This window comes from Drosophila bipectinata, chromosome XL, assembly GCF_030179905.1.
Source record: "Drosophila bipectinata strain 14024-0381.07 chromosome XL, DbipHiC1v2, whole genome shotgun sequence".
Classification (NCBI taxonomy): domain Eukaryota; kingdom Metazoa; phylum Arthropoda; class Insecta; order Diptera; family Drosophilidae; genus Drosophila; species Drosophila bipectinata.
In genome coordinates, this window is record NC_091734.1 from 10,466,126 (window position 1) to 10,538,214 (window position 72,089).

The following is a 72,089-nucleotide window of genomic DNA, read 5'->3' on the forward strand; positions in this document are numbered from 1 at the left end:
CCACAAAACAGGCTCAGATGATACACTGAGTTTTGTTGCAACTCACTTTTTTGGCAACATACTCTCGGCTTGTTGGTAATTTGTCTGCTGCATCTACACACGTTTGGGCTTCACTATTACTTATTTATGAGGTAAACATCATTCGGATGCAGCCACGGCGGCTGCTTTATGAATATATAAATGCCACGCTACCGTCCACGACCACCCACCAACTCCAGCCCCCTGATGGCCATTAGATTGGCTGGCTGGCCAAATGACCGTCGAAAATTTGATGGCTCTTACATATGCAGAGGCGGAGGTCAAAGGAGGGCAAGCATGTAATTGCACGGGAGGGCAGGTCATTAAAGGGTGCAGCGGCACTATTTTTAAGCCTATAACTTCTTATGTTAAATTTTAATAATATAAAGATTTTTATGCAATTACTTGATAAAGTAAGTTTTAAAATATTTTAATGGGGAGTTCTTGAATTCCTTATATCATAGATTCATAGAACCATATCATAGAACCTGTACATGTTTATTTATGTTTTGGGAAATTTTAGACATATTTTGGGTTATCATTTATTAATTCATTATTAACTTTATTAAAATATAATACAATCTATTTCCATTTATGGGACGCTGCATCAATGTTTCGACTAAAAATAAAAATTCAATCTTTTCCTCTCAGTTCAAAGGACTTTAGTGCTGATTCATAAATAGTATCCAAATACAGGATAAAGTCCTAAGGACTCTATAGACTTATATTTGAACCAAGAATCTTCCTGACATGGCCTTAACTAAACCAATTATATTTTAAACCAAAAATAATATAAATAATTACCCTTTTTGTGATTTTTCTAATGCTCTAATTTCCGCTGCCAGAAACAGTTTATTGAAAAAAGAAGTGCCCCAGTTTTCCACCAGTGACACTTACGGCCATATCCAACTATACTCCTTTTATAAACCCAAGCCCAGACCAAAATTCCATTTCGGTTGGTTCGATTCCAATATTTGGATTTTATTGTGTTGGCCGGGATAATTGCTCTTCGGAAGCTTCCGCCAGGCAACTCGTCTCAAAAGCCGGAACGGAACGGATTTGGCCCTTGGCTTCTGGCCCATAGATAATAGGGGAAAGGGGGATGGGGAAGGCAGTGGGGAGTTGGCCATTGTTTGGCTGGCTGCTCATTTGGTTTCGGCTTATTGGAATGGCGAATTGGCAATTTGCTGCACTTGCCGCGCGTAACAACTGAATATTGAATATGAAGCGATTGCTTGGCGGCTTCCCCTGGCACGTCTATAAATATTTGATGCCGCCCAGATACACAGATATAGAGATACCCAGCTACAGATATGGAGATACATACAGTAGCAGTAACAGTAGCAGCAGCAGCGGCAGCGGCAGAAACAGACTGGAGAAAAATGTGTGTAATTGTGCACTACTCATATGCGATGCGAGTCGTAAAAGGGGGGGATTTCATAAAATGGGCAGCGCCTAAATTCAGAAATTCATTGCCTCAGCCAGGTTTTTTCCCACTGATTATGTAGCAGGCATTACACTGAGAGAAATTGTTATAAAAAATCTATGAGAAATGTTGAAAGCTGAAAATGTTAAGGCTGAAATAAGCTGATAATACATTATAAAATAAAAACTTCAAAAGGGCTTTAGTTTATAAATGGTTTTTATAAATAAGTATTAGCGCAAATGTACATATATGTTTTAAATATTTTTTTTAGAATTTTTACTAGAATATCTAGATTTTATTTATTTTATAAGGATGTTTATCTTCATTTAATATGCATTTATATTTCTCCTTTATATGATACCCGGTACTTATTCTTATTCTAAGATTACCGTGTATGGACAGCGTTTTATTTTCGTTCTATTTTTTTATATCTTAAGCTATTCAAACATTTCTTTCAGTGTTTCATGTTTTATTCAACGGATCAGGCCGTGGGAGTCGGTTATTGTATATCGCAATATTCTTATTTAGTTTCATTGTGTTTTCTTCGGTTATCCACCACAAGGGGCATAAATATTTGAGCACCTTTAGTGCCCTTGCATCTCCCCCTTCCGAACTCTCCCTCTCCACTCTTCCCTGTTGCCCCTTAGCCATAATCTCATACAGATTTTCCCCGAATTTCCCCAATTTCCCATTCACTTTGGCTTTGACTTTGGCGTTGGCTCTCCTCACCATCTCGTCCTCGTCCTTCTCGGCCAAAAGGCAAATATTTGAAATTGAATCAAGTGCGAGTGCGAAAGGAGATTAGAAATTGGTTTAGGCCAAATAAAATCTGCCAAGATGCCAACAGGAATTTGGCCAACAAAAAACTGAAATAGAAACTGAAACAGAAGCTGACAAAAAAAAAAACATTTATTTTACCAGAATATGGACAGTAATTACTGGGCAATATTCGTTATCAATTAAATATTGACAATGTTTTGGTTTAATTAGAGTGGCCTGTTTTTGTCCAAATTCAATGGTGTGTGGTGTGAATTAATTTTTGGTAATTATTTACCTCAATTACAGGCTCAATTGTAAACTCAAATGAAACAAAAAATTTTTATTCAATGTATGTAATAAATATTATGAGTATTCCAAAGCATATATAATTATGAGCATTATGAGCATATATAATAAAACTGGTTTAAGGAAATTGTGATTTTGCTTGGCAGGTATCTAATAGTTATATTATTAAAATATACATTAAAATTTTCAAGTGTAAGCCGAGCATATATTTTATTTGAAACGTTTATTTTATTTTATTCTGTAGGTTTTGTTTCCCCACATAACTTTTTTTGGCGTGAGTCTTTTATTTATTTAATTTCGGGTTTATTTATTTGTTTTGCATTTTTGGTAAATATTACAAATTAATTTCATGGTTAAGCGTTTATTGTAAATGGGTTCGGATAATTTCTTATTTTTGCATATGTAAATATTTACAGAATGTAAACTTTAAATGGAAATGTGTGAAGTAAAAGTATCTAAGAATGTGTCTAAAAAAATATGTATGTATGGTATGAAGTTTTAAGGTTCTTAGCCTCATAAAAACCTTTAAAAAAAACTCAATATAAATATGTTAAAAACTAATTTATAAATAATATTCTTTACCAGATGTGTTTATGTGATCTGGCCAAATTTTGAAGTCCTTTGTGGAGAATCTAATAACCCAAACGAGGTTTCTGGGATGATGGCAAACGGTTGCCACAGGATCATTAAATCCTGGGAATGTGTAAGGCTACCAGGTATGGGTGTTCTGGGTTTTTTTTTTTTTTGGCAAAGGTTGGGTGAAATGCGTTTGCCATAAATGAGTCGGTCGGGCTCATAAAATGCAATGCTGGAATAAAAACAAATTCACGCGGGTGCGACAAACCAAATGACAAGCACATTAAGCACACAGTTTACCTATCCGCACACAGATACAAAAAAGGACATACACATACACACACACTCATACATGTAGAGAACACGTCTGTATTCGTAACTTTTGCAATGATTTCGCCATTAGATTTTATTTGCACTTTCGTTGACATTTTGCGCAGCCCAAAACAACACAAAAACAAACAACCCAAAAAAGGGGGGCTTTTTTGGGGGGGATGGCATGAGCTACAGGATGGCAGGATAGGGAGATGACTGTGTGGGGTGGGGGGAGGCTAACGTTTTAAAGCGGCTACAAAATCTCCAAAGCACACTTGAGTTGAATCCAAGGAATATGCTGCTACGACCTGAGGAGACAGGTGCGCCGTGGCATTTGGCTGGGGAGCAGGGGAGCAACAGGGAAACAGGGAAGCTGCAGTGGAAACTGTAGAAGCTGTGCCATTACCACAGACAGACAGACAAAAGGACGGACAGACGGAAGGACAACCAGATGGAGAGACATCCAGCAACCACATATGACACTTGTTAACCCAGCAACAACAAGCGGCTTCGCTCGGCTAAAGGATGCCAAGGACTCAAGTGCCAGCACTGAGAAAAAATAGTTAATTATACTCTTGAATTATGAAACAGACTAAGCAATACAGACCTCTAACCATAGAGATTAGAGGTAACAAACCATGATTAGAGGTATGTATTATAATTCATAGTACCTGTCTATAATTCAGCTTTTCACTACAGTTTTTTCTTTTTTATTGTATGAAAGTTTAAGACATATTAATACAATTTGCAACACTGGAAACTAGTGCTTGATAATAATCAGTAGAGTGTATTTTTGTTTAGAAAACTATTTTTAAAATACTATAAGTCTAGAGAACTTGAGGTTATGACGTTTTCTTCACTTTGTAAACAAAGAACAGCCACTTACCTCTTTTGTTTTCACATTTATTTGTGTTTTTATAAATATTAGAACAATTTAAAACACTGGAAACTAGTGTTGTAATAACTATTAGTAACAACTAGTAAAGAAACTAGTGTTTTTTAATAATCATCAGTTTCAATTTTCAAAAAAACATTCACAGATTTTTATTTTTCTAGTTAATATGTGGTATTTATATCTTATTTGAATTACTTTAAATACATGTACGTTAGAATTTATCTTTATTATTTTTCTGTTGTATTGTACCTTATTTCTGTTTTTCTTTTTTTAATTATTAATAATGAGGTAACGTTAATTTAGTTTTATTATTTTAAATAATGTGAAGTACTTTGATATTGTGGCAAGTGTAGCTGGAACTTTGCTGTCGACGCCCTGTGTACGGGGCAGCCAAGGGAGTAGAGCACATTACACATGGACTCGGCTAGTTCAAGACAATTCTCGTCAGGATTTTGGACAAACATGGGCCATGAAAGGGATGGAAAGTGTGCGAGAGAGATGAGGAGACACGCACACTAATAAAAACAAACGAAACGATAGGACATTCGGAATCCTCATTGCAACGAAAGTGATTTTAATAATAAATGAATTTTTTTTGTTTCTGCTGTTTTTTTCTATCTCCGGGGGCGTCTGTAGGGGCGTGGTCATGATTCGGCCTTAACCTCAGATATGCTGGCTGCAAAACGAATTTCAGGACACTTTGGGGACAGAAACGGTTCTAGGAAACTGCCGAATCAGCCAAAGACACTAAAATCACCAATAAGTTGGTCGAAAAACTCAAAAGCCGAAAGTTCTGGCCACAAAATCTTGATTATGAATTTTCGAGAGCCATTTCGGGTCTAATTTCTGGTCTCGGCCATCTGTCAATTGTTGGCCACATTACTCATTCGCCTAGATGGTCGCTGTTCATCCAATTACCTCGAAAGTTTCGGGCCTCCTCCTCCACCTCCAGCTCGTTCCTGAATCTGGGCCTGGCTGTAAACTAATCCGCGAGACCGCGAAACAAAGTGCTCAAAAATTAATAGCCTTCCTGTGAATATAACCTGAATAAAAGAGCCCAAGACCAGAAACTCATAATTATAAGTGGAAAGGAACTCCAAGGAGTGGGGGCCTCGGCCATAACTCATAAACATAAATTTAAATTAGAAAACAAATGAAACCGCGTCGTGTCGTTAATTTTCTTAGCCATCTAACCCCTTGACTACGTTTCTCCGATTTTTGTTACCCGCTCTCTAGTTTTTACATTTCAAAGGAATCCCACAAAATTTAACTTCCACAGTCGGAAATTGGCCAACCAGGTCAAGGTCCTTTTTTTAAATAAAAATAAAGGGTTACAGGTTTAGGCTTTTAAAATATTAATATTTATGGTTTACAGGAAGAAAATATTTTAGTTTATTTTAAAGAAAGTTTAAAGGAGCTTTTCTTTCTTTACTTTTTCTTTAAACTTTTTTTTTATTTTTCGCTCTGAAAGAAAAGAGCTACAAAAGCAAGCTGTATATAATTTCAAAGACTAGGAGAAAATGGCAGAGGTGGAACCAAGGTCCTTTAGGGTCCTTGGATATGTCAAGTATCTGGTCTGGTAAGTCAAGTATCTTAAAAAGGAAATATGGATCTAATAAGGTTTGGATCTAATAAGACCTCCATTTTCCCAGGTGAAGCTAAAGTACTGGATGAAAGAACCCGATTTACCCGACAAAAAGATCAAGCTTCCTAGTCAATTTCATGGAAAAAGTAAAGTGCTACAGGGTCTTATATTTAGGGTTAATTTATTCTTCATATTCTTCATATTTTTTTAACTTTTTTTTATGACAACAATATTTTGTTTGTTTATTTATTTGTTTATAAAAATCATATCTTATTATGAATATATTAAGCCATCTATTTGTCCTCCTATTCCGGACAAATAAAAGCCGCCAACGGATGCCATTAAGCGGATGATGAAAGTTTCGACAAAAAGGCGACCACATTGGATGACCCCCCCTCCAAAGCTGGATAGAGTTGGGGGGGAGGGACGGGGAAAAGTGTGTGAGAAAATGGCTTAGTGAAAGGAGAGCCAGGAGGATATAGCCTTTGATGTGGCCAAAAAGCAGGAGGAACAACTTTTTATTCCATTCCACTTGACTCGATTCCGGCTTGGCTCGCTTTTTGTGTTGGCGGGATCTTGATTATAAGCCACATTAATGCACAGACATGCCTTGGCCGGAGGAGGCGTGGTAGGAGGCGGAGTGGGCGGGTGAAAGAAAAGAAAATCTTGAGGAAAACCCCGGGAAAACTAGGTACAGCTTGGCGGTCAGCAGTTTTAATTAAAACAAAACAAAGGGAAACAAAAACACAACACAATAAGAACGCCAAATAGAGATAGAGACAGAAAGACAGAAAGAGAAAGAGAGAGAAGAGAAATAGTTAAATAATGCATGAAGAAAGAGACAGATAGTGCGTGCAACAAGAAAAGCAAATATGGCCAAAAGAAAGGGAAAGCGACGAAGTCCCAAAAAGTTCGGGAGACGCAAAATGTGCGGAAAATGTGATGGCCAACAAATTATCAACAAAAATAAAAACCAACAGGATGCAGGAAGTAGAAAAAAAGCCAACACACACAGACACACACACACACAAGAAAACTGAAACGGAAGCGGAAGCGGAACAGGGAGAAAGGAACGGAAAGGGCGCGAAACAAGTGGCCAGAAAAGCTGTGAACTATGACCCCTGCTAGACCCCTTTTTTTTTAGATAAAAATTGTACATAAAAAATGTTGGGGAAAAAAATTAATAAATATTTAACAAAAATACTTGATATTTTGATTTTTCAAGACGTTCTTTTTAAAAAACCTCTCATCTTTCAGCCAATTAGTCCGATAAACTTTGAACTTAGTGGTCCAAAACAAAATGGAAATTTATTTTAATAAAAGTATCCTGTCAGGATATTTTCTAGTCATTCGAGACAATTTCTGTGTGTTTTTGTTTGTGGCTCCTGCTTTTTGTCCTTCTGATTGATGGACTCCATTTCAATGGATTGCCAATGTCCTCGGTTTTGAATTGAAAAGGGTAACCAAGCAGCAGTAGCCGTAGAGTCCTGGAAAAAGGAGACCAGGCACCAGAAATTAAGTTGTTACTTTTGTGAGTATTTCCCTCTATTTTCGTTTCGTCCTTTTTTTCCACTTTGGTTGGTTTTTTTTTAGGAGCAACACTCCATCATATTGTCCCAGCAACGACGAATGGCAGACATTCTAGTGTTTTGTGGTAGCTGCACCGAAAGAAAAAATTATCTACTAAATTAATTAAATATTTCTACCTTAATTTCTGAAATTATAATATGATTATTAATTAAGAATAAATGCTACATTTAATTAATAAAATATATAGCTTTTTATGTCTGTGTTAGATTTTAGTTTTTTGGTTTGGTCTGAGCCATTTTCTTCGCTTTCCTTCCTGTTTTCCCGGCTTCCCGCCTTCCTGTCCCCTACCCTTTTACCCTCTTGACCCCTTGGCCCGGCCAAAACCTTTTGGCCTTTCCTTTCGGTCAGCTTGCACTTGGCCAGAAAGAAGCAGCCAGTCGCTGGGAATGTTTATTGTTGCCGCTTCCTCCTCGGTCTCCACTTTTTGGTTATTTTTCTTTATTTTTTGTTGTTGTTGTTTTGTGGCTAAATACAAAAGGCTGCTGGTTTTTATGCCTACCACCCCCAGTCACGCCCCCCTCCCGCCCAAAGAAGATGTAGCAAATGTCTGGCTATCCGAGGGGAGGAGGCAGGCGCTTTCGCCTTTCACCATTTTTTTGTGCTTGTGCCGGGTCGGTTGTTACTTGCATGAATATGAAGTGGTCTTATAATCCACACCAAACAACAAAATGACCCAAGTGCGAAATTAAAAGGCGAAAATGTGCCAGAGGCGGGGCCAAAAGGGGCCAACCGGCCATTCGGCCACCCGGTGGGCGGTAAAACGTGATGACTGCAAAATGAAGACGTTGCCACCGGAAGATGCCTCTTTGGTTCCACCTTGGAGCAATAAAAAACGGAGATGCCTTCTTGATTTATAGTTTTCTGGATGTTTGTTTTTTATTCACAAAATAACAGCTAATATGTCTAGGGTTTTTAATCATTTTATAATTAATTCTTAGTCATTTAGTCATATGTATATATAACGAACGATATTTTTCCAAAGATGAAAGCTACCAAGAGGTGGGCTTTGCTTAGAAATTGTCTATAAAAGGGCAGTCCTTCATAGATAATATTCAGTTATAAAGTTAAATTTTTTTTTTAATTTAAGAAGATAAATATGTTTATTAACCATTTTGTTTATGAAATTTAGTTTCTTTTAAGAAAAAAACCTATAAAAACCTCTTAAATCAAGTGGACTTTAAAAATATGCATTTATTTATAAAAAGGATCTCGGCATCCTTTCCTAAATTCATAAATGATGGCTTTGTCTTGAGACACAGACACTAAGACTTTTTATTGTCTATTTCCCAGTGATTTGTGAGTCCAGGTAATTGAGATTTATTAGAGAGTTCCTCACAAAATGGATGGAGAATTAAAAAGGCTTGAACGTGGGGGCCCTGTCGCTAGAAGTTGCATTCGATTTTTAAGGATTCGTCGGCAGGACTCCAAAATATCAAAATGCCAAGCTGCCAAAATGCTAACTGACTGTTATTGGACAAGATTTATCCTTCGCTCTCGGATTCGGCGCCTTGATTTTTAAGAGATTCGGTTACTGGACCAGGACATCCATTTTCAATTTCTGTTATATTTATGGCTGGGTTTGGAACATGGCTAAGGACAGGACACTGCTTAAAAGACAGAGAAAAACACTAAAGAGTTATTTTCTTATCAATGACCGGCTCTTTGGGTCTGTTAATTATCCTGGACATGCGCTTCTCTCAAGATGGCTTCTCTTAAATTTATTCCAAAGCGTTGTCACTCTTCGAAAACAGTCAAAGGACTGAGTCCTGGGTTACCTTAAGAATTTTTCTGGCATCCGGTTTTCGGAGTTTTGAAATACTTGTTGCTAACCTAGAAGGCATGGATTTTTAGCTTTTATTGTTATTAATTAGTAAATTTTTAAAATATAAGTGTTACCAGGCTTTCTTTTTTAATAATGGGGCTTTTTTGCGTTACCCTTTTTGGATTATGGTAACATTAATCACTTTTTAATTAAAAATTGAGTAAGATATATATATTGTTTATATAATAATTATTAAATACACTTTTGAAAAACAAACATTCAAAGAAAAATAATAATTTTAACTTAATTTATTACTTCATTTTTTAATGGCTTTTTTGTTTACGGCTTTAAAAAATAAAAAAAAAAAATTATCAATAAAGAATAGCCTACTTCGATTAACCGAGAATCATATCGACGCATTTTCGCAAAAGTATCGAATGTTGAAAAGTCGTGAAAAGTTTGATAAACAGCAACGTACGATACTTTCGCGGAAATAATACGATAATCCCAGGCAGTTATATATATCAGTTTATGTTATAAGATATGCTATTTATCGATTTGTATATAGTGAATATCGTTTATATTTTAGATGTTTCTTGTACGAAAAATATGAATTTCCACAGAAATGAATCACATACGATAAAATTAGAGTCGATATCTTTAAACTGAGAGACTAATAGAGTAGAACCATACAGAAGGATATGCTTATTAAGACTCAAGAGCTGATCCTGATCCAGAATATATATAATGCCATTATTGACCAAAAATTATTTTACCGTTAAAAAGGGAATAAAAAGTCAACAATAATTTCATATCAAATCAAACCACCAACCTTAATCCTTATCAAAAATTGACAACACTAAAGAAAAGTATTCCACAATTAATTATCGATTATACGATACATTTAACAACCGTAAAGAATCAGTGTGCCCAGAGAACTTTATTTTTAAAATTCCAAAATGCCAATAGCAAGCATGACTGAAAAATTTGATATAAAAAGGCGATCCCTCGTAGAGAATATTCAGATAGTCCCTTGGCTTCGAGCCGAGAGGTTCTATCTCAAACGTCTTATTTTCTTATTTTATTTTATTTAAATTTTTATCCGTATTTTTTTTATATAAAAATTGAAAATTATTTATTTTATTTTAAGTGATCACCCATGGCTACCTTGTCTTTTAGAGCCTTGCGTCGTCGAAGCAAAACTGTTAAGAAAATCGGTTAATATAAATATTTTTTTTATTTTATTTAATTTTTTACCTAACTATATAGCATAAGTTGACAATGCACTGGAACTGCTTGGTTTTTCGTCTTATCTTTATTTTTCTCTTTTATTTTTTATTGAAATGATGTGCCTTATATAATAGTTAATCATGGCTAATATGTATGTTGATGGGTATCAACATCAGCAACCTGTGAACTATGGATCTTAACTCACGGATTTGAAATTGATTCTCATTTAAATTGGTTACCTGATTTAATTTATTTTTGAAGATTTATACATATATTTACAATGTCTTGATAATCAAAGACATGAGTTGCGGTCAGGAATGCTTCAATGTCGGCTTATATTTTGTATTTAATGATTTTTGTACCTGATTTCTTTTTTTTTTGTTTATTTATTAAATCTATTCAATCAATATATTAGATTATACTTTGCTTTGCCTTTTTTTTTAAACATTACATTAATAACGAAAAAACATGGCCTGTGATACTGGAAAGCTTTCAGGGTACGTTTGATATTGACTTTTAAAATTAAAAAAGAATCATAACAATGTAAAATATTTTTATTGTTTAAATTTGTTACCCTTAAATGTTTAAATATGAATTTGTTTTATTTTCGCATATTTGACATAAATTGTTGATATAACATAAATTTATACATACATTTACAATTAGTATTTATTATCAAGGACATAAGTAGCGGCCACGAATGCTTCGATGTCGGCTTATATTTTGTATTTAATGATTTTGGTACCTGATTTCTTTTTTTTTGTTTTTCAAATCAATTCAATCAACATATTAGATTATACTTAACTTTGCCTTCTTTTTTTTTTGAAAAAACATAACACTAATAACGAAAAAACATGGCCTATGAAACTCGAAAGCTTTTGGTACAAGTTTAATATTGACTTTTAAAATATGTTAAAAAAAATCATAATAATATGAAATATTTTTATGGTTTAAATTTGTGACCCTTAAATGTTTGAATCTGAATTTTATTTTATTTTCGCATATTTAACATAAATGTTTGCGATTTATACATTTACATTTAGTATTTATAATCAAGGACATAAGTTGTGGTCACGAATGCTTCGATATCGGCTTATATTTTGTATTTGATTTTTTTGGTACCTGGGTTCTTTTTTTTTGCTTATTTATTAAATCAATTTAATCAATATATTAGATTATACATCGCTTTGCCTTCTTTTTATTTCAATTAAAAATTAATAATGATCTGAAGTATGTATTTTATTATCTCATAACATAATTAAATTATTAAACAAGAGATTCAAGAAGAGAGATTCACAAGAAGAAATAAAGATAAATGTTTAGTTTTCCTAGTGTTTTTTTTTTTTAATAACAGCTGCTGTAAATTAAATTATTAGCTTCTGTTGAGTAACAACTTTTTTTTCTGTAAAAAAAACGTTAATATCGAAAAAACATAGCCTATGAAATTCGAAAGCTTTTGGGACAAGTTTAATATTAACTTTTAAAAGCGTTTCTTGGCATTTAAAAATGTCCCTTTATTTTTCCCTGTTAATGTCCTTCAAGGACTTGTCGGTCTTTTCCGCTTCTTCTTTTTATATTGTTATCCTTAATGCCGCCACCCACCCTTGCCACCCACTCAAGGCACACACATAAGTGCTGGCGTTTCATAATTGCCCTTGTTTGTGGCCGCGTATTAAGTTGTTCTTGTTCCTGTTGCTGATTGTCCGCATTGCGTATACGCCACGTGACCACGCCAGACAGAGACGGCAAGTGGGAAGACAGAAAGAGAGGGGGGCTATAGAGATGGAGGGTGAGATAGAGGCAGGGAGAACTGCCGACACAATCGCATATTGATTACAACCAAAGTCCCCTGTCGACAACTCCACGGTGGATAATAAATTTCCAATTATGATCGGCAAAAAAAAGAGAAAAAAAAGTGGAGCAAGGAAAAATCAACAACAAAAAATGGAAAGAATAAATATAATTAAAGGATGTTGGAATTTATATGCTCTTAAAAGGATATATTTACTTGCAAAAATTTTGTGAAGCTAGGGAATCTTTAGTAAAGATTCTCAAGAAGTCTTGGGAAGGACGGTAGTACCAACCAATAAGATACCCACCCCCTGAGATATTTTCTCCCTAAAATTACATAATTTCCATTAAAATCATACTCTTTTCCAAAAAGAGTATTTAAAAAAAAGGGGGGAAAAACGAAAACAAAAGCAGCAGCAAAAGGAAAACGGTATGAGACTGGGGCTGGGAAAATGTGAGTGTATGTATATGTTAAACAAATTGGATTAATTATGAAACCATGAAAATGAGGTTAATTCCTTCTGGTTAAATAATCGTTAACTATTCGGCCGCTGGCCAACTTCGACCTTTTGGCCAAATCCAATTGCCATTTCATTTTGGCCTTCCATATGGCTGGGCACATGCAACTTGCAGCTTGGCAGCCAGAAGCCTGCCGCCTGCTGCCTGCAGCATGCAGCTTGCAACATGCAACGGTTGCAATTACATGTGGCGTTAATAAAAACAAATGAGTTGGCAGAATGTGAGAGAAAGAGATCGGTTGCCATTAAATGTAATTATTTTAATGCGATTTACAGTTTCGGTTTCATTTCTCTTCTCCGAAAGGACATGCACGTAGTGCCAGGACAACATCCCTTGGCTGCCACATGTTGCAAGCTGCAATTCGTAACTGAACACACAGCAATGTGCTTAACTGGCATTTATGTTTTGATTTTCAATAACTGTAATTAATGTGACACTCCTGCGGCAAACGTGGGTTAATGATTCTACTGTACTACCGATTATTTTTCCAAGGCACTGAGAAACAAAACAATTAAGCATAGTGTTTAAAAATTTTATAAATCTTAGCAAAGGTTTTATAATTTGTTCAGTTATAAATTTAATATTAATATATTATACTTTCTGTTTAACAAATTTATTCTCAGTGTTATAAAGCAATTGAAATTTGTTTTTATGTTGACTGTACATTGATGTTGATCCTGTGATGTCCTTAACGTAACATTTATGTTGCAATTTTGTTCAATGTGAACTTTAATTTGTATTTATTAGTTGGGTTTAAATATTAAAAACAATAAAGTTGCATGTTTTTGGTGCTTTAGCCACTAAAATATGCAACAGTAGGAGATTATATATATGTAATAATCTCCAGTAATATATTATAGTGCCTATAACTTCTCAAAAATCGGGCGTCGGGAATGAATTTTGATTTCTAGATTTAATTTCTATACCTCAACAAATATCGGCTATAAGCGTTGTTAAGTTATTAATACAAAATCATAATAATTGTAACCGCCAAGAAAATATTTGAAAAGAAACCCTTATTTTTTTACATCAATTTCCCAGAAAACTGTTGGCTAAAAGAATCACTTTTGGCCACAATTCTTTGCAGTTCTGCAACTTTTCACCAGAGGGCGAAACCGGAAAGCTTTTTGGCTTAAAAAGACTACATGCCAATTTTCAGTTTTCCCTCCTCTGTTAGCTTTTTTAATTTATAATTTTTTTTTGGAATTTTTATCCTCATAAAATTAGCTTAATTTAAGTAATTTGTTTGGTTATGGATTATGCATTTGCATATGCACTTTAGAGTTTCTAATTGCAACTTTTCTCTTTTTTTTTTAGAGGCCAAAAGCTGCCTCTGTTGACCAGAGTCTGAGGTCAAGGGGGGTCATATGTGTGTTTTAATGCCTTTTACCGTTCAATAAATAATTTTAACTCCATCGACGAGGCAGTGGCTGGCATTATTTTGCGATGATTGTGTTTTAATTAATGCAACACACAAAAATACAGTACGAGTGGGGTCAAGGGGCTGGAAAATTAAGAGTGAAAGAGGGGCTGAATGGGGTGGGGAGAATGCGATCAGGCCGTAATAGTTGCAAAAAAAAAAAAGGCCAGCAAACTAACTATCGGCTATTGTTTGGCCGACGTGGCAATATAAACATGCACTCGCATTTAACCTCTACCACTTCACTTCCCCTTTCAACCATACTCATGGCATTTGCACTGGAAGAAATACAAAGGATTTATAAGTTATAATACTTTATAAATTATGGTTGGGTTATGGGCCATTTCTTGGCTAAAACTTGGCTGATAAGTGAATGTTAAACTTCCCGTTTGGGACTTACAACACAGAGCATTACCTTTTTCAAAACCTGGAATTGAGATTAAAATCTGTTCTTTTGATTTTTTTCGCACTGGGATATACATAGATCAAAGTAAATGAAAACCCTGATTCATAAATGGTATTCAATCTTTATAGAAAATTTAAAAAGAAAGAAAAGTATTTTTTTGAAATATAGTGATAAGAACAGTTTCTCAGTTTCTTAAGTTTCTCATATAATTACTGGACTTTATTTCAGTGCACACGCCTTAGAACAATGGCTGCAAATTAAAAGCTGAAATCAATGGCCACACATTTACCGAGCCCCCTCTCCCCCCTTTGCCACTCCTTTTTGACCACATTTTGTTCATCGCTTGCATTAAACATAATGCACGTAATTATTATCATTTTGCGGCCTGCTTCTCTTAATATATACATATATACATACTTTCCCACAAACATACTGTGCAAAATGGGATGCATGCCACGCCCACTGCCCATAGTGACACACCCCCTTACATTTTGGGGGGGAGGTAGGGCTGAAACTGCCAATTTATCGGCGATTGTAAACTATTTATTAGCGCATAACTTTATAAATGAGTAGCAATGGACGGGTGTTTTCAAATTAAAGTTGACGCCGAACACGAATTTGGCCAGAAACATAATTTGGCCAAGTTAAGTCCCCATTGGTTTTTGGCCAGTGTGTATCATTTAACGAGCGGGGGCAGCGGGGTGGGCACGACGATGGTGACGACAATTTTCATAGATTTATAATTTGTAGCTCAATTAGCGGCATTGAGTTCTACATTCAATTGGAGGGCCATTAATCAATGCATCGATGCGGGGTCTGGAGTTACAAATTGAAGGATTGCCTGATTGATTGAGTGGCTGATTAATCGAATGAATAGTCTTCAAATTTTGTTAAGCTTCAAGTTTAAAGCTTAAAGTATATACATATCTTTGAAGGAAAATATGTATAGTGTATATTGAAAGACATTGAGACAAGGATGAGAATAATAAACATATACTTAAAAGGTTTAAATAGTTTAAATAGTTATAAAGCTTGCTATTAAATGAAATGATGCTTAAATGTATGTATATATTATATTATTTTTAATTAGTTTAGGGGTTTATTTGTTCTAAAGTCTCTAGGCAGAATTTTAAGGAGAAATAATGAGGTCACATCTTACAATGGAAGCGGAGTATATGGTATTATTATCGTATGTATTTCAGAAATTTTTGGTATTAAGCTAAATCATGGAATATAAGTTAATATTCTTCAATAAACATATTTACTAATATATCAAGTAAAATATTTGAGAGCATTGATTAAAAATTAAAAAATTAAAAACTTAAATTACCAAATTCCAGAAACCCCCATTGGAATTAAGAAATCAAAGAAATGAAAATTATTCCACTAGGCGATCAAATGAGTTCACCTGTTTGGATTTAAAGGACCCCCCGGGAGCGTATAAGCCACATCCTGCTGGGAAAATGAAGCTCGAATGGCAAGAAAAAAGAGATTGCCTAATCGCATTTGGGTTTGGAAATGTACATATATACAAGGATAAAGGATAAAAGTTTATATAGCCACCGATATATTCCCAGTTGGCAAACATCTGAGAGGCATCTCTGAGAATTGTTCCACTTTCCGATTACTTGGGGATTTTCTTTGCTGTTGTTAATTTTGTACCTTATATTTTTTTTGCATTTTTTTTTTTGAACAAATATGTTTAGCCGGCAAAATGCCAAACAATGTGCAGGTGCATACTGTATGTGTGTGGAAAGCAGATTGTGGGCTGTATTTTGTCCTTACAAGTGCCGGCAAATGTACCGTGAAGAAACCATTTAGGATTAGTTTAATATGATACACAGAGACTTGGCGGCGGAGGACCTAGATAACGCTCCTGGAATAAGCAAACAGTACTTAAAACTGACGGCCAGGACCCAGGCAGAGACTACTTAAGGAGGATAGGAAGTGGGAGCAGGGAGCAAGGACACGAAAAGCCACAAGCAAACGGACAGGACGCTGGCAAAATATTGGTGAGATAAAGCCAAGGCTCAGCCCAAAGCGGCACAAAGGAAAAAAATGACAAATTTGCAAATGTTAAGACGGAAAGAAAACATCAACATAAGTTATAGGCTTAGTGCGTAATCGTTTTTCGCAAAAAAGGACCAAGGACCTGCCACCGAAATGTGCGAGGAGCAGGTGGTGGTGGTGGTGGTGGTGGCATGTGGTCTGAGCCATATTTGCGGTTTAAATGCTAAAAAGGCATTTTTACTTGGTGGGCTGGAAGATTTTCCAGCAGCTTAGTAAGTATTACATTTAAATACTATATTTTAGATATAATATATATTTTAAACTCCATATTTCTTAAATTTTTCTCTTTTCATGCATAGTTCTTAAAAGTTTGTGCATATCTTTCATATTTTTTGTCTTTTATCGAATAATAGCCACTCAAACTATCTAGCTCTGTGGATCATCGACTTATCTGGTAAACGACTCCGAAACTCCACCCCCGTAATGCCACCCAGCCACCCACCTCCATTAGACATTAGCCATGCGGATTTCCCTGGCTGTTCAAATTAAAAATTCATAAAAGCAGAAATGCGAAATTATGATGATAAAATAAACACAGAAAAGAAGCCGCAGACGACAGGCTATAAGATGTGCAAAGATGCACTGGAAAAAATAGTAAGAAGGTTGAAAAAATATATGTATATAAAATGGGGGGTAGCCCCCCTTTATATAAAATATATATATATAAAACTAAAAAACCTATAGTATTTCCTCCAAAGGGAAGGATATAAGTTTTAAAATATCAAAATTTAAAAACAATTATTAGAAACAAATGTTTAACTTATATATAAAAATTTTTTAGATTTATTTATACATTGTTATTAAAAAAAAGTAAAAGTAAATAAGACAACCATTTTTATTGAATTGATAATGATTTTTTGTCATTTTATTTTCATAATAAAAATTAAAATCCAACATACCCCTTAAAATAATAGTACTTCATACCCTATTTTTTACAGTGTATGCCTTGGCAAGTGGGCAAAAATGGGCGTGCCCAATATGGGGGGCTGGGGTTGGACTAAACGTGACATTGGCCGGCTACTGTGAGAAAAAGCCAGCCGCAGAATTGGACCCGACGACTCCGGCGACTTGAACGCTGATGATGTGGATAAAATAAACATGGGACATTGGTTTTGGCCAAGGAGCCAGCCAGAGGGCAGTGTTGGGGAGTACGCGGAGGGTAGTGGGGGAGGATGGCAGGACGAAAGCGTGTTTAAACATTAAAAGGACCATTAGATACGCCTTAAAGTATGCTTCAAGTAGATTATCTTCCATCAGTTTTGTTTGCTTACTTGGAATTGTTTCGCTTCATTTTTCTCGTTTGCAAACACACACACACACACAGTGTACTTAGCATTTTTGTGTGTGCCAGTGTATATGTGTGTGTGGGTTTTCCATCTTTATTTTTTTCCTTACAAGAATTTTTCTTTTGCCGGGCAGAGGGAAAAAAAAAGAAAAGAAAGCATTTTGAAGACGAAGAAAAGCCCGAGACGAGGCGAAGACGACGTTATTATAAATTGTGCGCGTGTCCTTGTAAAATAACATCAAGTGAACCCAAAAGGCCCTCTTGAACCACCCTGAAATCACCCAGAACCACCTAGGACCTAGGACCTAGCACCATCCACCCAACTAACACCACCCATCTAGCACCCCAAGAACCGCCATATTCTTGGTCAAGTCTTGCTTCTTAAATTACCAAGAAGTGCGCTTATTGCTTTTGCTTTTCATTTCTTTTGGCCTTTTTCGTTGCTTTTGCTTTCGCCATTGCTTCTGGCCATGGCTCATGACTGATGGCAGACTTTGGCTGCCAGTGGGTCGGTTGTTTGGGGGCCTTGACTCAATTTAAAGCCATCCTCCAATTGGTCGTAAATTTCCATTTTCATCTTGGATTTCAGGCGGCGATCGAATGCGTTATCTCTGGTAAATATTTGAGAATTTGTAGGTACACCAAGAGAAAAAGGAGGGGTTTAATAAATATATTTAATAAAATATATTATAGGATAAATATTACAAAAGCATAAGGTTTGTGATGATACAATTTTTTAAGTGATAGGTACGTTTGGTAACGAAATGGTGACTCCGAATGGTGACCCCGACATAAAATTCTAACTTATTTCAAATAAAAGCTCCCCTAGTCTTTTCTTTCTAATCAAATTTCAAAAGCATCTAAAATAATTTTAGTAATCAATTGAAATTAAATTCCAAACACTATTACCTAAAGTGAAGGCAATTAATTTACTCAGGCTATCATTCCATCAAATTAGCTGAAATTGGCCAGAGCCCTGGCAGTCCTGCCCGATACTCCTTTTCATTCAGTCATGAGACTAGTGGACCTCTGTCTGCTCTCTGCCGTGTGGCTTTTGCGACACAGCCAGTATCAAGGTCACGGCCAGGAGCTGCTCCTTGCCGAGCTGGCCCGTCCCCAGGACGAGATGAAGACCCAGCTTCTGGCCAAAGCCACCAACTATGTGGTCCGTACCTTCATAGCCAACAGGATGAACACAATGGTCGTCCGGCAGGACTGTAGGGGTTGTTCTGGTGAGAAGCTTCACCGCCAAAAAACTATAGTGGACCAGGTGCTGGCCAGCCTGGCGCCGAATATCAGTGTGGTGCTTCACAGCGGTAGTCTCATGGAGGAGACTTCTTGGGACTACACGCTTTTTGTAGTCAACTCCCAGAACGAGTTCATGTGAGGAAGTCGAGAAGGATGCGTCCTCTAAGCTCCATTATTAATTCACTATTTTTCATAGTTTTCTGGAGGTAAGCTTCCCGGACGACCTTGTGGAGCGGGAGTACTTTTTTGTGGTGGTGGTGACAGAGTTCGACTCGCCTGACACCGTCGAGGACACTGCTAGCCGGATAATCGTGGCCAGCCTGCGGCATCCGGTGATCAATGTGGTGGTGGTGATTCAGATCCCCGATGGCACGGTCGCCATTTACGCCTACTCGCTCTTTCAAATAAACTGCACCGCCGGCATAACCATCCAGCGGATCAATCACTTTGATCTGGTCACCGGAGAGCCTCTCCAGCCCATGGCCGAACTCTATCCTGTGCGACGGGGTCACCTGGGGAACTGCGTCCTCAATGTTACTGCCAATCACATGCCGCCGCACTTCATCTACGACAAGTGGACAGAGGAGCGCGACTCCCATCCGGACGACCAGGTGGTGGACCTCAAGGATGTCTCCGGCATTGACTGGGAGGTTCTGCAGCTGCTTTCCAAGGCTCTGAGGTTTAAGGTTCAACTGCTACTGCCCAGCGAACCGAGCCAGATCTTTGGCGAGGGCAATGTCACAGGAAGCTTTGCGCAGTTGGCTGAAGGACGTGCCCAGCTGGCTATTGGAGGGCTGAGTGGATCGGACAAAAGGAGGTGGCAGTTCTCCAAGTCTACGGTCTACTATCAAAGCCAGTTCGTGATGGTGGTGCGGCGTGATCGGTACATGGGACGCTTCGGAGCTTTGATGCTGCCCTTCCGAGGCAAAGTGTGGTCCGTGATTATCCTGATTTTCGTTACCGCCTTGGTGACCACCTTCATCCTGAGCACTCGTCTGCGATTGCGGTATTCTTTGGAGAATCTCTTTCTTGTGGGTATTTGTATCCTTAAAATCATTTTTTAAAATAAAAAAATATTTTTTAGATGAGTTTGGGAAATCCCATACCGATGCACAGGCTGCCAGGAACAGGGTTCCTGCGCTATCTCGTGGCCAGCTGGCTGCTGCTCACCTTGGTCCTGCGCTGCGCCTATCAGGCCCGCCTCTTCGATGTCCTGCGCCTGCAGCACTACCGCCCCCTGCCCACGGACGTGGCCGGCCTGATTGGCGACAACTATACCTTGGTCTCGAATGGCTACCACGACTTCTATCCGACGTGGATGACCCGCCGGATGTCCGAGTCCTTCTCAGCCCGTTTTGACCGGGTCCAGGGCGCCGCTCCAGGCAAGCGATTGACCACCATTGCCCTGGTCACCAACCTGGCTTACTGGAACCACCGACACCGAAACACCACCCAGCTGACCTTCGTCCGCCGGCCGATCTACACCTACCAGCTGGTCATCTACTTTCCGCGGCGGTCCTTCCTCAAGCCGGCGGTGGACCGGAAGCTGAAGCAGCTCCTCAGCGCCGGGGTGATAGCCCAGATCGGGCGGCGGTACCTGCGCTACCTGAGCGACGAGGACTTGGTCGGCAACCGGGAGCTCCTGCCGCGGGTCACCAACAAGATAATGGGCGGCGCCTACCGCATGCACGCGATAGTCATTTTTGTGGCCACCGTGGTCTTTGTCCTGGAAAGGATCTCCACCAGATGGGGGTGGTTGAGGCGCCTATTCGAGAGGTTATAAAGGAATTGAAAGTATTTCTTTCTGGATCTTTAGAGAGTAGCTTGTTTTAGTTTATGCCACGAAAGGAATTGGCATCTGGAATAATTATTATTATCCTTAATATTTTTTTTAAGCTTTTAGGAAGATGCTTCTACTAATTGTTAATTATTGTTCTTAATAATAAATGTTTAAAGATATTAGTTTTAAGACTTGGAAAAAATTTTAATTTAAATGGGATTTTTAAAGAAACGTAATTTTTCTTGGATATATGAATAGAAACTCTTTGAATATTTTGTGTCTTAAATGGTAAATCCTTTCCAGCTTTAGTTTTTAGGAAGTCTTTTTGTAATTATTTAAATTTAAAAATTTATTCATTATATTCCCCTATTTCTTTTAATAATATTTACTCCCATTTTTGTAACAAAATCTCCATTCCAGACAATCTAAAAAATTTTAATGGAATATCGCAATCATTTACTTTGAAAACAAAGTGATTCCATTCCTAAGCTGTATGTTTTTTTAGTGCGCTGCTGGTTGGCCTTAAAAATTGATTTAAGACTTGTAATGCACACAGTGGTACTTGGACATCCCCCTTACTTTGCCTGAACCCTGGTCACCCTGGAAACCCCCTCCTGGACACCACTCTGGGGCATGTGTGAGCGGCGGCAACTGGCCAACTTGCAACTGGCCGAGCGGCACGGAGCGACACTTGAGTTAAGCTGTGCAAACGTTTGCATAATCACGTTCCAATTTAAATTGGTCTATTTGCCGGGGGGGACAGGGTAGCTGGTGGAGTAGGGAGAGGGCCCGGGGCCACTGCCACTCCCACTACTACGAATCGGAAAAACTGGGAAAAGTTTTATTAGCCGAGCTGAGCTGAGAGTTGTCTTGTTTGTGGAATGGAAAAAAAATTGTCCAATTCTGATTCATTTTTTGGTTCAGATTCTGCTTCAAATTTTACTTGCCACATTCATCCATCTATCCATTCATCCCTTCATCCACCCATGTGTCTACATTTCAAATCACTATTTATTTTTTTTTGCCCCAACGAGTGCGTAAACAAAAGTATCCACTATTTCTAGCTGAAAGAGCCCAGAAGAGATTATTATTTCTTTTAAAGTATGATGGCCATATAATTGAACAAATTCTGGCTTGGGGATCTATATTTTTCACTTAATAGTCTTTCGAATCCATTAGATCTTAAACATATAATAAGGAGAAAGTATATTCCCCTCTTCCCATTCCAATACCTCGACCAATTCCAGGAGCTTCAAGAGTATAACAATTATTTTCTAGATTTAAGAAGATATTTTGAAAATTTGTATTTGAATATTTATTCAGCTTAATAAAGCCACTTTTAAAGGTATCGTTTCAGCGGTAATTTTTTGCAATATTTTTTGAAAAGAGTATCGGGTATCATATAGTCGAGAAAATCGACTTAAGCCATCATAATTTGTTGAATATGAAATATTTTTCTAAGAATTTCCATTTTAAAACTACATATATAATTTTCGATGCTTAGCTTGATATACTCCTAAAAAAAGGTCCTATATCTATTTATTTTTTCACAGAGTATCACTAAGGATTTGTAGTCAAAAAATATTTAAAGCCTTTTTCCTAAAAATTACACTACTGATTTATCGAGTTTTCAATAGCTCCTTAATAGATGACTTGAACCGGGAAGGCCTTTTTGGGAATTTGAGGGAACCTACTTCTAATTTGAAGGACATAGTGCAGTCCAGATTAGGGCCAGCGATTGCACTTCTCGTCCTTGACAATCGGCTCTCCGCTCTTCCCGTCGTCTATGGCCTGGGCCGGAGGAAAGACCCGCTTTCCGACTCCCGGATTATCCTGGCTGTTGTGGAACTTCATTGTTAGCATGTCCCAGTCGTAGATGAGGCCCGGGCGAAGGTTGAGGCCCTGGCGGAGCATCCGGAACATGCGGCACATGGTGTCGTATTGGGGGCGTTCGTAGAAGCCGAGCCCGCGGCAGTAGTTCAGGTACATGGTGAACTCGCAAGGATAGCCCTCGCAGAGCGCCTCCACCGAGACGGAGATTTTCTTCTCGTAGATCCTCTCGTACTTCTGTTGCTTGTTGGAGGCCTTCAGGCCCTGCCAAGGCAGGCTGCCCCGGTTGAAGTACATCAGGACGTAGCCGACGGCCACCAGGTCGTCCCTCCGTGACGACTCGACGCCGGCATGGGCGCAGATGGAGGCGTACCGGGCCGTTCCCGTCAGACTGCGATTCTCCCGGTAGGGGATGTGAACGCCGCTGGTGATGTCCAGATACTTCTTCGCCAGCCCGAAGTCAACTAGGTAGACCTGCTTGCACATTTTGCCGATGCCCATTAGGAAGTTGTCCGGCTTAATGTCTCGGTGCAGGAATCCTCGCGAATGAACGTACTCCACCCGGCGCAGCATTTGCTCGGCCAGGAGCAGCACTGTCTTGATGGTGAAGGCCCTTTCGCAGAACTGGAACAGTTGCTCCAGCGAGGGTCCCAACAGATCCATTACCATGGCCTTCAAATAGGTTAGAAGATTTGAAGGATATAGCTGGATGATGCCTTGATGTATCTCACCTGATAGTGCTGCTCTTTGCAGAAGTATCGTATCCGCGGCAGGCCAGGAGCTGCGCGTAGAGCGCGGTAGAGGCGGCGCTCGTAGTTCAACTGCGGATGCTTCACCCTTGTGCTCTCCACCTTGATGGCCACCCGCTCGCCACTATGGATATAGATCGCCAGATATATATCACCGAAGGAGCCACTACCGATCTTGCGGAGCACTTTGTAGCTTCCAATTCGCACTTCGCGGCTGCGGGACAATCTAAGGCGTTCCATTCTGTGCTTTTTTGTTTCGGTTTCCGGTCCAAATCCTACTTCCTTTTAATGTTATTATTTTTTGTGGCTCTTGTAGTTTTTTTTAAGTTTTTCAGTTTTTTTTTTTAGATCCGAACGGGGCTCAATGATGAAATTGAATGATTTTGGGAGCGAGGAAATCCAAAAGGGCCCTGGTGTGTCAAAATTTTGTGTATTCCAAACCTACTTAGATTTAGCTTTTAAAGATTTTCTTACCAAGTCCTTACGATAACTTTTTCCTTTACTTTTATTATCCTTTTCTGATCTGAAATCCAAGTCGCTTTATAAAAAGCCCCAAGCCCTGTGTTGATCGCTGCCCTAAATTGCATTGAAATTCAATATTTAACCACGACTCAAGCGGTTCCTTTAAGAGTCCTTCGTGTGTCCTGCAAGTGCATTTGCATGTGTGTCTGTGTATGTGTGGGTATTTGTGCGTATCGATTATCCAGGCAGACGGCGACATCCGCAGACGGAGACAGAAACTGAAACAGAGACAGAGGCGGAGGCGCAAAAGGATACCCAAGGATGTGAAAGGGGACGACCGACTGCCAGGAGGACGATTAAAGTGGGAGTCAAGTGGTGGCGAGGACGGATCAACTAGCCAGTAATAATGTCTTTCGCTGACATTTGACATTTTGGCTATATATCACTCACATTGTGACAACTGGCAACTTGGCATTCAAATATAAGCACCAGGACTCTCGCTCTCTCTCGCTCTGGCTCACTCATTCACTGTCGTTAGTAGATGTTTAAGGACAATAAATTAGTGGGCCTGTGCGTGGTGGTGTCCTGCGTCCTGAAAATGTTTGGCAGTAGCCTTACTGGCTGCCTGACTGGCTGGCTGGCTGCCTGGCTGCCTAGTTGCCTGCAAATCCAATGACAAGACGGAAGCGACATATTTGAACGGGAATGAAGCGGGATTTTGAGGCTGCGTCAGGACATTATCCATTGTTGGGACAGAGAGAAGAATTATTTGAAATTTTGTGTCAAATTTTCAGATCTATAGCTTTAATAGTCTTTGAGTTATAGTATTTTATATAGATTGTCGGACACACGAACAACATTTTTCAAGCTATTTCTCTCAGTGCCATTGACAGAAACTGGAGTTCGAGGTGGAAATGTAGATGGAGCCTAGCGTTTACATCATAACATGGTCGCCTGATGGATAGACAGATAGCCGGGCATTAGCATTAGTGGCCAGGACAATGGGCCCACGACGATGATGATGATGATGATTCCAGGACTCTGGCGACAGCAGCTCCTGAAATGAGCCAACTCCTGATACTGATTCGGATGCGGATCCCGCTTTGGATTTGGATTCAGATTTGGATTCAGATTCGGATTCAGATCCAGAGCCAGTTTTTCGGGGGGCGTGGCCTTTGGTTGAGACTGAGGCGGAGGCTGAGGCTGAAACATGCGGGTAAATTATCTTTTCATTTCCATCAACGTCGCGTCGTCGTTCTCCTGGTTGTACCGTCTGTCCTTGTTGTCTGGATTGCTGTTGTCCTCTTGGCAATTGCCAGCAGCCCTTTCTACTCACACGCACTGCCACGTGAGAAATGAGGATGTTGTTGCTTTAATTAAGCCAGGAAATGAGGACTAAAGGGTTATTGAAGGTCTTAAATGTGTCGTAAGATTCAATGAAATCATTTAAATTGATTTAGTGAGATACAGTTTTTTAGAAAATAAAATTATGAGGGGCATAAATAATTTACTTGAGAATTAGTTTTTATTTTGGGACTTATAGGTAAATAGAATAAGAAGTTGGTATCATTCAGGGATTCGCATTATATACTACATATGTTCATATTATATTCCTATTATTTTGAAATAAAACCTGCTCTTAAGAACAACATATATTTATCGATATGTATCAAATCAATATCGTTCAAAACTGCATACCTTTAAAGTCGTTTTAAAGCTTAAATACATAGTTTTAAGGTTTTTATAGCTTTTCTGATAAATTTGCGTTTTAAGGTCTATATTATTTTGTAGTAAACCACAATGATATCACTAAAATAGGGATTCATATTAATTGATATCTATCGAAAACCTATCATAATTGATTACACATGTATGCCATTTAATAAACATTCTTTTTATAACTTTTTCCAAAGGCTCTTCGGATAGATGTTGTTTTTGTGGGTCTATATTATTTTCTGCAACTCCACATATATAATCCACAAGTTAACAATGCAATTACTTTAAAAATAGGGGTAGTAATTATTAGGAAAGGATTTATATTAATCGCTATCTATCAACAGTTCACTAAAACAGATCACCCATATAAGTCATTTTAAATGAAAGCTTTTTATGAAGTTCTTTTTAGATCTTTTTATAAACATATATCTGTGTTTTTAGGGTCTATATTATTTTTGAAATATTTCCCATATTTTATTATACCTAAAGAGTTACCTTAAGATACCTTTAAAGGGTATACTATAGACATTAACACCCCCACAAATTAGTCCCTCCAAGTGAAATGTAAGATGGTTTATTATCCATTTGAAAACTCATCGCATCACTTAGCAGCTCCCCACAAAGAACTTTGAAAGCATTGCTGGCCCCGTGAGTGTGTTATCCTTGTTATCCCTTCGGCCCGGGCCAGTGTACCAGGTACCAGGTACAGTTCAGGTGTGTCCACCCGCCCAGGTGTGTAAATGAGCATTAATGAATATGAAAGTTATACCATTCGCTGGGCAGAAGTTACCAACGTGACGAAAACAAACGTGACAGAAAAGTTCAAGAGGACACCGACAATTGCACAGAGCAACTCCCCTGTGAAAGAGACGGACTGCACACTTAGAGAGAGAGACGGGTATGTAATACAAAAGGATGAAAGGATGGTAAGAAGTCCGCTGAAGTTGGATGAACAACAAACAGCAAAATATAAATGACTTTAATAGCTCATCAATGATTCAGGCGGAAATCCGGTCTGTCCAAGTGCAGTCGGTTTATTGGATACCGGAAGGGCATTATGTTGCTTTACTCTTTTTATTGTTGCACCCTCTCTTTCTGTTTGGGTCAAGCCGTCTCTTTCTGGCCTTTGTGTATGGCTTGGTCTCTGTTTGTATTTGTTTGATTCTGCTGAGTGAAGTAGTCTGTCTGATGGGCTGACTTTGGTTTTCTGGGGGGTTTGGGGGCCTACTGTCTGCTTAGCTGCAATGATTTTCACGCTGCCTCCGAAAAGTATGCAGCAAAATTTGCATATTGTTTTGCTCCAGCAGCCTGCCATCCTACCTCAGGTTCCTTCACCACCGATCGACTGCAATTTGTTTCGCTTCCTTTTTGAAAAGGCACTTCAAAAAAAAATATTACTTAAAATTTAAAATAATATTGTATTGAAACCGAGGGGTTAATATTAGTTTTATCTATTAAATTTAATATTTTAATCTTAAATTAGTATAACCCCTTCTCTTTTTGAACAGTGCATAAATGGCATATGCACCCCGATTTGCATTTGTGCGAGTGTTCAAGTGAACTCTCACTTCAATTGCTTCCCCTTTTACACCTGTCCATGTCCACATCCACATCCACCATGTTCATGTCCTTGTCGATGTGGATGTCCTTTGGCATCATTATTATCATCATTATAGATGGCACATGGCCAGTTTCCCCCATTGGCCATGTGACAGTAGCCGCTTGGCTTTGTGTCTCATTTATTATGCAAATCCGAGCCAGGGGTCGTCCAAGGGTTAAATTCGGCCAAAGGACTCAGCAGTCCCTAGTCCTTACTCCTTACCTCTTATTTCTGATTTTATGTCAAGTTGCAGCTTGCGAGTACAATTTCCATAATCATCGGGTCTTTATATCTACCTTTTAACCGAAAACAATAATGCTTATCGCATATTAATGCCAGCGACATGAAGCAACAAAAATAAATATTACAAATCAACTCAATTGGAGACTTTATTGAAAATAAAGTAAAAATAATAAAAAGTAAATATAATTTCAATTTTTATTCCCATGCCGCGATGTTAATCAATTACGTGCTTTAATTGAAATCGCCAAAGTCAATAGTAAAAATCAAGTAAAACAGAAACCGAAACCGAAACTGAAATATATATAGTACTCGTATATATATAATTGTTTGGGATGGGGGGCTGTGTGTCGCGAATGCATCTGTTTATTTATCTATGAATTTTAAAGCGGCAAGACAAACGTCCATTTCGCATTTCTGTATTCACATTTCTGAATTCGGAATTCATTTTCATTTTTATTTTCAACATTCAGCCATTGGCTGTTTGCCGACGAATTGCTTTTCAATTAACTCTAAGCCGTAAAAACATAATTGAAATGCCCGCGAAATTCTCGTTCTCCAGCTTTAGTAGGAGGATTTCTTTGCTTCCCCAGGGAATCAAAATTAAGGTCTATCCCAGCCTGATATAATTGACAGAATAATATATATTTTTCAATTATAGAAGTAACCTTGGACACTTTCTATAAATCTCTATAGTTTTGTAGCATTTTACTAAATAAATATATTAAATAAATACTTATATTATTGATCTCTCCTTTTAGAAAATAGTTTTTAGATTTTGAAGCCTTGAGGTGCAGAGCCTCTAGCTTAGCCTGGAGGCTGGTGAGGTGCAGAGCCCTCAGGGTTGGGCAGGACCTCCCGTGACCTCCTCTCCTGCATCTGGCAGAGGCCACCCATCGGAATTATCTGAAACCGAACTGAACTCAACTCGGGCCGCCTGTCGTCTGCGGCTGTAAATGAAGTTGTGTTTTAATTAAAATTCCAGACTTTATTTCTGTAATTATATTAACTCGCTGTTCGAATTCGCAGGGCCTCCCACCCATCGACCCACCCATCCATCCCACCTACTCCCCCCTTTGTTTCTGCTCGATCGATCTACGGGAGGCTGGCGACAAAATGAGGGGGGGAGGGGCGTGGCAATAAGGAAAAGATAAAACCATTAACGGTAAAGTGGAGAAATGTGGAAAACGTGGCAAAGGCATGCGGGGTACGCTCGGCTCCCTGCTTGGTCCTTGGTGCTTGTCTTCCAGCTCCCAGCCAGGTCCTGTGAGTATCCTGAGAGTGTATCCTGCATATCCTGCTGTGTCGTCATTGGCATTGGCATCTTCTTCTTCTTCTTCTGGCCGAGGGTCAGGTCCTGTAGTGTCCTTTCACTGCTTCCTGCTGCCCAGCGTCCTTGCCCTGCCGCCATCGTCCCGCCTAGCCTGCCAGTCTTGCCAGCTGCCCAGGACTGCAAATGGTGTTAAAATTAATTTAATTGAATGTGAAATGAAATTTGTTTTGACACACACCAACACTAGCACTCACACACTCTTACCCACCGCCCACTATTCGCCTTTTCCCGCCCAGTGGGTGCTCGGCCCACCACCCACTACCATCCCTCACAAGGACACAGTGCTCTAGCGCCTTGGGGGTGCACTGGGAAAGATGTTTTAAAGGAGATTCTTAAGGAGTATGATTATCTTGGTTTATTTTTAAAAAAAGATATAGTTCTTAAAATTTTTTCATTATATTTTTAAGAATTAAAATTTTAATAAATGAACATTTTAAAACAATAATGAAATGGTATTTAAACTAGAAACCTTTCTTTAAAAGGAGGTAAGTGATGTATGATACCCGGTACCAATGAATTTTATTTTATCTTATAAAATATCAATAATACCTTTCTCTATGGGTTATAACTCGCTGTCTTACAATAACATTAATCTTTAATTTTTTATTAAAGGATCAAAGGATATTAATGAATACTAACAATAAATACCATTGCTCTTAGTAATAATCTGATAATGAAGGTACTATCTATCTGTACTATATGTAAATAATAATTATAATTTTTTCTCTGTATACCTCAGCAAGACCTCCGTGGATTGTGGTGGATTCCTTCTACCGATAGACCCATTGTTTTCGTATCGCTCCGCCATAGCCATCGCCATCGCCGCATTGTCGCACAATACAAATGCCGCCGTTGCATTCTGAGGGATTGTGTCCGCCGTTGGAATGCCAAGCCTTGCATAAGTGCTGGCTTATTGGGTGGCTGGCTCTGCTGGGGGTGGTAGGGGGGAGTTGGGAAGTCGGAATTCCCGGATTCCATTGACTATTGGCCACTGGACTCGAAGCCAACAAATTACGATTGACCAGGAATGGACGGCTTTCTAAAAAGTCGAGTTTATTTAAGAAAATGTTGCTTTAAAGGTGTGGATATTCTACTTATGTTCTAAGGGAGGTGGATATCTTACTCCATTACTTTGTAACATCCGATAAAGTTGAGATCCTTTTTCTTCATTAAAATCCCTTTTCTTCATAAAATAATAAAGAACATAGAAATAGCCTTACAAACAGAGAGCTACTGTTAAAAAGGAGGTGTTAAAGAAATATGATACCCGGTTCCAAAGTACTTACTTTCTTCTATTTCTACTTCCATATTCTACTTTCTTTATACCTAAATATAATTAAAATTAAAGACTTGAAGCCATCATCCCATAGAAGGTATTGGATAATTTTTATGTTATAGAGTAGATTTGGTTATAGTTATAGGTTATAGATATGTAATCACGTAATGAACATTTTATTAAAACAGTTATTATAAGCATACTTTGCTTTAGTATCGGGTAGTAAAGAAATTAGAAAGAAACAGTAAAGAAATTTTCAGTCCTTTAGAACCTCTCTATTTGAGAGAAGTTTAAATTTAAGAGAAGTATTCCTGCTTTGGAACACTTTGGATCTATCAAACTATAGTTTTGGATAATTTTTCGCAGCTACCCCTCGGAATGTCAGTGTGTCTGTGAGTGTATCCATGTGTGTATATGCATTGGTGTATTGGTGTGTATGTCCGTATAACACCATATCGTGTCGGTGGCCTAATCAAAAACAGAAGCTTCGAAAGCCGCAAATTTCGGCCAACGGATGCTGTCAAGTGCATGTGTGTTTGTGTTTCTACTTGTGTTTGTGTGTTGGTGTCTATGTCTGTGTGTGTGTGTGTATGTGAGAGAGTAGTGGGTGAGTGTTAGTGAGTGTATAGATGTGAGGGTGCACGTCTATTTTGTGGCCGCACACGTTGCGTATGCGTAACGCATTTCTATTTCCATCGGAAGCAGCAACGGCAGCAGCGTTGAAACAACTAAAAGCTAAAAATTTTTGTTAAAATTTGCTAAATTTGCATTTTTTGACGTTTTTGCGGCCATAGCCAATGCCTATGCCTCGCATGCCCCGTCGCAGACACACCGATACCGTCAGCTCCCCCCGGCGCGTCGCCTGGCCACTCCTGTCACTACATCAGTGTTCGTCTGTTTGTGTTGCAAATATAATTTTTAATTTAAATGCAAATTTTTGGAAATCATTTTCGAAGCATTATGTGCCCATATTGATACGCAAATTGCTGTCAGCACACGCACACACATGTATCGGCCATAGACACAGACATAGACACATCCACACACTCACACACACACATGCAGATTTAATAACGCATTCGCGTCAGTCAACCGCTGGCACAAGCCGCACATCCAACAGCAGTTTTGGGAAAGCGGGAAACATTAGACCCGATTCGTGGTATGGCGGGAGGGAGGTGGGAGGGAGGGGAAGGACTACAGGGGGCGGTGCACTCAGGCGGAGGTATGTAGTTCCAGGGAGTCCCTCTTCGTCCTGGCGGAGTCGAGGGAAAGGAATTCAAACAGTGGTCTAAGGGTTCTGCTCTCTGGGAGGTCTCTAGACTTGAAAATAAAATTAAAATATAAAACAGTATTATTTTGGGGCTATTTGAATTTTAAAAGCATTATCGAAACATTTCTTAAAATTTTTAACAATACTCTTTGAAAAATATTACTAGAATCTTATAAATATTCCTTTAAAACCCATAAGATCTCTTCTTGAAGTTGATCCACTGTTTCGAAAAAAATCCATTGTGACCGCCAATGTAGCCATCGAAGAGCTGACAACATGCGTATTACACTGAAAACAAGCAAATAAAATAATAGAAAGCAATAAAATAAATAAGTAATAAAATTAATTAATAAAAGCTAAGCATTTAAAAAAAAAACCTCAATAAGTATATAAGTACTAGAGGGACAAGATTCTCTATGGCCACCACCATGTGGTATAGTTACTTACTTTCAGCCTGTTTCAGGAAAAGATACATAACACTTTTATGGATTAAGTAATACCTATTTTAACTACAAAACCATCCAAAAAACATTATAGTAATTTTTATCAGTGCACCTTCAACTTTCTGGACTCTTTGGCGTATTGATTTTTGAAGAATTCGTTGGATGTTGTTGGCTTGTCAGTTGTCGGTTCTTGGTTCTCGGTTGTCGACGCCTGTTTTTAATGTTTATTGACGGTGGCAGCCACAACCAACATGAGCAACATAAGCAACACAACAACAAACAAAGGTGGTATTAAAACGAAGAAACAAATAACCATAAAACAAAAACAAAAGGTCCTACCAAGGTTTTTGATTTTGAAACAAAATATTTTAATTGATTGGGAAGTTATACTATAGAAATAATATTTTAGGTAATAGTTAAGAAAAACGGATTTTAATTAGGTGCTCTAAGTTCTAAGCTCCAATTAGGACCTCTCTAAGTCTCTCTCAAAAAAGTATTAAAGATAAAACTACTCAACCCTTAAAATTTGGCTATTAACTATAAGTTGATTGCTGTCATATTTAATTTAAATATTATACCTATTTTTTTGTATTCCTATTTGGTATACATTAAATTTTACATTATTTTTTGTACCTTTTACTTTTCATTTGGCAGAACATTTTATAATTCCATTGGACCGAACAGTGAACAGTGAACACTGAACATTGAACATTGAACACTGAACGCCATTTAAAACCATTTCACAAGTCGTCAAATCCGATTATGAACTCATTTCACTCGCCGCTCTGTCCGGGAGTGACTTTGATGTTTAATTTGCAATTTCATTTTAATGCGCCTACCGAAGTGCCACGCCTCCACCAGTTCCCCGCCCATGGCCTACTGCCCAGTTCTGCCACTATTACCTCTCGGGGAGGTATGTAGCTCCAAAGTACCACCCCTTTGGCCATCAGGACATCCTTCCGCTATTAAACTGCTTCCGGGTTACCCTTTTGTTTTCTTAACTTAGAGATGAGGTGTTTTAAGGAATAAGAACTAAAATATTGTTTGAAGATTTTCTTAAAATTATATTAATAATTTATAGGGAAGCTATAACTTGGCTAATAGTTGGTTGATTGAAAAATGTTATACCTTTCCAAAGTTAGAACTTCAAGTGATATCGTTTGAAAAATATTAAAGATATTTGCTGAAAAATTTAGGAAAATATAAATCTATATTATATATCTAAAGGGTATTTTTTTAAAGTGATATTTTTCAAGAGATATTTGATATTCCATCCTGATTTCTACGTTTCTAGAATGCTGATCGGAGTAGATCTAGCTCCTAGAAATGGCTAGGATATTGGCTAAAAGGTGTTCCTTAAGTTTCTTAATTGTTTGGCTTTATATATATATTAATTATTTTAATCATTATAAAATCTTCTTAAATATATCTTAGTTCTTAAATTTATTATTTCCCAAACATATACTCTCCAATGTACTCTATAGAGCTCTTTTCCATCTCGACAAATGGCTGCCATCGCTGATGTTGTGTCACTTTCCGTTCACCTGGGCGTATGAGCAATTCATAAAGGTCAGCCACCCTCGTCCTGGTCCTGGTCCTGGTCCTCATCCTCACCCCCTCGCCACTTTACCTCTTTTGGCGATAATTTTATTATTGCCGCTGTTGTTGGTGTTGCTGGCATTTTTTTGCTATTAGTTGGTTGCCAGCAGATGGCCATTAACGTCCATTTAGCCGGGCGCCACGCATTTCTAAGTCGGTAACATTTTCTAATTGCCGCAGCTGGCGCGGGGCTGTGCGAGGGGCCGGCGAGGGGGCGTTGTGGCAGGTGGGATGGGTCGGGGATGGTGTGACTTGAACGTTGATTACAACTGACAGCGACAACAGAAACATTACGGGGCAACTGTAACAGGGGGGACGAGCAGAGCGGTTTGCATGCGAGCAGGATGGATGCGATGGCATTGTTGCAAGTCTGCCAGTTGCCATTGATTTCACCCACTGAGGCAGCAATTAGTGCAACAGCAACGGCACCGGCAACACCACCAATGTAAGCTTTCGACCTCAAATAGGGGGCGTGCCTGGGAAAAAAGGGGGCGTGCCCCACCTTATCCCATTAGCACCCGACAAACTCTTTTTGCATTCATTTATGAATATTTTAAAATTCATTGCTGATGTTGCTCGTGTTGTTGCAAGTTGCAGGTCCCTCGCCAGCCCGGCTGGTCGGGGGTTTCTCTGCCATTATTGAAATCTAGACGGAAATTAAGTTGTCCCGCTCGACCGTGTGGCAATAATAGAGTGGTGGAGCAACTCCAGCTGAACCCTGAATCCTGTAGCCCCGTCCTGTAGTCCGGTAGTCCTGTAGCCTTACAGTAGCCGAGCTACCTGAGACATCTTAATGGCCATGTAAGACCAAAGTTCGTCCTGGATGCAACTTGCAGCTGATGTATGTTTGTGTCAGAGTGTGAACAGAGAGGGTAGTGGTGGGCAAGGACTTTCCAGGCTCCAGGAGAATCCTTTCAGATTATTTATATGTTTTTGGTATACATTTCTGCAAGGAATATGGATTACCTTGAACATACTTTTCAATTTATTAGTTTGATTTGTTTAATTATTATGCTTAATTTAATATAATATAAACCTAATAATATTTTATGATTTTTTCGTTCTAGTATTTAATTCTTACAGTCAACATTTTGGGTTTGTTATAGGTTTACCATAAAGTTCTATAGTAATTTCAAAGTCTTGAAGTCTTATTGATAAAATAATAAAATAAAGCTCATAATCATGAATACTATATTATTGTAAATCATAGGGATATACCCTTTAGGTATTTGTATTTAATGTAAAAACATAATCTTTATCTTACTGTGTCTTAGACTTAAGAAAGATTTTAATATTGAGACTTTTAATTCTGGCTTAATTCGTTTAATGTACCATTAGTAATATATATATAGTAAAATATATATTAAGTCATTTAATAAAGTTACTAAAAGGTAAGAAGGTATATTTATGTTTCAAAAATAATTTTCAGGAACACTTAAGTATTTATTGTTAAAATTATTCAATTCGCATATCGTTAAAAATAAGACACTTTTAATTCTTTGTTTAATTTTAAGCAATGTCTCCAAAATGTTTTCCCTATACAATTTTAATTGAAAGCTTCTAATTGTAAAATATTCGAACCCCTGCTTATTTAAAATACAATCCTAAACTAAGTCCTTAAAGTTTAAACCTTCCCTATCATTATATATTTTTTTCAGTGCCCCTGCTGTCTTAGAAACTTGCCTTTTTTTGGAGAAGGAGACTATGAGTGCCTCCAGGCTTCAGGATTCAGGCTTCAGACTAGAAGCTCTCGGCTGCAGGTTCCATGTTGCAGGTTCCAGGTCACGTGCCGGATGCTGACGCTCCTCGGGTTAACAAGTAACAGGGCCACTGGGTCCAGGGGCGGAGGTTACTGGGGGCGGGGTGGTGCGTTAATGTTTCTTTTACGTGCCCGCAGTAGTGTCCTGCCCCGTCGGCCTCCCCATCCCCGTCTGTCTGGTCGGGTACTTCTTGGGTAATGTAAGTTAATAGCCATTGTTGTGCCTGCCCCTCGACCTCCCCACGCCACTCTAGACCCCTCCTTGTGCCTCTTTTTCTAGATAGTCTTAGTCTTGCCCCAAAAAAAAAAAAGAAGAAAACAACAAAAAGTGAAGGAAAAAGGTGGAACGGTCAGGTTTATTGATAATTATTGTGCCTGGCTTCCTTTCAGCTCCTTGCCTCCGAACGGCTCCCTCCTCCGTCTCCCGCCTTCTTGTGCATAAATTTAATTTGGTTAATTAATTAAGAAAAGAAGCAAGAGACGGGAGGGGGTGGGTGGGGGGAGATAGTGGGAGGTGGGTCGGAGGAGGGGAGGTCACTTCGCCGGGCACTAATTGAAAATAAAGGCCAATTTTTTAATTAAACTTTAAATTAATTTATTGAAGTGCTTCGGGCGACGCAGAAAGAAAAGTGTGAATTGGCCAGAAGAGTGTGAGAGGGGCTGGGGGGATTATAAAATGAACTTTGACCCGCGGTCATTTTTTGTAAGCAAAGAGAGAAAGCACGAGATCAAAGTGAGAGTTCAAGTGGAACTTTCAATTTGAAATACTTTTCGAAAATCCAGAAATTTTCTCATCAAATTCCCATTTAATAATTCACTTTAAATTTTTGCTTTAATTTGTATCCGAGATAGGGGTGGGGGGATGGGGCAAGGATTTTGCATTTTGCATTTAGAAGTTTGCTATTAAGGGGAGGGACAGGGGCGATGGTGGAGGAAGAGGGAGAGGGGCCCGTTGCACTAAACCAACAATGCGCTAATGCTCATTTAATGCGATTTCGCACGTTTGCATTTTCTATCGGACACCCACACACACACCCACAGACTCACACACACACCCACAGACTCACACACACATACACCTTCAAAATGCCACACCCCCTTGAAGGCTGCTACAGAAGTGCACAGTAACGGCACCTCTCTCACACATACAGACACGTGTGTAAATGAAGAAGAGTAGCGGGTTTATGGGGGCTTAGAAATTGGGAATTACTTATAAGAATAATTATCAAAATAAAAAAATGGTCTAAAAATTAAAAAAAAAATTTAATAATTTTTAAGGTTTTCAAATATTTATTCTTATGATTTTAAGCATTTTATGAGTAAAGGATAACACTAAGAGCTTTACTTGAAAAGCAAATAGAGAGAAAAGCTAGGTATGTGATACCAGGTAGTTGCTTACCATAGTTAACTGTGTGAGTAAAGAATTTCAATAAAAAAAGCTTAAAAAAATTGATTATTTTTTAAAAACTATACTATTTCAAATATTAATAAAAACCTTTAAGAAAGCTTGCTTAAAATATTTTAAAACAAAAATTTGTTTTCAAAGAAAATACCCATCAACACAAAGTTTTTTTCAGAAAGAAATATCAGGAAGCTCACTACATTGTTTAATTATGGAAATATACAAAAATACCAATTAGTAATTATACTCTGCAACATTTTTCCAATCAAACTAACCAAGAACCAATCCATAAATTATAAAAACCAATTCGGATAGATTTTAAACGAATTGTGCAACAAAGTATGATGAACATTTTGTTAAAGGCTTAGTTCTTTTTTTTTATTTTTGTCGCATAAACGCATTTGCTGGCCATTCTGCTGGCCGTGGCTAAAACGTATTTATCTAAGTTTTACGCAATATTTGCACTATATTACATAACCGCATTGTTCCCACCGCCAATGAAGCTCGAAATGAAAAGCCAGGCCAGCCAAAAAAAGCTGTGGAGGGGTCAGGGTCCAAGAGACTGGGGAGTGCCATCCACAAGGTAAACACAAATTGTTGCATGGGTGCAGTGATGCAGAGATGGACACTGAAAGAAATTGAAAGGGTATTAGGACAGAAACTTATATTTAATAAAAACTAGAAATCAAGAAGTTTTATGTTTAAGTTTTAAAAGAAAATCATATAGAAATCATCATAGAATCATTGTCTACCATAGAAAAATTCAATAAATGCTCTATAATAGAAAGAGTATGGTTAATATAAAGAAAAGTGGTTTAAGAAGCTAAATAATATTGAAAGATGTCCGCAACAAGTATAATTTTTCAAAATATCTTCTTGAAATCAAAAGAAACCCATTTTGAAGGTCCAAAAAACCCAACGTAATGGAGTTTCCCCGACATAAGGCATCATATTATATTTATATTCATGCCGGGCTTAGAGAAATTTAAGTTTCACTTTTAGAAATTATATGAGAGGCTTATACTACCTATAAAAATTCAAAGGTAATGTCTTTAAAATCTTAAGAATACTATTCTTAAAAACCTAAAATAATTGTTATAATTAAAACCCCAAATCATTACAGTGCCTTTAGTCTATTGTTGGCATTTAGTTACATATTTGAATGAAAAACCGGAGCTAGACGGTTCATACACGTGGAGAAAAGTGGTGGGACAGACTTTAAAAAAAGAAGTGAAAATATTAATTAAATTAAAACCAAAAAATCCAGCCCGCAAATATCCGCACACACACACTCCAGCACTCACTCGACCACATACACACACACACAAAATGTTGTAATCACGATTTATGCTGAGTTGGTTATTTACACTTTGCACTTAATATACACACACTACCATACATACATACATACATATATCCTGCACTATATATATATACATATATGTATGTGTGGGTAAAAAGGATGTGCATACATGAGTGCATGTTGCAAACGCGGTGTGGAAGCTTTTTGCATGTTTAGCAGAAAATAATATGCAAATTATGCAATTATTTTAGCTCCTGTGTCTGCCGAGCGCCCTTATCGCCCACTATTCCGGTGTGAGTGTGTGTGTGAGTGTATCCTTTTTGTAGCCAGGTATCCTGCCAAGTGACCAACACAACAGTAACATCTGAAGCATCAGCAAATGCAACACCGGACAAAAGAAGGAGGCACTTTGCCTGATTGCTCCCGTCTGCCATCCAATGTCCTCGAACTGCGAACTCTAATCGGCGCTGGCACACTGGGATTGTATGAGAGTCGTTGTCGTCCTTCGCAGCCTTCTTCACAGGACGAGGCTACTTTTTAACGTTCCTGATTTCTGGCAGATCATTTGCCAACTTTTCCTTTGCCGGCAACTTGCCTTTATTCAGTTTTTTTGTTTTTTTTTTTTGGCCAGACAACCGCATTTCGTTTCGTTTCGCTTTGTTTTTTCCTCTCTTTCTGGCGGCATTGTTTCTTTGCACTTTCAGGACAAAAGGACGAAGGACTTTCTGTCGGCTGTCGGCGCCAGAAATTTATGACAGCATTTGGCCAAAACATATGCCGGCAAAACGGGCATTAGCAGGGCATCTTAACCTCGGGGATGAAAGTCCCCAACCAGCTATATAATTAGAACTTCCCCGCCTGTTTCGAGGGGTGGCGGTGAGTAATATCGAAAGTAAAAAAAATAAATCTCACGAAATCCACTCTCAGAAGGCACTTGATGTTAAGTAAATTATAGATTTAAAAAGCTTTTACAGTTTAAAGCAGAAATTCAATTATAGATTCCTTCTTATAATGCGTTTTATTGAAGATTTTTTTTATGAAATTAGTGACTTAGTTATGAAGTTTATTTTTTAATATTCTATTAAGAAAAAGGTCGGAGATGTGTCTATGATTTGTGGATCTGTTTCACTTCTGATTACTATTACTAGTCCAACAATAATATGTTCTATCGATAGACAGCCACGAAGATCGTAGGAAGTACAAGTAAGATGGAGAATCCATCCACACCGATAGAGGAGACACCCCAGCATACCCCAGCATCGATGAATACCCCGGCTCAGTCGAGACCTGTGACCTTAACCCATGGGGTAGTCTTATTATTTAGTTTACAATACTTTAGTTCATAAAAATTATCCGTAACCAACAACGACCGCCTAGTAACAATGGGGCCTTCATATACGTTTGCAGCTTTGGATGGCAATTATCTTCCATATATCCAATTAAAGTAAAAAAAAAATTAAAAAATCAAAAAAAAAAAAAACAGACCCAGCAGACTGCATTGAATGCAATCCAATATTGCAATTAACAATTTAGCAAGTAAGCCACATGAGTACACTCCCTCAAAAACAAAAACACAAAATTTAATACTAGTTAGTAAGCTAGTTAGTTAGTTAGTTAGTTAGCTTTAGGCCAAATATACACAGACATTTTTCATTATTCGATTTATATTGTTTCAAAAAAGCAATTGCTAAAAAACAAAAAAAAACAGGAACAGAATAGGTTTTCTTGAGTTGGTAAGAGCGTAGACTTAAACGGAGTTCCCACCAGAAACAGCAGGAACAGAGGAACCAACGAAAGAAAGAATACAAAAATAAAAGAGGTTTAAAAACAAATTAATTAAAAAAAAAAAAAAAATTGACTAACTTAACCGTTGGCTAAAATTCTTCTTCGACTACATGAGAAAGATTACTTATATCAAGACCACATAAGGTCTATGGTTTTTAGAAATAAAATAAATAAACTTAAACGTTGCTTCGAGGTTTTATTATTTTTTTTTTTGGAAAAAAATACAAACGGATATAAGAACAGATAAGATGGGCATTTATGGTTCCATTGACCAAAATACTTTCTTTAATCATAGATTTCTGCCATCGATAGGAGCAAAAATGGGGATATTGGAAAAACCCAAAAATTTTTAGTGGTACCCCTAGGAAAAAAATAAAAAAAAAATAAAAAGATTGCCTAAATACAATGGTTCAATTGAGGAAGGTCCCTAGTCGAGACCTGTGCTCTGGAGTCGATCGCCCCAACGCCATAACCCATGGGACATTCTTATTATTTAGTTTACAATACTTTAGTTCTTAGAAATGATCCGGAACCAACAACAACCGCCTTGTAAAAAATGCGCCTTCCTATAATCTTGCTACTTTAAATGGCAATTTATCCATTTATCCAATTGAAGTAAAAAAAATTATTTTTTTTTATGAAAAAATTTATAAAAGATAATAAGATTTCAAAATGAAAATAAAAATTATAAAATGATCGGCCAACATTTCCTTTCTGAAGCACGAGGAGGAGAGAAAGAACCATTGAAAATACTTTCGATAGCAATTATCTTCCATTTATCCAATTGAAGTGAAAATTTTTTTTTTTTTAATATATAAAAGATAATAAGATTTCAAGATAAAAATAAAATTTATAAAATGATCGGCCAACATTTCCTTTCTGAAGCACGAGGAGGAGAGAGAGAACCATCGAAAGAAAGAATAAAAAAATAAAGTTCAAAAATAAAAAATTATTATAAAAAGAAAAATAATTAAATAAAAAGAAAATAAGAGCGAGTTCTTTACTGTCTTGAAGGCAGACAGAAACTGATTCTTTCCCGAACAGAACCTCCTTTTATACGGAAATATTTTCAAACACCTGGGTGCATGGCCTACTCAGTCAATTCGACACTTAACAGCACTATACAGTGGATAGTATAAATCTTTCAACACTATCATATACAGATATACGATTTGAAGAAGCCCGTCGTAATTTATGTATTTGAACCAGATTAAAAATAGTCATCTTTTTAAAACACGGAGAGTTTAAAGCTTTTCTTCAATGTACATATGTATAAATGGAATGGAAGGTGGAATGGCTTTTGGGTTTACAAGTTATGTTTAACAAGTGGTATGTTGGTAACTAGAAATATATATTTTTGATCCTATAAACAAGAAATAAAGGCCAACAAATTTGTAGGCCATAATACGTTTTTCTGTAAAAGATAAAGTCCATCCGCCGCTCTGACTTTGCCTAGGAACCAGCATTATATCATCGAAGTAGCAATGGAAACCCAACAGCCGGATATGGCTTGAATATGGAAGCCATAATGAGCCTTAATATTTCAGGCTGGTGGGTGCTGAATCGAATATGATGGCATCTATCTAGACTAAAAATAGTCTTCCTTTCCCTATTGTATTTGAATGGTGGTCCTTCCAGTTCCCCATGATTATTCCCCGAAGAGATAATGCGTCATATTACAGAATATTATTCTAGAAGCTTCTAAAGCTGTAGTATAGGTAACTGCCACATAACTACGAGGACATGAGGTTAACTTTGCTTTTTTCGTTTCTGTTTCAATATCCCAATATCCAAATTTATAAGCATCTAGTTAGTCAATTTATTGAGCCCAAAAATCTTTCCTTAACTCCCATAAAAAAATTCATAACTCCCTTGCCTTGTTGGGAGGTTACCCACCAAGTCTTGTTACTCCTTTGAAATATTATTGAAGTCATAACCCCGATCAAAATTAAATGTCTGCCCATTTCCTTTCCAAAAACTCTTCCGCTCGACTGGCGAAATCAAAATTCACTTAACCAAATGGAAGGACAAGGACTCTTCATTTATTAAGCCTGCTCCTTGAATGCCTAATGAGCAGGACCCGTGTATGAGTGTGTGTTTAAGGAGGGGAGGATGGGTGTCGGTGTGTGTGTGTGTAGAGAAATTATTTATTGACTTTCATATGCAATTTGGCAGGCCAGACAAACAAATGGTAAATTATTCAGGCCCCAGACCGCGACTTTTGTGCCGCTTCTGGTAGCAGAGAGGCCGCAAAGTAAGTCACTTGTCAGTTGCAGCCCAAAAAGCTAAATAAAACCAATCGAATCGCATCGAAATTAAAAGACTCAGCCACACTTAATGCCAAAAATATGGATAATGTCATTTCTCCAACAGTATCGGGGGTATCGTGGGTATCGGGGGCCCCTTGCAAAATTTCCATTTTTTCCATTTTCTGCTTCCTGATGTGATTATGATAAAATATCCTCGAGCTGTGCTCGGGTGTCCTGGCTTCGTTTTTTCCGCTTCTTCTTCTGTTTTTTATGATTTATGACTTTGAATATGGCAAACAAAACGGCTTCGATTTCTGTATTGATAGAGGGTGGGCCAGCTAGAGGTGGGGGCGTGGCAGGACAATAAGCACTCGAGTGCGTCGGCATAATTTATCCTTGTTTGCCCCGTCGAGCCGCCGCAATATTCTCCGTTTTTTTTTATCACTACCTGAACAGAGAGAGAGGAGCGGGGAGTGGGAAGTGGGTAGTGGGATGGGGCGGTGCAAAAGGACTTGTGGGTGGTTGGCTAAAAAGGGGGTGTGTCTGGCCACCCTTGCCAAGAAGGACTGGCCGGCCATCCCCTCACACACACACATCCTGCCTCGATATGCCCGTCTGGCCATCATTTTTCGCGCATAATTTGCTCTATTATGGGACTGGAGTTCCAGTTCGAGTGAGAGTCCTGCCGCCGTGTCCTTGCCGCCATGCCGCCATGCCGCCTTGGCGCGGGGTTGCCTTCAATTTTCATAATTTGCGACTTGCGATGTGGCTGCGTGTTTTCCTCCTTTTTTTTTTGGGTGCCAGGAGGTCAACTCACTTAGCACTGTCACGCCCAGTCCAAAAAAAAAACAACACAAAGGATAAAAGGACGAGAAGGAGGCGACAATGGAAGGAGCAGAAGGCAAAAAAAAGGATGCCCTGGCAAGGGGGAACTCGAACATCCTTGATAACAGGGTATTCATAGCGTTTTTTTTTTTAACCAGCTGAGCTTTAAGTCCTTCAAGGCTTTAAGTTTCTACAAAACGTCCTCATTTTAAGATAATTAAGAAGCTAATTTCAATGTATTTTTATTTATTAAAAAGAATAGTATTTTTAATATCAAGAGAAGAGTAACTGCAAGCCTTTGTCCTGAATGGTGTCCTGAATAAGGACATGAATACTTCTAATCAAGTGAAAGCCAATCAGTTGGATATCAGAAATCGAATCAGACATCCAATGAGTGTCACTCAATTACCATATGAGCCTGATGAGTGTACTCATTGCACTCGCCATTGATCGGAAGTTATTTTTTTTTTTAGCTTTGTATTTAAAAAGGACATGGGTGAGATATGGATGAGTTTTTGGGGAGGGATTATGGCCACCAATTTGAATTTGGGCGTTTTGTTGCATTGGTCACGCACATGTGGCGCCGAAAGAAGTCCTTGGCTCGCAGGACATACATATGTACGCAATGTAACATAATGAATTTGATGATCTATTGTCGCCGTGGGCAGGATATGGCAGGATATTTGTGGAGCTGCCATGGATGTGCATAGAGTGTAGGCCTCTTTTAAAGTCACTGCGTTGGCTCACTTTGTATGCGTGTCTCGCAGGATGCAGGACTATGCGTATGTGTATGAGTGTTTGTGTGTGTGAATCCTTGGCATCTATCAGTCTGCAGAGCTTCCTTCCTTCCTTCCGTCCTTCCTGTCCGCCGGAGCGAACGTGCGGCAATGCGTGTGTCTGCCTTTCCCCCACTGCCCCATTATCCTGACGGCCTCCCCTACTCCCAATGTCTTCGTCCTTTTTAGAACCCCAATCCTTCCGTGCAGCGTTCGGCGTTATTTTGGAATGCGCCGACTGATATGCATATGTATGTGGAAATGCACTGAGAGAAAACGAGGTAGGATTAGGCTTAGAGTATTAGGGAGAGTTGTAAGATTTTTTGATAAATTTTTCCGAGTGTATTCATCTCGACATTTCCTCACCCACGTGTGTGCTCACTCATTCATTCATTTCGGCCCAAGAACTCATGGAACCCAGGACCCAGCCGAGGAGCCCTAGAACTGGATTTGGATTTGGATCTGTGGATCTGGGATCTGAGCGTCGGACAGAGAGAGGATGGGTGGCATAGCTAAATAGACAGAGACGGCACACACCACAGAGTGTGAGAGAGAGCGGGGCATATTCAATTTGGCAACACACGAGAAGATGACAAAACGATTGCTTTCGACTGCTTGTCATATGGATGATGAATTGTTCCTGTTCCGGCCGTCCAACTCCTCTCTCCCCTTCTCTCCTTCCACCACCCAGTCCTTGCCACCTTCATCAGCATCCCTATATCCTTATATCCTTACAATACATCCTTTTGTTTTTGCTGCCACTGCGGCTGCTGCATATTAATGCCTTCTGTCTGTCCGTGTGACAAACTTTAAGCGGAAATTAAATTTTGGGACAATTAAGGCAGGACACTCTGGATCAAGATTCTTTAGCTTTTTGAGTTACTAGAATTTTTCTAAAAGATTACATTTTAAAAAGGACAAAGTACAGGGACTTCCTCTGTGTAGAGTCCTGAGCGAATCAATTAGTTCAATGCATGTGAAGAGCGTCGCATTGGCTTTATTTGTGCTGCCCACTTACCTCCCCCCACCCACCAATTGCCACGCCCACTTCCGCTCTGGCTGCCAACAAACAAAACTAATTACAAGCATTTTCATTAACGCCTACGAGTGAGCAGCTCCCGCCTGACCCCGCTGCACTTTTCATTTGGCTGGGAAATGGAAAACGGGAGTCCTGGATATGTTCAGTGGTAGAGGAGGGGCTGGAAGAAGTGTGTGGGGAGGGGGGTGGGGTGTTTGGGCCAACTACTTAAAAGTCGATGTGCAAGCAAGGCTAAAACACTTTTGCAGTCACTCAAGTGACAATGCAGACGGCCACTGGGAAAATGTCATGGAAAAGTGGGAAAATGGGTGCCAGTAGTGATGGCACTAGCTGGTTTCTAAAATATCTTATAGTTTTTAAATATTTTTATTTAAAATTAAATATCAGGATATTTATTTAAAGCTATTGTAGGCCATATTGTAGGCCTGTCTTCTTAAGGTTTTAGTTTCAGAAATAGTACGATTTTGAGGACTTAATATTAGAATAAAAATTATAAATAATATTTTATAATATTCCACAGAATTTCTATTAAATTTTTTATACTTTTTTGCTGCTTTTTCGATTAAAAAAATAATAATCCTTAAAATCTTTGCTTAGAAATCCCCAGCCAAACTACCAACACTACCAATGGGCGTTAAAAGGGCGAATATTTTTTGGAGGGAAAAACTAGAGTAGAGTCACCGGAGACTCGCGAAGGAGAAGGAGTCCTAGTCGATGGAGACACCCGATGGAGGACAAAGTTCGGTGGTGCAAACTTTACCGCCAATGCGGCGCATCCCGAATCTGTGCCGTCAACAAAAAAATATCCGATGCCCTTTCTGGGAGGTCCAGGGAAAATGGAAACGGAATGGAAAATAGCGGAAAGCGGGGTGGCAGAACGGGGTGGCGAGTGAATTGTCTAATTACAGCTGCCAGTTGCAGGGGAAAACAAAGGAGCTGGAACGGCAAAATCCAAAGCTTTTGCGCCTTTTGTCGCCGCATCGTCGCCATCGCGAGTCGAAAACATCTTAAGCACATTTTTAATTAATTTAAATGCGCTAAGTTGCCTGTCACTTCATTTGGCGGGGCCCAGTCTCTCAAGGACCCACCAGGACACCCGGGCACCCCAGCATCAGGACACTCGAGGCCACGTTTCAGCACTTGTCCGCGGACACCTGTCCGCCAAAAATTCACTCAAACGGACGCAAAAAAAAAAGGTCGTCGCCAATAGGCTTTTGATTTTGAATTTTCCGACACTAAGCTGAAATGGAAATTTGCTGAAATTTTATTAACAAGGCTTAAAGGGACAAAATTCCTGTTAATTTGACATCTTTTACGGCAAACACATTGAAGGCTTAATTCATCACTTTTCAAGTTTTACAAACATGTGTACTTTTTTGGTCAAAAAAATCAATAAGAGGATACATCCCTATATGTGTTTATGTTCTGGGCATCCGTGTGTGCTTGTTTGTGTGTTTATATCCTGCCCCTTGAATAACCGCGACTGGCAAATGGACCAAAAACTCCATTATAACCCTTTCCTGCCCCATCCCCCTTTTACCCTCGATTCGAATCCAATCCATTCCATTCCATTCCAACCAGCAACTGGCTAAAAATTGTCCAACTTAATTAAAGAAAAGCTGTCTTACTTTGTAATTGAGCGGCCAGCAGTGCCATCACAAAAATGTGAGAGTGTGTGTGGATACAGCAGGGTTCAAGTAATTAGAAACAGGGGATATAACAAAAAAAACGGTATTAAAAAGATAAAATATGATAGCTTAAATAAATTAAAGAAACTAGATGATTAAGGACTAACTTAAGCCTTTAAAGTTTAAACAAATGTTTTTTAAATTAAAAGTAATTCTAGTTTTTATTCTTCAGAGATTAAACTATTTCTTATTTAATAAATAAACTATTTGAAAGCTTTGTTTTTAACAATTTCCATTTAAAAAGACAAAAAACGACCATAACAAGCCAAACAAAGTCACCAAAATCATAAACTATTACTTTTTTTTAGCCTCTGATTAAATTAAATGACAATTTTAATAGCCAATTAAATATTCTTTGATATTTTCTTTATTTTTTAAGCTCTTCTTTCCATAAAAACTCCTCCACAGAAACCAAATACCACAAATATTAAATGCTTTTTATATTTAAGCTTAAAAAAAGAAGAAAAGAAAATATATGTTCAAAGGGTAACCCCCAAAAAAACAATAGGAAGATAATTCCCAGCGACTGATATTTTTCCAAATATTTATTTTTTATCATAATTATTTATTAAACGAAAATCACCACATATCAAAAAAAAAAAAACCCGGCAACAGCTTTGATTTTCGGGGGGAAGCCCATGTGTGCCCCCAGCTGTGTTCTTGGCCGGAAAAAAAGCGACCAAATAGCCGCCGGGCCAGCTGGCCATCTCGTTCTGGGCCCGATGGTTTTACTTCATAAGCTGGCCCAAAACAAAAACAACAAAAAATTACAAATTGTGGATGAAAAAAACAGGGCAATTTCCGTGTGTGTTGACGGCGACAACATCCCAAATAAAAAACAACCAAATACAAAATAATAAAAAAAAAAGTTACGAGAAATGTGCAACAAACATTGAGAAGAACTGCAGTTGGGCTAAAAAACAAGGAGGCGGGGGGGCTGGGGGCGTGGTAGATGAAATTGTATCTGGGGGGAAAAAAAATCCTGCACCGTTGCTTTTAATTGAAAACGCAAATTGGTCATCAATTAATTTGACATACATATAGACGTTGACGTTGGACGTCGGTTTTTGGTCAAAAAAAAAAAAAAAATACAGAAAACATTAAAGTAGCAGTTGGAATGGCATCTCTCTCTATCCTTCTATAGACATCTCTTTCTTATCCGGGTCATTATACCCTGTGGGATTGCGATCAAAGTTACTACTACCATTCTGTGGGATGTTCTTTTCTCATTTTCCATTTGGAGAATTTTTGCAATTTTTGAATTTTTACATTTTTTGCAGCTTGAGGCGGCAAATGCAAATCCCGGGAATTCGTTTAAACGCTTTTGATTACTTCAAATGCAACCGCCAGAAGACCGGAAAAGGCATACAAATAAATAAATATATATGAAAATAAATAAGACAGTCGCCAAAGCCGTTGCCGAAGAGCTCCTTGGGCTTCTTGCTGTGTCCTTACGCTGTGGAGCAGCCTCCCCCGATGATTATCATTATTATTTTGGGGCTCGGCTTGCCATTGTCTCGGTTTTGCCGGCATTTTGCTGATACCCTGTAATGTTACTTTTAAAAGGGGTTATATTTATGGCAAGTTAGTGTGAAGATTCGAGGCATATTTAAGGTTTACTTGTATAAGTTATGTTTCTTTAGGGTTTATAATATTTGCAAAACATTTTCTTTGAAAAATATTAATACTTGTATATTTTAAAGTCGTTTAAGAACTTAGTTTAACCTTAGTACTAAGCACTAATAATAAATAAAAATGGTTTATCGATCAAAATCGCAGTATTTGCCCTGAAATGTAGGCAATAGTTTTTTTTATGTTCCTATATTTTTTATAAAACCCCATGACTGGCAACAGTCTAAGATGGTTAAGAACCAAAGGTACCACAGGACCTTATCGCTTGCCAGATCCTTTACCGTTACTGGTGTTGATTTGCAATGGAAATGGGTGCCATCGTCGCCGCCATCATCATTGCATGCGAAATGCATTTTAAATGCGACGCCAACCGAAAAACGGATCCGATCGGATGGGAATGGAACGGAACGGAAAGCGGTTCTGCCGTCCGGTATAGTATCCTACCAAAAATAATAAAAACCAAAAAAAAAATAGAAGTCGTTGACAATTTGGCGACGGGAACAGAAACAGGAACGACGATGAAAATAAATAAATAGGCAAAGTCTGGATGGTCCTGGATGGATACCAGGATCCGCTAGAGCCAAAGTTTTATCCAGTGAGCCCCGATCCCCTCATTTTTTTTCGTCCACCGCAGTGAGGCAGGCACCAACGTAAGCATGCAAATATTTAGATTAATGCAAGACTTTTGCAACAAAATACGCGGCGCGCATATTGCCAAACAAATTTTTATTTATGCCAACGGAGGGGGAGTCCAAGTCACTTGTCAGTCGCAACGCCAACGTCGCTGACAAAATTAGTTTTTTCTTTGCTTTTTTTCCAGTTTTGTATTATTTTGCTTTTTGCAATTCGGATTTTTGGTTTTTTGATTATTGTTTTGTCTTTTTTACTTTTTGGCGTAAATGAGGTTTTTTTTTGCTGGTCTCAAAAAAATGAGAAATTGTCATTGTGGCCTTATCAGGCTAGTAGTTGGTAAAATTTATTTAACATTAAGAAAGGATAGAGAATCTTAAGTCTATAAGTCCTATTTAAGCTCATTAATATACAAAATTGAAAATTTTTAAAAATATTTTTTAAAGATAAAGTACCGGTTCTTATATAGCTTTTATTTAGAATTTAATTTTGTTTAAATAACACAATTTATTGTTACTTTTCTTAACAAATGAAAGTATACAACATGCAAATTGCATAAACTTAAACTCTATCTAGTGATATTTTTTAAAATAGCTATTACAAATCCTAAAAAGCCAATTAAACACTAATTGCCAATCGATTTGAAGCAACCTTAAACCTAAACCTAAACCTAAGGGTTCTGAGCCCTTTAAATGACCTGAACACAAAACTCTTTCAACTCCGAATGACTTGCAATAAATGCAAAAGGCCGGAAAATAAATGAGTCTCACCTGAAAGTGTCAGGTGGAAAGGCGGCAAGTGAAAGGCAGAACGGCAGGATGGCGGGGAAAGTTGTTTAATTGCCAATCGATGGATTCACATTCTCCACATAGGCAGTGCCAGCTTGGTTTATTATGTCCGGACTCCGGACTTCGGAGGTCCTGGAGCCCCCACTTCTCGAATTCTCTTTTGCTCTCTTTTTTCGCTTGACTTCTCTGCACGGCTGCCATAAATCTGCGCCAGGACTTGCTATAAATTGCTCAGTGTCGGGTTTGCAACCTGGCTAGAGAAGTGAAGTGTTTGTAAGTTAATGTTTTGTAATTTTAATTAAACAAAAGCTAATTGTAATAGGCCAGAATTCGATTAAAGGTAATTAATACAAAATGAATTGAAGAAATTGTAATTCCTTGACCCGGGATTACAGGAAGCAGATGCTACCCTCAGGATACTTGGAAGGATGCATTTGCGAATTCGGTTAGCCGATAAACTGAAATTGCACTTGAAACTTAATTACGAACCCGTGGCCGAAGCTGGCAAAGCAGCAAAATGCAAATGCAGAGATGCAGATACAAATGCAGATGCGGATGCGGATGCAAATTTGAGGAATTTGCAGAATACCTGAGAGCTGCGGGGCAATGGCTACAGGATACTCATGCCAGCAGACTGCCAGCTGCCGACTGGGCTCTGCGACTGCCGACTACCCGACTGCGGGCAGTTGAAATCATGAAAGCCAAGTGGCTCGTCATACATGGCGTATGAGCAATATGGCAAACTAAATGTGTCTATAATGCGCCCATAAACGGACTCACTCACTGACTCGCTCGCAGGCCCACTCCCAATTGGCCCAATCTGGCCAATTCCCCCAAATCCAGATCCTACCCAAATCTCCAATCCAATGGCACACTTATGTAATTAAGTGTCCTGTTAAAACGGATGTGGAATTCGGTTTCGGGCTTTGATTTTAATTTACATTAATTGCAGTTGCCTCTCAACTTGGCCAGTTGGCCAGGCCGAATCGAACGCACAAACATGTTTTGGCCAACAGTTACCGTTGCCAGGCTTTATGCTGTATATTATGCAGTTATATTCTCAGATATAGCCGTACACTCGTATATGAAATATAAATAAAGTTGAGATGACTGTGGGGAATGCGAATGGATAGATAGCTGGAGCGATTGTTATCGTTAATCGGAGGCATGCAATATAAATGAGCGAGAGGATTACCTTTGACCCGATTTGTCATCTGCTGCAAAATATTCCATTGTTAATGGATTCTCACTAATTCATGGCAACCGAATGAAACCAAATCGACTGAAATTAATTTTGCAATCCGGCCCAGGACAAAGGACCACAACCAGCCAAAGGATCTGCCAAAAGTGTTCTTTTCCCCCCATTTCGTTTGATTGGACACATCATGAAAATAGCAATATGTTATTTGGTTTCCAGTTCCGTTTTGTTCTATTTAATTCCAGCCTTCATATGTATTGTTAAGGAATTAGTAGGTGGTCCAGGCTTCTAACTGCCTTGGCCGTATTTAGGAGCGGCCAAGTTTAGGTTATGTGCTACCTGAAAATGTTCCCCCTTGAATACAAAATATGTTATTTTTCTTTTTTTTAATATTTTATTTCAGATTCTTTCAATAATAAAAAATACAAATATTTTATTTAAAAATATAAGAAGGCACAACATTTAGGATACAATAGTAGAACAAAAGATATAATAAAATCAGTAAAGCAGAAAAGTATAACCATGCAATCCCGCAAGTGAGATCGAAAGGAATTAAAAAAAAAAAAACATTTGAGACATAAGGAAATAAAAATATCAAAAAAAAAAAAAAAATGGAAACAAATTTGATGGAGTTATAGGCACCCCTTTGCTTCTTTGATATGGAAAAATAAACGCTTTATCAGTTAAAAGATATAATAAAATCAGTAAAGCAGAAAAGTATAATTATGCAATCCCGCACAAGATCGAAAGGAATTTAAAAAAAAAAAATTGAGAAAATAAGGTAATAAAAATTATCAAAAAAAAAAATGGAAACAAATTTGATGGAGTTATAGGCATCCCTTTGCTTCTTTGATATGGAAAAATAAACGCTTATCAGTTAAAAATATTATTTTTTTATGAAACGGGTTTTGACTAACGTGTCAATGTCTATGGACTGACCAACTTCTCCCAGAGATTTTCAGAGTCCAAGGGTAAACATTTTATGGTAATACAAATTATGAAAAAAAAATAAAATAGTGGATCCTCCTTGGCAAAAAATTCAAAAGCGTGATTTGCATCCGTGGGCACCGTATAATCTGAGAAAATAAAATCTTAGTCCGATTTTATTATTGTTTATCACTTAAGTGACTCAAAACCCACCAAAGAATGAGGCAATCCATGGGCAAATAATTTTAAAAATAAAAAATACTTAAAAAAAAATCAAATAAAATAGAAAAATAAAAAAAAAACGTTTGAGATAGAACCCCTCAGCTCCAAGCCAAGGGACTAACTGAATTTTCTGCCGAGGGGCCTGCCCTTTTATACCCAATTTTTCGGGCAAGGCCTACTATTGTTTAGTTATATGTTTCACATACGATTTAAAAAGAGTAAAGGTAACATCACCGTTTTGAACAAAAATCGATAAATCGATATATCACAATTTTGACTAAAATCAAAGGGTCTTGTAGTTATTATTTTGAGAGGGTTTTCCTCTTTTAAATCGAAAAACCTCACTAACTTGGTAAAATCGCAATATTTTTGATTCCTAATTGAGAATTTTGAATTAAAAGGACATACAATTTTTTAAACTATTTTTGCTCATATCTTGGCCATTTTGCATCCGATTTTGGGCAAGTTAAGATCGGAAAGTATTCCACTTCTTCAATCAAACACGGGATATTCGTTTTAAATATTTTTTAATCAACTATACATTATAAACACCTACTTAAAATACAAAAAGGTTAAATATATATGTATATTTTAGACTCTGGATATACCGAGTAGTACGCCGGGCATCAAAGGACACTCAATTTCCTTGCGAAATAGTTAAGATATTTGCGTAAAAGTTTCATAAAAGTTTATTTTTTGACCAAATTAAAAAAAAAACAGTTCTTGTGAGGAATAATGAGGTCTTTTCTTTTCTAATGAGGTAGCTTAAGACTCTGTTGCAAAATACTTAATCCCTTAAGCTCCAATACGTTAGTTTTAATCGTATTCCTTTAGGGAACCATTGTATGTATACCCCGTGGAGTTTAAAATTAAAATGGCTTAAAGAATGTATATTTTCTTTATGGGGGACCTACCTACCTATATTCAGGTACCACTTGGCCCTCTCCAGATTCTATGGTCCTCTCAGTCTAATGATTCTTGCCACCCACTGGATGCAGATGTGGTCGCAATTATGCGGCAACAATTGAATGCATCCTTAATTGCCGGTAATGTTGAACGGCATTGATTTTACCCAGCCGCCCCCTCGCCACCCACTTGACTTGCCACCCCTGTCTTGCCACCATCCCTTAACCCTTGACTGGCCAGACACAAACAAAACACCCGCTTCGAGTGGCTCCGGACTGGCAAACTCACCTGGCTGGCCGGCTTCAAGCCTGTTTGCATGGGTGGACCAACAGCAACCGCCCTCCCCCCCAGCAGCCAGCCGCCCCCAGCCCCGCGGGGCAAGCAGCTCCACCTCATTTGTTTGCATATGCATTGACGTATTTGCCAAAGCCAGCGGAGCGTGTGATTAAATTTAAAATATTTAAGCATATTTTACGCGTTGGCCAAAAACAAAAAATAAATATAAAAAAAAAGCGATTCAAAGGGGTGGCTGCCAGGGGGTGCAACAATGAGAGCGAAAATTCAACTGCAAGTGCAAAAAATGGCGCGCAAATTAAAAAGAATAAAAATCAGAGGGAAATGGCTCTCTATAAAAATGTAAAAATACGCCAGGCAATAACAAGGCATAAAAAAATACGAATTATTTTAAAAAAAAGCATAAAAATACAAAAAATGAAATAAATAAAAAAAAAGAGACAGTACTGTGAAATAAAATGAAAGGAAACTGTAAGCAAACGGCGCTGAAAATGCACAATTGTTTATGACAGGGGAGGTGAGGAGAAGGAGGGTGCTGATAATAGTGGGGAACCAAGATATAAGGGGGGGTTCGAGGCTTACTGACTGCGCTTCATTTTTTTTTGCCGCCAAATGCGTAACGGAAAATAGGCGTCGAAAAAAAGGGGCATCCCACTTAGGGGGTGGGTGTGGGGGAGGGGTGGTAATGGCTGCAGGATGAGGGGTAGGGGTATGCGGTTATCCTAGGCAGCAGAGGGGCAGGGGGGAGGGTGGAAAGGCAACGCCAGGGATGTGGAAAATCAGCGCCAGCGAAGCGGAGACACAAAAGGGGAGACTCCTAAAGAAAGAGGACAGTGGGGATTTTGGCCCACAAGAGTAAAAGAGACCATACCCTACCAAAAGGAGATAGCAAGCCACACACACACACCCACATATACACAATATGTTTCCAATGTAGCACATTTAATATTAACTTTTCGAATTTATTTTTATTTCCGCTCGGCGCGAAATACATTTGCCAACTGCATGAATATGTGTAAGGATATGTCTGTGTATATCCTTTGCATGTGTTTGTGTGTATGGCTGTGTGTGTGTGTGCCACATTCATTTCGCTTCATTTCTTGCTTTCTTGCAGGAAATTACAGCATGTAATTTGCATTCAGTTGTAAAGTGAAATGGAATAATTTCACGAAGCAGCCGCCGTCGCTGATGGTTTCTTCTTCTACATCGTCCTGCCTGTATCTGCGTATGTGTATGTATGCCTGTATATCTATGTGTGTGTGTGTGTATTAATTTCTCAATCATTCAATCATGCATTCTCGCAGGCATTCACCAGCTTTTCCCTCCTCCTCTTTCCCCCTTTTGGCTTTTTCCCATCGATGTGCAAAAATTTGACATGCTTTTAGTGGGTCGGCATTACAGCTCTTCTTCTGCCGCTCCTGTGTGCCTGTATTTGTGTGCGTGTCTGTGTATCGGTGTTAGTGGGAGCGTGTGTGTGGATGTGGGTGGGGGGCGGAAGTTGACACTTTTGCGTCTAATGGCGGCGGAAGGAAGGGGAAGCCGCCTGCAGGACAGCCCTCAAAAACGCGATTTTTTTTTTCTTTCGGCTGGGAAATTCATTTCTATTGCCTAGTTTTTCGGGTATTTTTATTTAAATTTGGGGAATAAGGATAATAAACAAATAAGGATATTTTGAAAGGCCAGTTTCTCTAACTTAAACATTACTATAGCCTAGTTTTAAGGGCAAGGGACTTATGGAAAGATTTAAGAACTTCTTAATTAAGATTTAAGATTAAAAGAACTTCTTAATAATAGTTACTTTAATAATTAAAATAAATAAAATATTTAAATAGTTTCCCTTTAAAATTAACCTGCATTGAGGCCTTAATTTATCGATTTCGTTTGAAAAAATATCAGCTTATTTTGAGGCGAAAAGGGTCACCCAAAAAAAAGTGTCCTGTAACTCAATTTGTGCTACCAGTTTGCAGAAACTGGAAAAATTGTGCCTTTAAGAGAAGCCATCTCTGTTTTTTTTTTTATTCGCCATCCTTCTCACTACCACATCCACGCACACACTGACACACCAACACACATATACACACACGTATATAGAAAAGCCATTTTGAGAAAGAAATCAAATTAAGTGCCAGGGGCAGCCATTTTGAGCATACGCTATATCAAATTATGGGCCCAGGGAGAAACACAGACAGAGACAGAGAGTGGTGAGTAAGACAAAGACAGCGAAAGGCATGGCGAAAAAAAAGAAAGAGAGGGAGAAGACCAAGAAATGCATATCCCTTTTACCGTTAAACGGTCAACAGTCCGGTTCATGCAAGCGAATGCTCATTCGCCGTTTAAATTTTTAATTGAAATTACAAATTGATGTCAGCCATCCACTTCCCTCAAAAAAGCGAAACGGGCCCACAAAAAAAAAGAATAGCTTGGCGAATGGTGGGTGGCGAGAGGTGGAATAAAGAGTGAATAAAAAGAGTGATAAAAAAATATATACAGAATCACACATGGGTTTGCTTTTTGTCACTGGCCGGCCGGGCGGCTACTTGAAAAGGTAAACGGAACAAGATCAGCCGCCATTGCCATTGCCAGCTCAGCCGGATCCGGAATGCGGAATACGGCATCCGAAATACGGATTCCGGCAACAGCCACTACGGCTACGGAAAGCGATTTTACACTTGAAGAAGGGTTAAAAGGGTTTATTAAAGGGTTTATTTTACCTCTAAGAGCCCTGAAAAGTATGCTAAGAAAATGATAACTGAGAATTATCTAGTATTTATAGTGACTTGTAGGGTTAACTTTTAAATATTTTAGACTGAAATAAACTTAAATATATATTTTTTTGTATAGTCACCCCCCTTTTTTTCAGTGCCTTCACAGCTGCAGCGCCAACAACAAATGCAAGCCCGCCGCTTTTTGTTGTTGTTGAGGTCGGAGTCGCATTTAATACCGACACGCCTCGTTCATTATTAACAGCTGACGCTGATGCTGCCCACAGTGCGACAGAGAAAGAGACGGCAATAGTGGGGGCGAAAGAGAGCGAGGCTGGTCGGCAACGTCATCGCATTGACAGTTATTAAAGCGAATGAACGGAAAAAAGGATAAGAGATGGTCAGAAAAAGGGATATATGATGAAAGAAATTTAATAAAAATTTTAATAAATAAATTTTCTTGTAAAATAGTTTTTGTTTTTATTTTTTCAAAAGAAATATATATTTAAAAATACTTTCATAATTTTTTTTTGGGTATACTAAGACCTCTAATAATAAGAAATATCAAAAAAAAAATATTTTTTCTTAAAAAAAAAATTATAAATAAATTTTGTAATATTTTTTAAGGCATGCCACACTCTGAATGTTTTTCTTGCCACACTGGGCAATATTTTTAAAAGACACACACTCACTCACTCACACACACACACACACAAACAAAGCCATTTACATATGTGTGTAATAAATATGCAGGATGGACGAGGCATAAAGGGAGGATGGGGTGACAGGACCAAAAGTGGGTGGAAAAGTGGGGCTGTAGTGAGCTGGACACACACACACACACTCAGCGTGAAATGCCAATTTAAATTTTTACAAGCCACGAAAAAGGGCCAACGAGACATGGCACTATGGGGAATTTGGCCGATTTCATGGTATTAATTAATAACTTTTAAACTAAGTAAAATTTTTCGAAACGGTTTTTTTATTATTGTTATAGACACCGATAGGAATGTTTTTAGAAAAATGGGCGTGGCTCCGCCCCTTCCCTGACGAAATATTATTTATTAACTATTAAACTAAACAAGATTTTTCGAAACGGTTTTTTGCATTAGGCTTATGAAGATCGTTGGAAATATTTCTTGGTAAAATGGGCGTGGTTCCGCCCTCCCATTTGGATAAATTAATCAATAACTTTTTAAACAAATAAGATTTGTCAAAACTGTTTTTTTTTATTATTCGCCCTCCCAGGACTAGAAACAATGTTTTTTTATTTCAAATAGAAAAATTGATAAAGTGAAAACCAAATAATACACTAATAAGTTTATCAAATATTTTCATTTTCAAGGTCTTCGTCAGACATAAAATAAAAATCGTCAATTTCATCTCCAATTTTCTCAATTTGATCCTGGCCTTCAAAATTGCACAATAAAAGGCTTACAACTTCTTAAGGAAGTTCCATACTTTTATGCTTCCGAATTCGCTTCATAGGGTTTGTTGAAAAAATAACAGGATCAGAAGTATCTAAGGCTCTGTTGAAAACATCCATGAAATTATTAACACGACTATGCTTCCGTGGGTTATGCAGTCTATCTTCTTTATAACTTTTTTTGCGTGCTTCCGACGCTTCTTCTCCGAAACAGCCAACGGGAAGTATTGTATTTTCCATAATTTGCCTTGAGTGGACAATAATTTTGTGAACAGTTGCCGTCATTGGCAACCATGGATAACAATCCACAATTTGTTCCCCAGTTTTAAAACAAAATTGTTCAAATTTCTCCAAATCAATTGGCAGTTGACAAGACAAGAAAATGAATATAACTCTTAAGTTCCGAATTTGCAGGCAATTTGCAAACTTCTTCTCAAAAATTTTTTTTTTTCTCTTGCAGATCTTCCATTTACCATTTATATTTAGGCAAAATAAGCTATTCTTTTTCAAATTGTTTTTGTGTTTTACAACATCCATGTTTCTACTTATTTTGCTCGAAATAAAATCAAGAATTGATTTTTCTTGGTTTGAGTTCTTCGTCTTCGTACGCCATACTTCAAAAAGCTCCGCGTTCGAAAACTCGAAGACACCTGACAAAAAACGAAATTACGCAGATTGTGCGCATTTTTGCACATTGAGACAAATTTCCTTTTATTCATAATTAATGGCTCTACGACATATATTAAACTTACACTGTTGCAACGATATGTTTTTTTTGTAAGTCTACGTAAAGTTAATTTTTTTTTTTTCAAAAAATTACCTTTTAAACCTGTTTTAAAATTGACTAAATATTATTAAGACAAGCACATAGCAAAATATTAGTACACAAAACATTTAATACAAGCCAGTATGATTGTTTTCCATCATAAATTGAATTAATAACTTGTTTAACTTTTAAGTATCGCACTTTCAAAGTAGCTAACCAAAAACTGCCTCTTCTCAAACACGTGCCTTTGGGCTGCAACAGCTGACTTTAACAGTGCAAAGCTTTAAAAGTGCACTGTTTATTAATATTTTTGGTATGGAGTCATATGGAGCCATATGTTTTTAATATGTTTACATAAAAAAAACCCAAATATTTAAACTTTGATAAAATGACTAAATACCATGAAATCGGGCAAATTCCCCATAGTGCATGGCATCGATTGAATGCGAAAAATCTGCAAAAATTTTCCAACATTTTCCAGTAAATGAGGAGCGGAAAAGGACGCTCACTAGAGGGTATTTATTATCCTCTTTTAAAATCGTCATGGCTTAGATTTTTTTTTGTCCTGGCACCTGTTGACTTCTTTTTTCAATTTCTTTAGGTTTATCCTTAACCCAGAATCAGGAGCAGGAGCAGGAGCTGGAGCAGTAGCAGGTGTAGGATCTTTAGGCTCTCAGGACTGTTTTGTTTAACACCTTCACGTGATTCCGGCATTTATTAAATTGCTTTGTACTTTGTTGCCATTTCCGTTCCGTTGCACGACAAAAGCCAAACATGCGACGTGACGAATGCGACTTCCAGGGTCACGGGGGCGTTGGCACTCAGTGGGGTGTGGGTCTAAGGGGGGGTGCCCCACACACACAGTCAGTCAGTCAGTCAGGCAGCCAGCGAGCCAGGTACAGGTACAATAACAATAATGAGGTGTATTTACAAATGCATCTCCTCCACTTTCCTCCTGCACGACGATGAATATTTAAATTCCTCCACAAATGTAACCTGAACATGGTTTTATTTCTTTGCGGGGCTTACACATTTGTTTAAGCATATTTTTCATTTAAAGGTTACAGAGGGGACTTGGTAGTAAATATTTAAAATATTAAATAATAATATGGTACATGGTTATAGATACTGCAACCCCATAATAGGGCTTAGAAGAGATTTCTAGGTATACTCTGTTATGTTTTTAGAATTATGGATGCACTATTGCAACATTATTATTATATTATAATAAATATCATCATTAAAATTATATTAATGTTTAAAAATATAATTTATTTAATTCTTTATTTAGCTATTAGTGTTTTTTTTCTAAAGATTATTATTCCAAACATTTCCAAGTCACTCAGAAGCAGGATATGATATCTCAAGAAGGCTTTTATTTTGCCTACTTTTTAATAAAATTTCTGGTTTATTCATTTAAAGAATTCTAATATTTTTATTACTTATATTAACCTTAATTTTATATAAAAATAAATGCCTAATTTTTAAGCTTTTTATTGCCTCTTAATTGTGAGGGGCACTGAGCACCTCAACGCTGCATGGCTTTCTCTCACCGTGTGCTGCCTCTCATGAAGGACGAGGTATAATCCTTCAACCTCCTGCCCCCCTCTTACACTACCCCTGCCTCAGAATCTTCCCACCTTCCTCCCTTACTACCCCCTCTTTCCATCTTCATCAGAGTCTCTGGCGACACAAATTTGTCTTTTAAATTATGCGCATCTCTGGCCTGGGAAAAAGGCACTACCCAAGGGGGTGAGGCTAAAGAGGGAAGGTGGGGAGGAGTAAGGTGTGCAGGACTAAAGGGGCGGGGGCACCCAACACGTCCTGGGACAACGGCGCGTTTTAAAATGCGACGCATGACTTTCATTTCACGTTGTTTACTTCGCATGCGGTCGCGTGATTTTCATACAGGGGCGTCGTCTCAGATCGCCTGTAGGAAGGGGGGCCAGGACTGATGTCCTGAAGAGGGCAGGTGGCTGGGAGCAGGGAGCAGGAGGCTAGGTAGATGAGGCCGCGGCACGGTGCGGCACGTGTCGACAGTTGGAAATGGGTTTTTAAGGCGCCGCAACGTATGCTACAGTTTCTTTGGCTACAACTTTTGTTTCAATTACGATTACCTGTTACCTGTTATCCTGCCTGCTCTGGCCCAGCATCCTGCACTGCATTTGCATGGATTGTCACGCTCCGGACTACCTCTTCCACCTGCCTCCTCCTTATGGCCTTTATCCTTGCCAAGGAACGAAAAACACACACACCTCTCAGTCCAATAAGTTTGTTGATGTATTTTGATGATTATCTGTGTTGCTAATACGTGGCCAGTGTTGGTAAGTGCCACGAAGGGGAGTCCTTAGACTTGATTAATATAAGAGACAAGAGTGTGCCGAGGGCTAGGATCCTAGATCCTAGAAGGGTGCATTTTTAAGCAAATAATTTCAAGCTTGATTGTTGGTCTTTATTTATTTAATGGTGGAATGAAAAGATATATGTATGTACATTCTTCTCTGAATCGTAAAACAATTTAAAAATTAATACAGAAAATAATCCTTGAATCCCCCAACTTTTGTGTGTAAGCCTTTTTCTGAAAAAAAAAATTCAAAAAGACCCGAAAATAAAGTGCCAGAAATTGCAACTAACTTTTGGTTCGTTATCTGTCAGATGGTGGGTGTATCTGTGAGATACTGGCCCAGACCTAAGGCCTAAATACCTACGGGTGAGAATATGAAATCGCATACTTTCGGTAAATGGGGTGGCAACCCTGAAATTGGATACTATTTCAGGGGCTTTTTGGAAAATCTGGACAGTCTTCATTTAAGTTACCAATTGCCACCGAAAATGCCAGAGACCTGAAATAATTCTTTGTCATATTTTTGGGGAAGGACCCCAGTGTCACCCTGCTCTCCCCTCTCCCTTCTCCCTTCTTCCCGTAACCCTAGCCACAACCCCCTTCCCCCTTAGTGTGTATGTGTGTGTGACAGTGCACGTGGCATATTATAGAACTAAATGCCGGCGGAGCCATTTGACTCCGATTTCGGTCTGTGGCCAAGTGAAATTTATATGGCCAGACATAATGAACTTGAGGCACTGGCACGTACACCCCTTCCCCCTTCCCCCTGCCCTGGCCCTGGTCCTGGCTCGGCTTTTTCAGGGAAGTCCTGTGCCTCCTGCCACCCCTTTTTGCGACGATGCCTGTGTGCAAGTTTGGTAACATTTCACTTTGGCCCAAAGTGCAGTTTGGCTGGTTGACTGCTTGGTTTGTTTGGTCCTTTAGGCATTTGGTCCTGTTTTTGGGGAGGGGGAGAAGGGCTTGCAGTGCTAAGAAGGGGTGTCCTCAAAGGATGTGTGTGTGGGGGTGTGAATTCTGTTGCCAATGCATTTGGTGATATAGAAACTAAACTGCGCTGGGAGGCTTCCCATCACTTTGTGTCCCAGCTCTTTTAGCTTCTCAACCTCCGTCTCTTTCTCGCTCAGTACTACCTGTCTCTATCTCTGCCTTTCCCCTCTGTACCTTTTTCCCTTAACTATCCTTTTCTTTCGGGGAAAACAGCATGAAAATCATATTATAAATAAATTATGCAATTATAATTACACAAGAAAACTACTTGGGGCAAAACAACTTACACAGCGAAACAGAACGACAGAGAGAGAGATAGATAAAACAAGAGAGATAGCTAGATGGAGAGAGTGTTGGATAGAGATGGCTAGACACATGGACACTCAACGCCAGGAGCTGGGTCCTGTGAGTTCCGTTCCGACTGGGGGGCTAGAAATCCTCAAAGTTGTCATGCCGGGCGCGTGAAAGCTACACAATTTTCCGCCCACTTTTTTTCACCCCTCCCCACTGCCCCCTCTCTGCCACCATTCTGTTATATCCTGAATGCACATATGTGTGTGTGAGTGTGAGTGTGCTGGGCACACAAATAGCACAAGTACAGGAAAATAATTACATTTTACGTGTTCCTATTAATCTTGCTGAGTTTTTAGTTTCAGTTTTAGTTTTGCCCACTAATTCACTTCACAGACACACACACACACACACACAAACGCACACGCACACACATCCTTTGCCCGCAAGGACCTTTCTTCACTCTTTCTCGAATTCAATTTTCTTGGTCGAGTTTGGCTTTTAGTCTAGTTTTCCACTCCAGCCATGAAATACTTTGGCAGTCCGGTGACAAACAGCCCCAGTCCTTACAAGGGGCGAGGTCCTTGCAACAAAAACTGAAAGGGGGGAGGGGTAGTGCCTTTAAAGGGGGGGTGGGCGATATTATGCTAATCTAAGTGAAATTCATTCCATATTATATTAATTAACCAATGCCTAGACTTTGAAATAAAATATCGCAAAGGGCTGCAAGTGTCAGGGCAGGATCTGTCGCTGGCAATTTTCAGCTTTCGACTTTAATGGGTTTCCGGAAAAGTCGCACACAAGTCCGAAATAAGTGGCCAGCGGGGCCAAAGGGACGTGGCATTGGCGGGGGGCATGGTGGGTGTGTGTCAGTGGCCATGATGTTGCATGCAACTAATTATGCTTTTTACCATTCGGTGGTTTGCTCTTTTGCCACTTAGCAACAACATAAGCCGCTTAACCCACTAAAGCCGCAGAATACACGAGCAGCCACCAACACACACATATTCATACACACATGTGTATTTATTGTATATATGTAGAGAAACAAATACATATAAACTAGCACACTTGCAGGAGGAAACACACACGCAAATCTCATTAAAGTTGCGAACATGTTTCAAAATTAATTTCAGTAACTCTCCACTTGACTGTGGGCACTCCCCCGCACTACCTCCTTCTCGTCGTCCCTCCCCCTCTATCTGTATCACTACATCTCCCTTTATCCTTTTTGAACCCCTTTCGTGATGGGGCAACAGGACCCAGGGCAACCGCAGTTCGAATGCGGCACTCGCAGGATAATCGCGTCACTCGAAAGTTTCGCTAAAACGGCAGCAGCAGATGAAATTGGATTGCAATTGGGGGGAGGGGAGTTCCACATGCCTGGGGGAGAGGGGCCGAGGAGGTGCTGGTAAAAGGATATTTGCAAATCCCTCAACTGGCAGGATAAATATCCAAATCCAAAACCATCCGAAAACTATGAAAATTTCCATTTTTAATTGCTTTAAAGTTTAAAAAGGCGAGAAAATATTTAATATCCCAGAGATCCCGCTTAGACCGCCACAGATCCTTGTGATCCTTGACATAAACTCCAGCCGAGTGGTAACCTCGATGGCCGCAAAATGCTTTTGCCCCCTTTTTAGATTCCATTACCAGGACATCCAAGGGACATCTCTGGGGGACATTCCGAATGACATGTGGTGGCTGCGGAGTGGATGCGGTGACCTCCAAGGTGCTGCCAGTATATGCGCCAGGCGCTGCCTGGTCCAGGATGCAGGACTAGATCCTGCCAGGCACCACATCCCACCATCCAGCTGCCAGCCAGCAGGGCGAACTTCACTTAATGTCAACTTAATTGCATTGTTTCAGCCACAAATTACAAAACGAGTTTTGCAAAAGGCAGCAAACATGTCGTCACTGGCTCCAGTAACCAGCTGCTTCTGCTCCTGCTCCAGCTTCTGTTCCTGCTCCTGCTCTTGGTCTTGCTTTGGTTCCTGCACCCACTACTGTCCAGGATCCTGCTGTTCCTGGTACTCCTTCCGACCCGCCCACTGATCCGCCTCATAGCCATTTGTACACAAAAAGAAATACGAGTTTTTTTTCATATTCTTGAGGTTTATTGCATTTTAATTCTAAAAGATATTATTATCCTCTAATATTAGGATATTAGGTATTAGTCGTTTGTAGATTATAGTGATTATATAAAATATGTACATATATCTCAAAAATAGAATATCCCTAATTAAAATAAAATCCAAAACAATCCAAAATTTCTAACAAGTATTTCTATATAATTTTCTTAAGTTTCTAGCTTAAACTTTTTGGAATAATAATTATCATAATCTTAATAAACTTTGTATATAAACTTGTACCTTATAACCTCTTTAACATCTTATACTATAACCTCTACTTTATATCCTATTTAATCTACTAACCTCTATAAGAAACCTATATTTACATGATCCTGAAACTTAAAAAGTATTTCTTTACAAACCCCTTCCATAGCTTCCATATTATACCTTTCTAAAGAAGATTATACCTAATTTTCACTTACTCCTTTTTATTGAATCTCCTTCTCAATACTATTGTTTCTCTCAGTGCATCTGGAACAATGGCAGCTCGTGTGTGTGCCCCTGATGGTGTGTTGGTGGGCGGTGGGCGATGTCCTGGATGCCAGCACCTGTAAAAGAATCAATTGTGTGTGACCAAATTAAGTTCACTGACTCACCCAAAGGGGGGTGGGGGGTGATGGAGGGTGTCCTGGTGTCTGGTGTTGAGGGGGCGGAAAGCAGGAAAGGCGTAAAGGGGGCGGGGCAGCACGCTGCCATTGTCAAGTGGAAGCCAAATGGGGATTCATTTGAATAGAGTGGCGGCCAGAGGGGCAAAAAAGGGGCCAAAAGGACACCCGCCAGTGCGGAATTCGCCTCGTAGAAGGACGCAGGACCAAGCTGGAGAGTGGGAAGAAACTGAAGAGGCAGGGGAGTTGGGGGGCAACCGTGTAAATGGAGAATGTAACCAAATTGAAAACAGAACAGAGCATCACTTTGAATGCACTTTCCCCGTGGGGGACTGAGGGGGATGGGAGAAAGAAGCGCCGCCAGGCTGGAGAGAGTTGCAAAGTAGGGTCCTGCAACGGGTCCTTTCGGCACCGAAATGAACGCTAATTGAAACTGCACTTTGCAGCAATATCGATCACAAAATAATTACTGATCAATCAGCTGGCAAAAAGCATTCTCTGCAGCTCGCACTATCGGGCGTATACTTAATATCAAGCATACGCCTAGTTGCACAAAAAGGCTACCACTACAATGTGTGTGGGCCTTGGTCTGCAGGATATTTCCAAAAGGATAGCTGCTCCCTCCCTCTCTCTCTTTCTATCTATCTCTCTTGGTGGCTAAAGTTCAGGTTGTCCTCGGTGTGCAGATGTGACAAAGGCATCTGCCTTTTGTTTGCCTGGCGCGCCCTTGGCTTGCTCATCTCCGGTTGCCCCTACCCCGGGGGCTAGTCTTTACCCTTATCCTTGCCAACCCCCCCACCCCCTCTGCTCTTCGCCCGTGTGTGTGTGTGTGTGTGCCAGCTGAAGCATTCAAATAATTAAACTCATCAAGCCGACTTCTTCAGCGCCCGCTCCGTTTAGTCTAATCTTCTTTGTTTTCTTTTTATTACAGCACCGAGTCCTAGGCTTTTCCGCCTACTTTATGCACTGAAAAAAATTTATTAAAAAAATAATTATGAATATTTTGTAAATAAATTTTTAAAAAAAGTAGCCTTAGCTTTATTTTTTTAATTTTTCTTGCTGTGTAGACCGCATCCGGAAAGTACACACACATGCCTATGGACTGAGCACGCATAATCCTTGATCTTTTGTTAGTTGTTTGCTCAACTTCTGGCCTTCCCCCCCTGCTCCCCGATCCGTTCTCCGGTTTGTTTGAGAGCCCAACTCCCTGAGCCCAGCCTGCCCCTTTTCTAAATTATTAATTAAAGTATTTAACAAATATGCTAAAGTTTGCCATGAAGCTCATGAGTCTGTCGCAGGGTGTCCTTTTTTGCCTGGCTTCTGGCTTTGCCTTTGCCATTGCCTCTGGCCGCATCCCCTAATCCTGGACACGCCCACCTTTTTGTGTGTGGGCTAGCGGAGTTCATTCTGCCGAGTTAATAATGTGGCCAGAACAGTAGAATCCTGCCAAGGATATGTGGGAGCAGTGTATGTGTGTGTGTTGACATTGCATCTTTTTGATGTTCCCTTGCCGCATCAAAGGCGACTCACAAAATAGTTGACATTTCCCTTCGCCTTGATCCTTTTCGTTTTCCTGGAAAATTCCTTGTCTCTCAAATGCCATTCCCATTTTCATTCATTCGCCGACCAACAAAAAAAAAAAACAAAACAAAAACCCAGTGCTGTAAAATACCAACGTAAATGGTAGCTAGCATAGAGGTCCTTTGACACCAAGCGCCAGGATGAAGGAATCACTCACAATTGTCTCGCATTTTCCGAGAATACTCGTATATATTCCATTTACTCACCTCAGCCTCGGTCTTTGATTTATTTTTGCATTTTAAGACCAAAAACGGAACACAAAACGACAAATACAAAATATTTCATCAAGGAGTGTATCCTTTTTGGTTTTCTGATAAAATTTTATCCAAAATCTATAACAAATATTTAGCCAGGCACACAAGGAATTCATTTATTTATCAATTAAACAGGAAAGTTTGTGGAAAAAACAAGAATGTATTCTTTTCATTTTGGTGTGTCCTTTCGCAGAGATATGAAAGGAATACAAAATATTTATTCGAAAGGAGCTCCGATTCCTGCTTATGCATTTCCATCATGGACCTGGAATTATGGCCACATTTCTATTCGAAAGCTATTGTTCGCGATACTTAAGAGGATAGTGTCGTTCTGGAAATGAAAAGATTGTGTCCCAGTCCCGAGTCCCGTGTCCTTTGACCTGTTGGCTTAATGCACATCCTTTGACTTGATTCGCCTTGGCGGGGGACTTTTCCGTTCCACCAGCCTCTGTCCTGGAGCTGGAGCTGGCGAGGGACGAGGTGGCAAGGACTTTGCTTTCTTCTGACGGCGCAAATCCTGCGACTACATTTAACCGCTGCCACGCACATTTACGTAAGCTGATTACGTCCTTGTTCCTCGGATCCGCCCACTTATGCCGTTATAGTCCCTCCCAAGACTCCCTACGTGGAGTCAGCCACTCCATCTCCTTGATTTTCGCCTTCGGTTTATACAGTGACCATTAGTCCTGGACCAGGTCCTGGTTCTTGAGCTTTTCCTGGAAAACAAAGCCAGGCAGCCAATCGATTCTTTTTGTTTAAAAAAAATCAACTATCAATGTAGGAAGTCCTTATTATTTATACATTTCATTCATTTAATTTAATGGATATTCATTTAATCGACAATTAATAATATTTATGGTTTAAAACCAAAATAGTTTAATAAAGAAGGAAAAATAACAATATCACCAAACTAATCAAATAACATTAAACTTATAATCTTATTAGAGCCCATTAATTGTCTGATGGCTTTACTATTATTCTTATTTGATTAAAAAATGAAAAACCTTAACATAAAAATAATTAACTAAATAAAATATGAAAAATTAACAATTTAATAAAATAATAGAATAATTAAAAATAAGAACGGCACTCAAAAATAGATTGATAATTGAAATAATCAATACAATGGAAAAAATAAAAAAAACGCTACGTGGGCAAAAAACTACAAAAAGCAAAAATAAATGGTATTCCGTTTTTGAATCGGTTGCGAAATAGTTAAGATATTCACTAAAAACTGGCCAAAAGCAAGAATTATTACTTTTCCAAGGGGTACCATCAAGATTTTGGCCAGAACCTGGGCCAATTTTTTATTTGGGTTTTTTACAGATCTTGGGATGCAGATTGGCGGGCAAAGGATCTACGATTCATAAATGGTATTCCGTTTTTGAATCGGTTGCGAAATAGTTAAGATATTCACTAAAAACTGGCCAAAAGCAAGAATTATCACTTTTCCAAGGGTACCATCAAGATTTTGGCCAGAACCTGGGCCAATTTTTTATTTTGGGTTTTTTACAGATCTTGGGATGCAGATTGGCGGGCAAAGGATCTACGATTCATAAATGGTATTCCGTTTTTGAATCGGTTGCGAAATAGTTAAGATATTCACTAAAAACTGGCCAAAAGCAAGAATTATCACTTTTCCAAGGGGTACCATCAAGATTTTGGCCAGAACCTGGGCCAATTTTTTATTTTGGGTTTTTTTACAGATCTTGGGATGCAGATTGGCGGGCAAAGGATCTACGATTCATAAATGGTATTCCGTTTTTGAATCGGTTGTGAAATAGTTAAGATATTCACTAAAAACTGGCCAAAAGCAAGAGTTAGCACTTTTCCAAGGGGTACCATCAAGATTTTGTCCAGAACCTGGGCCAATTTTTTATTTTGGGTTTTTTACAGATCTTGGGATGCAGATTGGCGGGCAAAGGATCTACGATTCATAAATGGTATTCCGTTTTTGAATCGGTTGTGAAATAGTTAAGATATTCACTAAAAACTGGCCAAAAGCAAGAATTATCACTTTTCCAAGGGGTACCATCAAGATTTTGGCCAGAACCTGGGCCAATTTTTTATTTTGGGTTTTTTACAGATCTTGGGATGCAGATTGGCGGGCAAAGGATCTACGATTCATAAATGGTATTCCGTTTTTGAATCGGTTGCGAAATAGTTAAGATATTCACTAAAAACTGGCCAAAAGCAAGAATTATCACTTTTCCAAGGGGTACCATCAAGATTTTGGCCAGAACCTGGGCCAATTTTTTATTTTGTGTTTTTTACAGATCTTGGGATGCAGATTAGCGGGCAAAGGATCTACGATTCATAAATGGTATTCCGTTTTTGAATCGGTTGCGAAATAGTTAAGATATTCACTAAAAACTGGCCAAAAGCAAGAATTATCACTTTTCCAAGGGGTACAAGATTTTGGCCAGAACCTGGGCCAATTTTTTATTTTGGGTTTTTTACAGATCTTGGGATGCAGATTGGCGGGCAAAGGATCTACGATTCATAAATGGTATTCCGTTTTTGAATCGGTTGCGAAATAGTTAAGATATTCACTAAAAACTGGCCAAAAGCAAGAATTATCACTTTTCCAAGGGGTACCATCAAGATTTTGGCCAGAACCTGGGCCAATTTTTTATTTTGGGTTTTTTACAGATCTTGGGATGCAGATTGGCGGGCAAAGGATCTACGATTCATAAATGGTATTCCGTTTTTGAATCGGTTGCGAAATAGTTAAGATATTCACTAAAAACTGGCCAAAAGCAAGAATTATCACTTTTCCAAGGGGTACCATCAAGATTTTGGCCAGAACCTGGGCCAATTTTTTATTTTGTGTTTTTTACAGATCTTGGGATGCAGATTAGCGGGCAAAGGATCTACGATTCATAAATGGTATTCCGTTTTTGAATCGGTTGCGAAATAGTTAAGATATTCACTAAAAACTGGCCAAAAGCAAGAATTATCACTTTTCCAAGGGGTACAAGATTTTGGCCAGAACCTGGGCCAATTTTTTATTTTGGGTTTTTTACAGATCTTGGGATGCAGATTGGCGGGCAAAGGATCTACGATTCATAAATGGTATTCCGTTTTTGAATCGGCTGCGTAATAGTTAAGATATTCACTTAAAACTGACCAAAAGCAAGAATTAGCTTTTTTCCAAGGGGTACCATCAAGATTTTGGCCAGAACCTGGGCCAATTTTTTATTTTGGGTTTTTTACAGATCTTGGGATGCAGATTGGCGGGCAAAGGATCTACGATTCATAAATGGTATTCCGTTTTTGAATCGGCTGCGTAATAGTTAAGATATTCACTTAAAACTGACCAAAAGCAAGAATTAGCTTTTTTCCAAGGGGTACCATCAAGATTTTGGCCAGAACCTGGGCCAATTTTTTATTTTGGGTTTTTTACAGATCTTGGGATGCAGATTGGCGGGCAAAGGATCTACGATTCATAAATGGTATTCCGTTTTTGAATCGGTTGCGAAATAGTTAAGATATTCACTAAAAACTGGCCAAAAGCAAGAATTATCACTTTTCCAAGGGGTACCATCAAGATTTTGGCCAGAACCTGGGCCAATTTTTTATTTTGGGTTTTTTACAGATCTTGGGATGCAGATTGGCGGGCAAAGGATCTACGATTCATAAATGGTATTCCGTTTTTGAATCGGTTGTGAAATAGTTAAGATATTCACTAAAAACTGGCCAAAAGCAAGAATTATCACTTTTCCAAGGGGTACCATCAAGATTTTGGCCAGAACCTGGGCCAATTTTTTATTTTGGGTTTTTTACAGATCTTGGGATGCAGATTGGCGGGCAAAGGATCTACGATTCATAAATGGTATTCCGTTTTTGAATCGGTTGCGAAATAGTTAAGATATTCACTAAAAACTGGCCAAAAGCAAGAATTATCACTTTTCCAAGGGGTACCATCAAGATTTTGGCCAGAACCTGGGCCAATTTTTTATTTTGGGTTTTTTACAGATCTTGGGATGCAGATTGGCGGGCAAAGGATCTACGATTCATAAATGGTATTCCGTTTTTGAATCGGTTGCGAAATAGTTAAGATATTCACTAAAAACTGGCCAAAAGCAAGAATTATCACTTTTCCAAGGGGTACCATCAAGATTTTGTCCAGAACCTGGGCCAATTTTTTATTTTGGGTTTTTTACAGATCTTGGGATGCAGATTGGCGGGCAAAGGATCTGCGATTCATAAATGGTATTCCGTTTTTGAATCGGTTGCGAAATAGTTAAGATATTCACTAAAAACTGGCCAAAAGCAAGAATTATCACTTTTCCAAGGGGTACCATCAAGATTTTGGCCAGAACCTGGGCCAATTTTTTATTTTGGGTTTTTTACAGATCTTGGGATGCAGATTGGCGGGCAAAGGATCTACGATTCATAAATGGTATTCCGTTTTTGAATCGGTTGCGAAATAGTTAAGATATTCACTAAAAACTGGCCAAAAGCAAGAATTATCACTTTTCCAAGGGGTACCATCAAGATTTTGGCCAGAACCTGGGCCAATTTTTTATTTTGGGTTTTTTACAGATCTTGGGATGCAGATTGGCGGGCAAAGGATCTACGATTCATAAATGTTATTCCGTTTTTGAATCGGTTGCGAAATAGTTAAGATATTCACTAAAAACTGGCCAAAAGCAAGAATTATCACTTTTCCAAGGGGTACCATCAAGATTTTGGCCAGAACCTGGGCCAATTTTTTATTTTGGGTTTTTTACAGATCTTGGGATGCAGATTGGCGGGCAAAGGATCTACGATTCATAAATGGTATTCCGTTTTTGAATCGGTTGCGAAATAGTTAAGATATTCACTAAAAACTGGCTAAAAGCAAGAATTAGCTTTTTTCCAAGGGGTACCATCAAGATTTTGGCCAGAACCTGGGCCAATTTTTTATTTTGGGTTTTTTACAGATCTTGGGATTCAGATTGGCGGGCAAAGGATCTACGATTCATAAATGGTATTCCGTTTTTGAATCGGTTGCGAAATAGTTAAGATATTCAATTTCCAAGGGGTACCATCAAGATTTTGGCCAGAACCTGGGCCAATTTTTTATTTTGGGTTTTTTACAGATCTTGGGATGCAGATTGGCGGGCAAAGGATCTACGATTCATAAATGGTATTCCGTTTTTGAATCGGTTGCGAAATAGTTAAGATATTCACTAAAAACTGGCCAAAAGCAAGAATTATCACTTTTCCAAGGGGTACCATAAAGATTTTGGCCAGAACCTGGGCCAATTTTTTATTTTGGGTTTTTTACAGATCTTGGGATGCAGATTGGCGGGCAAAGGATCTACGATTCATAAATGTTATTCCGTTTTTGAATCGGTTGCGAAATAGTTAAGATATTCACTAAAAACTGGCCAAAAGCAAGAATTATCACTTTTCCAAGGGGTACCATCAAGATTTTGGCCAGAACCTGGGCCAATTTTTTATTTTGGGTTTTTTACAGATCTTGGGATGCAGATTGGCGGGCAAAGGATCTACGATTCATAAATGGTATTCCGTTTTTGAATCGGTTGCGAAATAGTTAAGATATTCACTAAAAACTGGCTAAAAGCAAGAATTAGCTTTTTTCCAAGGGGTACCATCAAGATTTTGGCCAGAACCTGGGCCAATTTTTTATTTTGGGTTTTTTACAGATCTTGGGATTCAGATTGGCGGGCAAAGGATCTACGATTCATAAATGGTATTCCGTTTTTGAATCGGTTGCGAAATAGTTAAGATATTCAATTTCCAAGGGGTACCATCAAGATTTTGGCCAGAACCTGGGCCAATTTTTTATTTTGGGTTTTTTACAGATCTTGGGATGCAGATTGGCGGGCAAAGGATCTACGATTCATAAATGGTATTCCGTTTTTGAATCGGTTGCGAAATAGTTAAGATATTCACTAAAAACTGGCCAAAAGCAAGAATTATCACTTTTCCAAGGGGTACCATCAAGATTTTGGCCAGAACCTGGGCCAATTTTTTATTTTGGGTTTTTTACAGATCTTGGGATGCAGATTGGCGGGCAAAGGATCTACGATTCATAAATGGTATTCCGTTTTTGAATCGGTTGCGAAAT

General features: G+C 38.8%; 2 protein-coding genes across 2 annotated transcripts; one reads left to right on the forward strand and one right to left on the reverse strand.

Annotated features, from left to right (window-relative positions):
- The first annotated feature begins 18,800 nt into the window (after positions 1-18,800).
- Ir11a (Ionotropic receptor 11a) lies at positions 18,801-21,044 on the forward strand. The gene is made up of 3 exons (XM_017254189.3): positions 18,801-19,333; positions 19,395-20,229; positions 20,283-21,044. The coding sequence occupies exons 1-3, from the start codon at positions 18,963-18,965 to the stop codon at positions 20,979-20,981; spliced, it is 1,905 nt and encodes a 634-aa protein (XP_017109678.2). The 5' UTR covers positions 18,801-18,962; the 3' UTR covers positions 20,982-21,044.
- A 1,424-nt stretch (positions 21,045-22,468) lies between these two features.
- LOC108134042 (casein kinase I) lies at positions 22,469-23,943 on the reverse strand. Its single transcript, XM_017254194.3, has 2 exons — positions 23,540-23,943; positions 22,469-23,480 (listed from the first exon to the last, which is right to left on the reverse strand). Exons 1-2 carry the CDS (start codon positions 23,795-23,797, stop codon positions 22,704-22,706), a joined length of 1,035 nt encoding a protein of 344 aa, XP_017109683.1. The 5' UTR covers positions 23,798-23,943; the 3' UTR covers positions 22,469-22,703.
- Between the last annotated feature and the right edge of the window lie 48,146 nt (positions 23,944-72,089).

Coding starts and splice junctions, on each gene's coding strand:
- Ir11a (XM_017254189.3), top strand. CDS start 18,963: ATGAGACTAGTGGACCTCTGTCTGCTCTCTGCCGTGTGGCTTTTGCGA. Junction 19,334..19,394: donor AACTCCCAGAACGAGTTCAT/GTGAGGAAGTCG, acceptor TATTTTTCATAG/TTTTCTGGAGGTAAGCTTCC. Junction 20,230..20,282: donor CTTTGGAGAATCTCTTTCTT/GTGGGTATTTGT, acceptor AATATTTTTTAG/ATGAGTTTGGGAAATCCCAT.
- LOC108134042 (XM_017254194.3), bottom strand. CDS start 23,797: ATGGAACGCCTTAGATTGTCCCGCAGCCGCGAAGTGCGAATTGGAAGC. Junction 23,481..23,539: donor GCAAAGAGCAGCACTATCAG/GTGAGATACATC, acceptor ACCTATTTGAAG/GCCATGGTAATGGATCTGTT.